Source organism: Cricetulus griseus, chromosome 7, assembly GCF_003668045.3.
Source record: "Cricetulus griseus strain 17A/GY chromosome 7, alternate assembly CriGri-PICRH-1.0, whole genome shotgun sequence".
NCBI lineage: Eukaryota > Metazoa > Chordata > Mammalia > Rodentia > Cricetidae > Cricetulus > Cricetulus griseus.
Window position 1 is genome coordinate 72819230 of NC_048600.1, and position 72089 is coordinate 72891318.

Here is a 72089-nt window from a genome sequence, read left to right on the forward strand (position 1 = left end):
TTTAATTTCTTTCTTTAAAGACTCAAAGTACTTACTGTACAGGTCTTTCGCTATTTTGGTTAGTGTTACCCCAAGATATTTTATGTTGCTGGTGGATATTGTGAAGGGTGATGTTTCTCTGATTTCTTTCTCAATGTCCCTTCTGCTTCTATTGTGTGGAACAATTTGAGGAGTACTGGTATTAGCTCCTGTTTGAATATCTGGTAGAATTCTGCAGTGAAGCCATCTGGCCCTGGGATTTTTTTGCTTGGGAGGCTTTTGATGAATGCTTCTATTTCAATAGGGGTTATGGGTCGATTTAAACTGCTTATCTGTTCTTGGTTTAACTTTGGTAAATGATATCTATTCAGAAAATTGTCCATTTCCTTTAGATTTTTGAATTTTGTGGAGTACAGGTTTTCAAAGTATGACCTGATGATTCTCTTGATTTCTTCTGTGTCTGTTGTTATATACCTTTTCATTTCTGATTTTGTTAATTAGCGTGATCTCTCTCTGCCTTTTGGTTAGTTTGGATAGAGGTTTGTCTATCTTGTTGATCTTCTCAAAGAACCAACTCTTTGTTTCATTGATTCTTTGTGATGTTTTCCTAATTTCTACTTTGTTGATTTCGGCTCTCAGGTTGATTATTTCCTGGCGTCTGCTCCTCTGTGGTGAGTTTGCTTCTTTTTGCTCTAAAGCTTTCAGTTGTTCTGTCAATTCTCTAGTGTGACTATTCTCCAGTTTCTTCATGTGGGCGCTTAGTGCTATGAACTTTCCTCTTAGCTCTGCTTTCAGAGTGTTCCATAAGTCTGGGTATGTTGTGTCTACATTCTCATTAAATTCTAGGAAGTCTTTAATTTCTTTATTTCTTCCTCAACCCAGGAATGGTGCAATTGGGTGTTATTCAATTTCCACGAGTTTGTAGGTTTTCTGCAATTTGTATTGCTGTTGAATTCTACTTTAAAGCATGGTGATCTGATAAGATACAGGGGGTTATTTCATTTTTTTGTATCTGTGGAGGTTTGTTTTGTTGCCAACTATGTGGTCAATTTTAGAGAAAGTTCCATGTGGCGCTGAGAAGAAGGTATATTCTTTTATGTTTGGATGGAATATTCTATAGATATCTGTTAAACCCAGTTGGGTCATAACTTCTGTTAGATCCTTTGTTTCTTTGTTAAGTTTCTGTCTGGTGGTCCTGTCTAGTGGTGTAAGGGGGGTGTTGAATTTCCTACTATGAGTGTGTGGAGTTTTAAGTGTGGTTTGAGCTTTAGCAATGTTTCTTTTACAAATGTGGGTGCCTTCTTATTTGGGGCATAGATGTTCAGGATTGAGACTTCATCTTGATGGACTTTTCCTATGATGAGTATGAAATGCCCTTCTTCATCTCTTTTGATTGATTTTAGTTTGAAGTCCAATTTTTTAGATATTAGGATTGCTATACCAGCTTGTTTCTTGGGCCCATTTGATTGGAAAATCTTTTCTTTTCCCATCCTTTTACTCTGAGGTAACACCTGTCTTTGAAGTTGTGTATTTCTTGTATACAGCAGAAGGATGGATTCTGTCTTCATATCCATTATGTTAGCCTGTATCTTTTTACAGGCAGGTTAAGACCATTGAGGGATATTAATGTCCATTGATTGTTGGTTCTTGTTTGTTTTGGATTTATTGTTGGTGGTGTCATTGTGTGTGGATTTTGCCCTCCTGTTTCTTTTCGTGTTTGGTAAAATTGGATTATCTATTGCCTATGTTTTTATGAATGTAGTTATCTTCATTGGGTTGGAGTTTTTCCAGAACTTTCTGTAGTGCTGGATTTGTGGATATGTATTGTTTAAGTGTGGTTTGTCATGGAATATTGTTTTCCCTATCTATAGTGATTGAAAGTTTTGCTGAGTACAGTAGTCTGGGTTGGCATCCATGCTCCCTTTGTGTTTGTAGGATATCTATTCAGGACCTTCTTGCTTTCGGAGTTTCCATTGAGAAGTCGGGTGTGATTCTGATAGGTCTGACTTTATATATTACTTGGCCTTTTTCCTTTGCTGCTCCTAATATTTTCTCTTTATTCTGCAGGTTTGGTGTTTTGATTATTATGTGTTGAGAGAACTTCTTTTTGTGGTCCAGTCTGTTTGGTGTTCTGTAAGCTTCTTGTACTTTCATAGGCATATCCTTCTGTAGGTTGGGGAAGTTTTCTTCTATGATTTTGTTGAATATGTTTTCAGTACCTTTGAGCTGTATTTCTTCACCTTCTTCTATACCTATTGTTCTTAGGTTCGGCCTTTTCATGGTGTCCCATATTTCCTGGATATTTTATGTTAGGGATTTGTTGTACTTGAGATTTTCTTTGGTCAATGACTGTATATCCTCTAGCAAGTCTTCAACAACTGAGTTTCTCTCTTCCTTCTCTTGTATTCTATTAGTTATACTCACATATTTAGTTCCTGATCATTTGTCCAGCCTTTCCATTTCCAGCATGGCCTCATTCTGTGTTTTCTTTATTGTGTCTATTTCAGCTTTCATGCTTTGAACTGTTTCGAGTGCTTCTTTCACTTGTTTGGTTGTTTTTCCTTAACTTTCTTTGGATTCTTTAAGAGATTTGTTTATTTCTTGAATTTTTTGGTTTGTCTTTTCCTCCATTTCATGTAATTTTTTGCTTGTTTTTTCTTCTATTTCTTTAAGGGATTTTCTTGTTTCCTCTTTAAAGGTCTCTATCATCTTGCTGAGATAATTTTTGAGGTCCATCTCATCTTCATGCTCTGTGTTGGGCTTTGCAGATTTTGCTGGTGTGGAGTCCCTAGATTCTGGTGGTGTCATATTGGTCTTTCTGTTGTTGAGTGTGTTCTTATTCTGTCTTCTTCCCATCTCTTCTTCCAGTGGGTGCAGGTGGGGTCTCTGTATCTCCTCTTGTCACCCGGTGGTGTGTGTGGGCCAAGACTTCAATGTCTGCAGCTCTGGATGGTCTTGCCTCTCCTGGTAGTCTCCTCACTCAGTAGAGGTTGGGCCAGCAGAGAGGGGAGGAAGAGTGAGATGTTTCCAGACTCAGGAAGATCCTCCTTGTCTGGGCAGGTTCACTCTCAGTAGAGGGTGGGCCGGCAGAGGGGGAAAGAAGAGTGAGGTGTTTCTAGCCTCAGGGAGCTCCTCCCAGTCTGGGTAGGTCCACTCTTTGCAGGAGCAAGCCCAGAAAGATAGAGGTAATGGGGACTTTGGGCAGGAGTAGGGCAGAAGCAGAGGGTTCACTCACCTTTGTATGGGTCTTGCTGGCGGAGGGGGAAGGAAGAGTGAGGTGTTTCCAGACTCAGGGAGATACTCCTGGCACTCTCTGCAGGCCCAGGCCCAGAGAGATCCGGGGTGATGGGGACTTTGGGCAGGAGTAGGGCAGGAGCAGAGGATACACTCACCTTCGCAAGGGTTGTGCTGGTGGAGGTGGAAGAAAGAGTGAGGTGTTTCCAGACTCAGGGAGACACTCCCTGTCTGGGCAGCTCCACTCTATGCTCGGCTAGTTCTAATTTTAAAATAGATTGTTCTTTAGTTTCTAAACTTTTTTTTATAACTCTTTTTTATAGGTTGTATTTCAAAACAGGCAAATGAATGGAACTAGAAAAAATCATCCTGGGTGAGGTAACCCAGTCTCAGAAAGACAAATATGGCATGTACTCACTCATGGGTGGATTTTAGCTGTAAAATAAGAGATAACTATGCTACAATCCACAGACCCAGAGAGACTAAGTAACAAGGATGGTTCATGGGAGTGGGGGGATGGATGCCCAAATCTCCCTGGAAGGGGAAATAGAAGAGATTTCATGAGTGGACTGAGGGCAGATGGGGATGGGATCAGGTTGGGAGGAAGTAAAGGAGGAGAACACTGAGAGACAACTAGAAGTATTTGGGGATCAGGTAGAGACCCAGTGCAAGGGAAACTCCCAGGAATCTACAAGGATGACCCCAGCTTAGAATCCTAGCAGTAGCAAATATGTAACCTGAACTGGCCATCTCCTGTGACCAGGTAAGACTTAAAATCTTATATTCCAATAAATACAAGAACTCTTTCATGCCTAAGTGTCAGAAGTTTTGTGACATATTGCTAAACTAAGACTGAATATTAAATATAATATTATCTATCAACCAGTAATACAGAAATATCTCAAGTGATAGCAAAAGAAAGGGTATATTTTCTGGAGTTATTTTAGAGATCCATAAACAGTATTTTAACTTCTATTGCCAATAGTAAGAAGTCTCCTGGGGCTTAAGAGATGCTCAGCAGTTAGTGCAGGTGACCTGAGTTCAATTGCCAGCACCCATCAGGTGACTCAGAAGTGCCTGTAACTTGAGCTCCAGAGGATCCAAAGCCCTCTTCTTGCCTCTGTGAACATTTTTCTCATGTACATATGCCTCCACAAACACCCACACACTTAAAAATCAAATGAATATTAAAAATTTTAAAAATGTTTTCTTGATTTGGGATTGAAAGCAAGATGCAGTTATTAGTCTATGAATGTCTTAATTAACTACATGTTAAGCTTTTTATACAATGAGCACAAAATAATTGTTCTTGTTATGGCATACAACATGATACATGTATATAGTGTATAATGATCATTTGAGGTTAATATCATATCTATTACCACAAATATTTATCATTTGTGGTAGAAAAATATTCAAAGTCTTCTGTTTCAGGTTTATTTGAACTAAATAGTCTCTTTATTAACACCAGTCACCCTACTGTGCAACAGAATACCAGCAACAACTGCTTAATTGTTCTCTATTCCTATAGGTACCAATGCATTTAAATATAAAATTCAAACAGCTCTATATGCTGGCTTCAAGAATCCCTGTATAATTTGTATAATTAGATAGAACACAACTCCAGCAGACTTCGCACTTCTCAGCCAGTTCATACCCAGAGGCATGATATCCAATCAGTTACAACTTAGTTAAGTAAGATATAACATAGATTTAATTTATATTTTTAACCAGTTAAGGCATTAGACAAATACCTCCCCTTAACTATATAGATAAATCAGAAGGCCAGGTTGGAGCAGATACTTTTTGGGTAAACCTGGTGCATGTCAGTCACTGTTCAGTAACCTCTATAAATAAAGCAGACGGTGACAAATATTTTAGCCCTTTCTATAGATGATTAGCCTGAGTCTCAAGGAATTCAGGTGACCATGCTAAATCATATGGCTCCAAACTTCTTCAGTTGAGCATCCCCTTTTTCAAAGAGTAGCTTTATGGGCAAAGTATTTCTCACATTCTGTGTCCATCTCTATCTAACTTTCAGATCATTCTCAATTCATGATTGTCACTAATGCACAGGCTAACATGACTGATGCATTGTCAAGAGTGAGATCAAGAGTTTGTCACGCGTAATGATATTAAAAAGTGGAACCTTTTCAAACTGACTTATCAATATGGGTCAGTTACTTCGGGGATTAAATACCATGGGATTTGAAAATTAACTTTAGGGCGCTAATAAAACAGGACTACTTTCATCTGGATTTCACTAATGGTGCTCTCACTGAGGATTCTGTAGCCTGACTGTGGGATGACCTGACTGAGGTCTGTCCCACACAGCAGATGCTCCCCACACAGGTGAGTACTCAGTCCCTGAGAATGTGTGCTTAGAATTGCAGGTGGTGGTCTCTCAGGGTTTTGTAATGATATATTCTATTTCTACAATTTTAGGGACTATGCCATAATTCATAGCATTATTGAGACTAGAGAAACCAGTGTATCCACACCTCACCCATAGCTTCATAAGCATTCTCTCTTAACTCTCCGTCAAAAACTTTTGTAAAATCTACATAGCTTGATGTTGGTACCTACCTATTAGTGTGATGAAAAAGGTCATTGGGTTATTATATGTTGTTTTATTGCAGCAGCACAGGACTCTGCAACAGCTTTTCTCATTACACATTTTAGAGAAATGTTAAAAACTTTTGTGAATGTTAAGTTATGTCCATTCTTTCTTTTAAGTTATTTCTTAGAACAAAATCCAGGACAAACCTCAATACTTCCCAGGTACAGAACCAGCTCTGTTTCCACTCCCAGTTGACTATATATTATAGTAGTTTTGTTTTGTTTTCACTTCTGCCCTGAGATTGACTTCAGTACAATACAACTTACAATGTGAAACAGAGAAAGTTTCAGCATTGTATTAATGCATAAGCATGGCAATTGTCTTAATTGTGCCCTAATGTCAACTGAGACTACATATTTTCAGAACTTAATTGAAAACTTATAAGATTTATACATTTTGATTATATATAGTTTTTCTTAGCAAGTTAAAGTATTTCAGACAGTACCAAAGGAGTTTTCAGGAGAATTGAGAGTGAAACATGGTCCAACCCTAAGATAGATGACTGCATTCTATTTCATCATTTAAATATTTCATGCACTTCCCTCTAGGACTAGTGACAGTTCTGCCATTAAATTGTATTATTATTATTATCATCATCATCATCATCATCATTAGTGTGTGTATGCATGCACACAAGTGAGAGGACAGTGTTGTGGAGTCTGTTCCCTCCTTTCACTTTTACATAGGTTCTGGGTATCAAATCCAAGTCCTCAGACTTTCATAGGATGTGTTTTATCCACTGAGGCATCTAGCTGACTCCAGCGATGTTTTTTGAGTAGCTTCCTGGAGAACAGTAATTGGTCGAATACTTCATTTAAACTACCATATTTTACTAAAACAAGTATGGAAGACAATTAAGTCCCTATTTTAAAATACTGTCTGGGGACCATTTTGCTTTAAGACAGTGGTTTCCAACCTTCCAAATACTATGACCCTTTAATACAGTTCCTCATGCTGTGGCAACCCCAACCATAAAATTATTTCATTACTACTTCATAACTGTAATTTTGCTACTGTTATGAGTCATAATGTAAATATCTGATGTGCAGGATATTGAATATAGGAACCCAAAGGGATTGAGAACTTTTGGTCTAAGAAATGTTTGACTTGTGTTTGACTTCAAAGCACTGTAATCACACGGACACACTCCAGAAGCAGAGTCTTCAGGAACATGAACAAGACCGTTGATCCACACTGACTCCTGACAGGATGGTGGAGTCCCTGGAATGTACTGACTGGTTTTGCATGTCATTTAAACAACAAAAGTATGCTGGTTTTCCTTGGTCAAAGCAGCACAACTGTAATAATCATATAGTTTTCATTTATTTGTGAGTTCACATCGTCCCATTACTCAGGAAGCTGAGGCAGGAGAATTGTATTTTCCAGGGCAGCCTGGACTACATAGCAAGACCTTCTCTCAAAAATAAATATCTAAAGTCAATTATTCCTTTCTTCCATTTTGCAAAAGCATATTTTTGGTAGCAAAACAGCTTGCTATTGCCCCCACTTGGGCTTATATATGACAGATTATATAACCTATCCAAATTCAATTTATCAATTACTTGAAAGTTGATCATTTCATCTAGCCTAGTATTTATTATATTCAAGAGCCTATTATTTATTACATTCCTCTTTTTGATTAAGAAAATAAATGAGAGTGGAAATTTATTCCATTTTCAGTGCACAGGGAACAGGGTACACAACAGCAATTCTTTTGATCTCCAAATTTAGCTTGCATTTTTTTCTTTGAACACACATTATTATATTCATCTGAATAAATATCTTTGTCGTGAAGTGGCACATTATAAGATTTTGTTTGTTACCTGATTGCTTCTAAACTTAAAATGACTTACAAATTTGAAGCATGAATAAGTTCTGTGACATATAAATGTTTTATAGACTTTTAGAAGATAACATTTTAGTGGTGGTGCATGGAAGACTCTCATAAATACTAGTTGTAGACTCTCAGACATCAGAATGATTATATTAACTAAAGCCATGTAGGATTGCTCTGTAGTCAGAAGAAATCCATAAAACGTGAATGAATGACAGTTCAAAGACACACTGAAAACATTTTTATTTTATTAAAACATAAGGGAAGTTCTATTATAAGTTAGTTCTGGGATACACGTTTTTTTTCTTAAAATATATGTGTATGACACATCTATTTTCAGATAACTATAATAGTATTTTGTGGTTATGGGAATCAAACCTGAGGTTTCAACACATGGGAGAGAAAAACTTTACCATAGAGCTGCATTACTGACCCTGGAAAAATACTTTTATTGAAACCTATTTTATAATATTTCTCTTTTCCTCCATCTTTTATGTGTGCCTATGTTTTTGTCTGTGCCTGTGTGTATGCGTGCGTGCGTGCGTGTGTGTGTGTGTGTGTGTGTGTGTGTGTGTGTGTGTGTCCATGTTTATGTGTGTATGTGTCTGTGTGTGTGTGTTGTGTCTAGAAGAGGGATCTTATGGGTGCCCAGTATGTTGCAATGCTAGCACACAGTAATGTTAAATTTACAATGGTCATAGATGCAATTCATATTTTTATTAACTACTAGCCTTCCCAGTATTGCATTAGTGAGACACAATCCAACGTCTGAGAAACAGTAATGTGCTAGCATTCTAAACACATGTTATAGGTTTAAAATGATGCAATAAAATAACTTGAAATGTGTGAAATAGATTGCAGATATATGCAACATGTATAACTATGATAGGCCACTATACATACGTCATAAAATACATAAGAAACATTTTTAGTAGAAAATGGGCAAATTTTTTCTTCTTTTTTTAATAGAGTCTCACAATATACCCTTGGCTGTCCTGGAACTCACTATGTAAACCAGTCTGACCTAAAACTCACAGTGATCCACTTGCCTCTGCCTCTTAGGTGCTGGGATTTAAGATGGATGCCAGTACACCCAGTGAGAACAAAATTTAACATGCAATTTTTCAAGTTAGCCCAAGGGCCAGAGTTTTTCTGCCTCAGCATCGAGACACACATGACTTAAAATTAGTAACACTCTTGCTGTTCTATAAATGGTGGCTATTGTTACACCTGACAACACCTAACTGTCAAAATAGGGAGATGAAAGCACACATGTGGGTGGGTCTGCTGGGTCTGCTGGTGCACCTTTAATCCCAGTACTCAAGAGGCAGAGGCAGGCAGCTCTCTGTGAGTTCATGGTCACCCTGGTCTACAAAGTGAGTTCTAGGACAGCCAGGACTATTACACAGAGAAACCATGTCTCAAAAAACCAAGAAAACGAGAGAGAGAGAGAGAGAGAGAGAGAGAGAGAGAGAGAGAGAGAGAGATAGAGAGCTACATGGACCAATGGCCCTTCTCATCAGAAAGGAAAATTGATAGTGTGAGACATGACTCTGGGGTGTGAAACATCTGTAGTCATCATTACATATGGTATAGGACAGCAGGACCTCACACATGGAATAGAGAAATTCAGTCCTGTGGTTTTCCTTTATGGCAAAGTATGATGACAAGAGTTTTGTCTTATTTTCATATGGAACTACATTAATAGATATTAAGAAGTGTGCAAAGCTCTTGAGTCAGGTCATAGAAGCATTCACAAATTTACAAGAATTTAGGGTTCTTTCAACTGAGAAATACTAGACTGCAGAAAATTGAAATCACACAGCAATGTTTCTTTATGCTTCTTTAAAATAAGCATAGAGGTAAACACATTCTGAGACAGTAGACTGCTTATTCTGTATGTTTTATTTAATTCATTTAATTTAATTGAAAGTTAAAATATGGTGCAACAAATGTGGACAATGCAGAAGTGTGTTTGTGTTGTGTGTGTGTGTGTGTGTGTGTGTGTGTGTGTGTGTGTGTGTGTGTGTGTGTGCATGAGAGAGAGGGGGGAGAAAGAGATACACACTCATGTGCATGGGTTCACTGGCAGGCTAGAGGGGGGTGCTGGTGCTGCTCTGAACCATGCTCTTGCGTTTTGGGGCTAGGCTGGCAGCCAGGGAGCCCTAGAAATCTTTCAGTCTCTGCCCTTCACAGGGCTAAGCTACAAACACATAAGGACCACACTTTGCTTTTTATGTGGGTTCTCAGATCCAAACTGGTATCTTCAAGCTTGTTCAGCAAGTGCTCATACCCACTGATCCATAACCTCAGTGTCCGACGGTTGTAGAAAAATTATCCCAGCAAATTGAAATATTCTGTTATTCGGACAATTATTTTTTAAGGCTGTTTCAAGTCATTTTTTTAAACAATCATTCTCAGATTCTCAGACCAGGCATGGTGGCATGAGCCTTTAATCCCAGCACTAAAGAGGCAGAGGCAGGCAGATCTCTGAGTTTGAGGCCAGCCTGGTCTACAGAGGTAGTTCCAGGACTGCCTATCTCAAAAGAAAAGAAAAGAAAAGAAAAGAAAAGAAAAGAAAAGAAAAGAAAAGAAAGTATCCTCCTGCTCTCTTTCCTGCTGTTCCCCTGGGGCAGACAGGGCTTTTCCTGTCTCTCTTCTCTTCTGTCCTCTCGGTATGTCTCTTTACCTCTTTTCTCTTTCCTTCGCCCTCCCTCCCCTTTCTAATAAAACTTCTCACTTAAGCTCAAAAAAAAAAAAAGAAAGAAAGAAAGAAAGAAAGAAAGAAAGAAAGAAAGAAAGAAAGAAAGCATCCTCCTGTCTTCCAGGTTTGATCACAGTCATGGAGATTCCCACTAACACCACAGGGGTGGACTTCATTCTTCTTGGACTCTTCAGCCACACACAAGCCCACTTGTTCATGTTTTCTGTTGTGTTAGTAATCTTCACTGCCTCCCTGATGGGCAACACCCTCATGATCCTTCTCATCTGTAGGGACCCCAGGCTCCACACGCCCATGTACTTCCTCCTCAGCCAACTTTCCCTCATGGACATAATGCTAGTCTCCACCATCATCCCCAAGATGGCCGCCAACTACTTGATGAGCATGAGGTCCATCTCGGCTGTAGGCTGTGGCTCCCAGATCTTCCTTTTCCTCACCCTGGCAGGAGGCGAGTGCTTCCTCCTGGCAGCCATGTCCTATGACCGCTACGTGGCTATATGTCAGCCCCTGCGCTACCACGTCCTCATGAACTCCAAGTTGTGTGCACACCTGACCTTAGGGTCTTGGCTCCTGGGAGCCGCTGATGGGTTGATGCAGGCGGGCACCATCCTGAGTTTCCCCTTCTGCCGCTCTCGAGCCATCAACCACTTCTTCTGTGAGGCGCCTTCTCTGGTGCGCCTCGCCTGTGCTGACACCAAAGTCTTTGAGTTCTTCATGTACATCTGCTGTGTCCTGATGCTCCTGATCCCGCTCTCCCTCGTCCTGGCTTCCTACTCCCTCATCCTTGTCACGGTGCTCCGCATGCGATCCTCAGCAGCCCGGAAAAAGGCCTTTGCCACCTGCTCTTCACACCTGGCTGTGGTGGGCCTATTCTACGGGGCCATCATGTTCATCTACCTGAGGCCCAAGTCCCACCAGCCAGGAGAGCGCGACAAGGTGGTGTCTGCCTTCTACACCATCTTCACGCCGGTGCTGAACCCCCTCATATACAGTGTGAGGAACAAGGAGGTTAAGGAAGCCTTGAGGAAGTGGCTGCAGAGACTGTGATGAACAAGCAGAGGGAAGATCACCAAAACAGCTCTACTCAAGTTAGGCACACGTCACTCACAAACTCAGCTTATCTATTCCATTGAACTCACTCTTCTGTGTTGTATTAACTTATCTGATGCTCATTTGTTGTTTTATATTCTAATTTTACCAAGTGTTTGGAAAATCAACTTGCCCCGCTGGTGTCCCCTGTGCTAGCTACTCTGTTTTAAAATAAAGTCTTAGAGATAAAAGCCAATGGCACAGGTCTGTTAGCTAGACTTTAATCATGTAACTTGGTTTTTGTTATATGATGTTAAACATCAAGAGACAGAAGAATAAATGGATAATAACTTAAAATGTGGTACCTAATTTATTGTTATTACAAAGTAAATTGTAAATGAAATATGTACATAGCCAGTAAAAATTATTAAGATAAAAAATAGCTGCATAAAACATATGTCAAAATGTTGTGGGAGAATTTTCCAAGACCATTTACAATTTAAAGAATTTTTGCAAAGGAGATAAGCAGAAGGAGTTATGCCTTTAAAATTATAGCTATATTTAATAGCTTTAACAACAAACAAATATCACTAACCAAAAAATAACTCACCCATAATGAAATTTCCAAATTTCTATTTTAATAGTGTTTAACTATGAGATCTTTAAGAAGTGATTAAGCCTCAGGGCTCCACTCTCATGGTGGAAGAGCATTCATACCATTATAAAAATGTTAGTTTGCTCAACACGGTGACAAACACCTGCCATCTCAGCACTTGGGAAGCTGATGCAGGAGAATTGTAAGTTCTAGGGCAGCTGGATTGCATAAGACCCTGTCTCGAATAATAAAATGAAATAATAGTGAGTTTGACCCTTTCCATACAAAAGAACACAATTCATCTCAAAATGAGTAAGAGTAGCCCATCCCACATGGAGGGATACTCCCTGAGCCTAGATACAAGGGGGTTGGCCTAGGCCCTATCCCAAAGAATATGACAGACTTTGAAGACACCCCTATGGAAGGCCTCACCCTCCTTGGGGAGCAGAAAGGGTATGGGATAGGTAGGGCGTTAGTTGGTGGGCAGGGGAGGGGAGGGAGAGGGACCTGGGATTGACATGTAAAATAATTTTCTTTCTTAAAAAAATGAGTAAGAGTTTATTCTGGAGCCAAATATGAGTGACCATGGCCCTTCCAGACATAGGTTACCCAAAATTCCATGTCCAAACATGGTGCCAGTTTCATAATGTTTTTATAGTAATATAATAAAGAAAAATTAAAAATCAAGATACCTTTCAAAGACATTTAGGGGAAATAGCAAGTAGGCAGGTTACAGTAAAGCAGGGACATCTGGGTACAGGCTTGCATGTTATCTGACAGTGTTCTTGGTCTTAAGAGGGTTGGAAGCTAGTGCTTCTCATAATCCCAAGGATTTTCTTAGCAGTCATTACTATGTTAGGTCTCATACAGGTGAAGACTAAAGATGGCCAAACATAATTTGGTTCTGGACTTGCAATATTCCAATTCCTCCACAATCATTGAAGCACCAGTCAGTCAGTCTTCAAAGTTCAGTCCATCCCACATACTTTCACTGTCAGCCTGCTCTGGCCTTGTCTTGTCCTTCCTACCATCTGATAATATAGAAACAGGCCCCTGACAGATGCAGGACCCTTGAATTTAGACTTTCCCCATTGCAGAACACTAAAGAACAACAGTGTTCCTTATTTGGTATTCAGGATATGGCCTTTTGTTATGGCCTCAGAGAACGGAGGGAGATACCAAGTACAGGTGGATTAAAGGACCCAATAGAGGCAAAAGGATAGGAAGGGAGATAGAAAATCTAGGACCCTACACAGAGGCAAACATCACAGTCCATCACCCTGCTGACTTCTTTGAGCCAACTTTCAGCCTCAGAGCTTGACATAGGAAAGACAAACATTTTCTTAGGGAGAGCCTGCAGTTTGAATATATGTTTGCTGTGTGCCAGTTTTCTATCAAGGGACTTAGACCATTCAACAAAACAAAGGCACACTGGGCAAACCAATCCTCAGATCTCATGAGAGGCACTGGCAGTTGAGTCTGAGCTGACCATGGAGCCACTCTGTATAAAGACATACCTAACCCTTTTCACAGCCCCTACATGTCCCCCAAACTGGAAATCCTTCCTCGCCTACAGGATTAACATTTGAATACTGAAGTTGGGGTTTTTCACGTGGGCATGCTCTTGATGTGTGAATACCAAACTGTTCCCAGCCTTTCTTTGGTGCTGGTGCTTTGAAGCCCTCTATTTCAGTGGACTATTGACCTTATTGTCTGTCTTCTGTGTGTGCCAACAAAGCACCTACCTCCATGTCCTAAGGAAGTGGCTGTGAGCAATATCTGGACAGGAATGGGCTTCTGCCATGCTGCACATCTTTGCCTCTTCAGTACTTAAAGCCCCACTCCAGAGCTGCCTAGGATGTTAGAACCTGGCAATGTGTAGTCAAGTCCCTCTCAAGATATTTTTCTTGTAGGGAAAAAATGCCAAGACCAAGGTCATGGTCCATTTCTGGGAGCAAACCACAGCCAGTGTCCTCACAGTAACCCTAACACCCAAGTGCATGACCACTGCAAGGCTCTCAGAGCCTGTCCTATAACTTTCTCAGGAGTTTGGAGGCTTTAACCTGGGGCATCACTGTTCATTTTTACCCTTTGCTCAATTCTACTTAATTGTTCTTTAAGTGTCAATGCTAAGAAGTCTTCCCAGCTTTCTGGATGCCCATCCCTGCCTGTATACTCTCCAGGAATCCCAAGAGCACCTTCTCTGAGTGAGAAGGGAAACAGCAGAGTATGTACCCCTCCCTGGTTCAAGATGGCTGACCTGGGACACTGGGCTGTTGCTTTTGGGAAGATACAGTCCACCTTTGTGATGGGTGATTTCAACACTCACCCTAGTCATACAGTCCTTAGGGAACCCACACCAGACACCTACATGGGGTGCACTCACAGGTCCCCCAGAGCTTCTGAGCCCCATTCTTTCTCTTGCAGGACTCTGAATGCCTCTAGTCATTCTTGAACCCCATAGACTCTTTCAGGGCTCGATGTAGTCATGCAACAGTGTCAATTCTGTGACAGAGCAGCATCACTTGATAGTCTCTAAAGACCCCAGCATAGCAGTGGCCAGAAAAGACAATGACATAAGCTTTGTTAGCATCTTAGTTAGGGTTTACTATTGTTGTGAAGAGACACCTCGACCATGGCAACTCTTATAAAGAAAACATTTAATTGTGGGTGGCTCACTTACAGTTTCAGAGGTACAGTCCATTATGACCCTGAAGGGGTGCATAGTAGTGTGCAAGCAGACGTGGTGCTGGAGCTGAGAATGCTACATCTTGACTCAGAAACAACAGGAAGTCGACTGAGAAAAAGACCTCAAAGCCCACCCCTACAGTGACACACTTCCTCCCACAAGACCACTCCTCCTAATAGTGCCACTGACTTTGGGGGCCATTTTCTTTCAAACCACAGTTAGGTAGGATGACCACACTCCTGTAGAAAGCTTCTGTGCTGAATGTCCATGATGCCCCTCTTTACTCACCTGGAGCCTAGACGGTTTTGCTGTTTGATTGCTTTTTCAGAAAGTACAGTAGTGTGGGTTTAAATTTAGACTGTCCACATTTGATCAACTGTAAATCCAAGTAGGATTTGCCAGTGTGATAAAGTTCCACATCTGATGGAAGAAATGTATGTAAAGATCTGGGAGAGTAGCTCAGTTGTTTAAGTGCTTCCATCTCCAACCACATAAACCCAATGTGGTGGCAATCCCAGCACCTGGGAGGTGGAGGAAGGAGGATCAGGAGTTCAAAGTCAGCCTCTGCTACTAAGCTAGTTTAATAGTTTGCTATTAAGCCAGCCTGAGCTACATGACACTCAGTTTCATATAAATAAGTAAATAAATGTTAATATAAAAATCTGCACTTTCCTTTAAATAAAATTAAATGGGTATTACAGTTCAACAAATTGTCTTATATTTTTAAAACCAGGTCCATTTCCCTAACACATAATCCATGATAAAGAATTTTTGTTTTGTTTTGTTTTGTTTTGTTTCCAATTATCTATTTCCAGTTGTAGAATCTTGGGTTTCTATATAGTAGTAGATAACTCAGAAATTTCAAGGCATGAATCCAAGTTCCCAGGGTGTCCAGCATCCAAAAACATCAAAATCAAAGTGTTAGCCTGGTAAGGGTGGCACACGCCTTTAATGCCAGCACTCTGGAGGCAGAGGCAGGCAGATCTCTATGAGTTGAAGCCCAGCCTGGTCTACGGAGGGAGTTCCAGGACAGCCAAGGCTGTTACACAGGGAAACCCTGTCAAAAAAAAAAAAAAAAAAGCAAACCATCAAACATCATGAACACAGATCCATATACATTCAACCTTCGAAGTGTCATCAATATGAATACAGCCTGGAGATGCTGACACTGTTATTAATGTTATTATTGTTGTTATTATTATTTTACTACACTGATATAAAATGCAAATATAAAATCAAAATATAACAGCGTCTTGCAAATGCATACATCAGGTACATATGACACAACCTTAATTGTCTCAAATTGAGTCCAAGAAGAAGAAAAAAAAACTACAGGTAACTCCCTCTACAGGCTTCATTTTTATGTTAATTGCTGTTTTGACAATTGAGCTGTCTGAATGGAAGACATTTTAATCTTCCTATCTGCTAAAGGAATACCAGAATCACATGACACCAGAATCATGTGACTTCTTTATTCAAACACTTGAAATCACAGTCCCTTTTCAAGAACATTTATTTACATTTGTTTTTCCTCTTGAGTGATTCTCTATCATTCCCATGATTCGCATCTTCATGAGATGTGGGAAAATTCACAATCTCTTGGGATTTTTTTAAATTTCTCAGCACAATAAACACTTTTGGCAACTGAACTGTCACCCTGACAGCTCTGGGGTATTGATAGGACAGTGTTTACAGCCCAGGCTGGCAATGGGCCATCCTCATGACAGGTCAGCCCAGGCATTGATATAAGGAAGGTGGAGGGCCAGGCTGGACACAACTACTATCTGGGTGAGGACATCCAGACACATCATGGAGGATGCAGATCCAGCCTGCTGGGCATCAGTTTTGACTCTTGTAGGTAGGTCATGGCAACCTCTTCATATCTGATTATTATTGTTTGTGAAGTTTAACTCCAGAAAATACAATTCCAAATCCTAGAACTCAGGAGGTAGAGGTCAGAGGAATCCTCAGCTACATAGAAAACCGGGCCCCACCACTCTGTACATTTTACAAAGAATGTCTTCCTGGTTACATATCTCGGTACTCAGCAAATTAAAATGCAAGCAAGTGGGTGCTGACACTGGGTTAATTCCTTTAAAGTAAACCCATGATTTTATCAATATAAGCAAGTCCTCTGTTACTACCTTATTTTTCACATGCAGATTAATTTCATTTCAGTATCCTGAAATGTAAACTTTTAAAATTACATATTAAAATGAATTTGGGGAAATGTGGAAAGGAAATTATATATTCTGACTTTTCTGTAGTCTCTCACAAGGCTTTTGTAAGAAGAAAGGGAAGGCATTTTGTCTCTGCCTGTGATTTCAAATGCAAAAGATGTGAGTGTAGTTTTGAGTAAAGATGCCACTGTGTTCAGACTGAGAAAAATGTGGCAAAAGGATGTCCAACTCGATGGACAGAGAGGAAAGAGAGTAAAAGGAAGCGCTTGTTTTTCTAAGGTAAAACATTTCCCTATTCCCTGCACTAGTCAAGCTGAAGGTCTCATTACCCTGTAATGCATTTAGCATGCTTCCTAAATGAGTTAATTCTTTAGAACCAATTTCAACCATGATTCATTCCCATGATCAGTTTTTTAGGAATTCATCACTATAGTTTACCCTGTGGAGGTTTATAAACTTTTTAATTAACAGTAACTTGTCTCAACTGTATAAAGAGATATAGACAATAACTTTAATAAAAGCTGACCACACAATTAGATTTATAATGACTGATCACTTTTAATCATTTAATTCACCTTTAAAATGTACACATCGATCACCCATCTCCACTAAAAAGTTGATCAGACCATTAGACCATTTCTAATTTTAAAATTGCTTAAATATAAGTGAAAATTTTATAATATGTTTTTTTCTAGGACTGGGAATATAACTCAGTGATAACTTGCCAAGCCTGCATGGGGCCCTAAGTTCAGTCTCCAGCATTGTATAAATAGAACAATAAGAAAAATATCTTTATAAAAACAGAGTAGTGGTAGCTGTTGAACTGAAAACACATATACCTCTTGTGTGTGCTTTAAACAAAGATACATCATTGCTGTTTTGGTTAGTATATTATTTCTTCATCAAAATACAAACTCCAACATCTGTTGTCAAGCATCTTATTAAATTGGTACACACATATCCACAAAGGGAAGAAGGGCCTGCTGCACTGGGCACAGACTGGTGAGCATCTATCACAATAGGTCCCACACAGTGGACCATTAACTTCCTGAAAAATGAAGGGAAGTCAGACATGGCATCCATGAGCCCTCAGGACTCAGAAATGGTTAGTGGTACAGTCACAAATAGATGCTGTGAGATTCCCACATCCAATCTTCTCAGTGACACATATTACTGAGGAAGATAGAATAGTGGCTGCCAGCAGCTGTGGGGCAAAAAGAATGGGGAGTTTTGCTTAGTGGGTGCTGAGTTACCATTTGGAGGCTTTAAAAGAATTTAGAAGATGGATTCTAGTAGGGAAGATGCCTAAAATAGTTACTGTGGTTGCAGAAATTAGTTTAAGAAAGCTGCTCCCTGCTCCCCAGTGGCTAAATGAAACAAACTTAATGTTTCACCTGTCTTTGACAGTGAGAGGCTGGAACAGTGAAAAAAAAAATGTGTTAGGAGGGTTTTGAGTCTTCAACAATGTAGTGTCCTGAGAGTCATGGCCGTGGTTCAGTATAGTTTCTGGAGCAAAGGTGTGTGTTAGAGCTGGGAACATGGCAACTCGTGGGCTGAGCAAAGAGAACTTACTTTCAAAAAATAAAATAATTTCCAAAATATTTTACTTTCACACAACCAACACACATGCTCAGGGACTTGGTCAGGGGCTGAGTGAGTCATGGTGCCATTGCTCCAGCCACAGCTATGACTTGACCTGGGAAGAAATGCGGGAGGTACTCCAGAAGGCACAGACTCCCTCAAAACACTTGAATTAGACAACAATCTTGAGATTGTAATCAGTGTCCACATGTTTGTAGGGTGGACATTTTGATTCAATAAGCTCAAACAATCTTGGCACCAGAAAGTCAAAGATTACAGTGAAAGTAAAGATTTAAGACTCTTGATAATGATAATGAGTCATAATTTTCTCTAAGTTGGCCAAAAGCTAGGGTCTCTGAGCTATCCATGAAAGAGTGAGTGTGTGTTTTTGTGAAGGGGAGGGGTGGTCTGATATGGCAAAATACTTTGGAATGGTTTGTTAAAGTAAGCATTTAGCATTGCAGATTTACACTGTAGAGACCCCTCCCCAAGAAGGCTGTTGTCATTTGAAGTGTCAACCTTTGTAAACAGAACCAAGCAAACTCCCACCACCAAGGTGAGTCTAGCCTCTGTCCACAGTGTCTGTCTTTCCTGTTTCTAGATCTAAGATCAAACACCCTTTTTGTTTGGCAAGACCCTTATTATTCAGGGTTACAGAGAATCATGTGAACTTGGTATTTTCAATAAAGTTGGATGGGGCTGGGATGTGGTTTAGTAGGTAGAATTTTTACCTGCCATGCACAAAGCCCTGTGTCTATTCCCCAGCAGTACATAAACCAGATCTGGTAGCACATGCCTGTAATCTCAGCACTCAGGAGGAAGAGACAGTAAGATCAGAGCTCCTGGGTCACTTTCTACTATGTAGCAAATTCAAGACCTGCCTGGGATACATGACACCTTGTCTCAATAAACAAAAGTTTTGATATTTTAAATGTGCCACTTACATTAACAAGTCCCTAAGTTGTATATAACAAATATTTACTTAATTAAGCCCCTAAGATTTGATTTTGCAAAATGTAATGCACATGCAAGTATAAATGACAAATACACAAATAGTTCTCAACCATTTTTGTGGCTATCGGGTAATGGGAAGCCAGGAGTTACTTACAGCTTACAGAGAATATTGATTCATTACAACATTGAACTCACCGTTCTGGTGACATGTGTCAGTTAAACCTTGGAAATGAGAAAAAGTTTGTTGATTTGTGATGGTGTTGGAACATTTTGCAAGCATAGATGTATCTGAAGTGGGTCTCATCATTTCTCATAGGCAACCTTCTAGGCATGCATGCATAGTTCACACAGTATCACAGACAATGAAATTCTCTTCTGTCCCTTCATTTGCAGTGTCGCTTCTGCTGTAAATCATGGACATGGGGAATGCCAAAGCAGGGTTCATTCTCCTAGGACTCTTTAATCACACCAGAGCCCATCTGGCTCTCTTCGTGCTGGTTCTGACTGTGGCCCTCAACTCCATGGTAGGCAATGCCCTCCTGCTTCTCCTGATACACCAGGACCTCCGGCTCCACACACCCATGTATTTTCTCCTGAGGCAACTCTCCCTTATGGACATGATGCTGGTCTCCACCATAGTGCCCCAAATGGCAGCTAATTATTTAATGGGCAAGCAGTCCATCTCCACTGCTGGCTGTGGCTTCCAGATCTTTTTCACCGTCACACTGGGAGGTGGAGAGTGCTTCCTCTTAGCTGCCATGTTTGAGACTGACCTGGGGGTCTTGGTTCCTGGGAGCAGCTGATGGAGCCATACAGGCTGCTACCACCCTGAGCTTCCAGTTCTGCCACGGGAATGAAATAGATCACTTCTTTGGCGAGGCCCCTGTGTTGTTGCTCCTGGCTTGTGGTAACATATCTGCCTTTGAGGTTTTCATGTACATCTGCTGTGTGTTGATGCTTCTGGTCCCCTTTTCCATCATCCTGACATCGTATGGCCTCATCTTGACCACTGTCTTCAAAATTTGGTCCATAGAAGCCTGCAAGAAGGCCGTTGACACCTGCTCCTCCCACTTGGCAGTAGTGGGCCTCTTTTATGGAGCTGCTCATTTTCATCTACATGAGACCCACATCTTCCAGATCAGCTAACCATGATGAGGTTGTATCAGCTTTCTACACTATTGTCACCCCCATGCTGAATCCCCTCATCTACAGTCTTCAGAACAGCGAGGTCAAGGGCAGCCTAAGGAAGTGTGTGGCCTGTTGTGCTCCCCTATCTAGTAGGGATGCCTTAGTTTGCTTGGATATTGGTGGTTGTACAAAGAGGAAAGATATACATTAGGCATCTTCACTGGGGTTATGTTTCAGGATGCCCAGTGGATACCTGAAGCCACTGAGAATTCTTAGCTCTGTTGTTAAGTTTCTTTTCTACCTTAACTCAACACTTCTATGCTGTGGTTGGAACTGGGGGAGCCTGAGGAACCTCAGCAAAACTGGCACTAAGTTCCTTTGTCCTTCTTCTCAGCTTCCTGGACACCTTTGTTCTTACTGTGGACATTAGCAAACTCAGCAAGCTATGGCTTCTGTAGTTTGACTTAGTAAGTACCTTATAGCTTGTCTTTTTGTTTGTTTGTTTTTGTTTTTCAAGACAGGGCTCTTTTTTTTCTGTGTATACCTGGCTGTCCTGGACCTCACTATGTAGACTAGGCTGACCTTGAATCCAGAGATCCTCCTGCCTCTGCCTCTGCCTCTGGCTCTGCCTCTGCCTCTGCCTCCCAAGCACTGGGATTAAACATTGTATGATACCACCACCATGCCAACTAGTCTTTAAGTTATCTAAATTTCAGTATCACAGTAGAACTAAGGTGGCTTTTATGTGGCAGATGGATGGGAAGCATACACAGAGTGGATACGCTGGCCAGAACTGTAAGCCATCTCAACATGCTACTCAGAAGGCAGCACTGTAAGTGGAAGAGTTGCTTGCTTCTAGAAGTTTTCATTGTTTTTCAGCTGACAGTTGTCTGCAGGAAACTATGAGTGTGAAAAGCAAAGCCACAAGTAAGTGGTGTATGTGTGCATCGGTGCCTGTGTCTGGTTTATTTTCTACTTTACTCTGAGGTTTTGGTAAAACTACATGCTGGGAGCTGACTGTGGAGCTGTTTCTCATTCCAAAATTAATTCTCAAAAAACTGAAAAATCACAAATTCTCAGTGACAAGTTCTCATGCTCACCACACATGAATTTTCATGCTAGAAGGGAATGAAGCATCCTTGAGTATTAACTGCTGATTGGTTTCAAGTTGGGGGAACTAAAGCAAAGTTCTCAAGCCTGACGGTACTCACAGCAAGCTTTAGCTTCCATACCATTCTACAGATCTCTGCCTTTGTACCTGTTACCGAGAGATGCAAAGTCCAAAACTGCACAGAGGTTCCTCAAGCCCTTTTCTAAAGAAACATCTACCCATGGATCCAAGACCAGTCTGAATTCCATTCCCATCCTATACTGTTCCATTGCAGGACACAAATGGCTCTCTCTCTCTCTCTCTCTCTCTCTCTCTCTCTCTCTCTCTCTCTCTCTCTCTCTCGTGTGTGTGTGTGTGTGTGTGTGTGTGTGTGTGTGTGTGTGTAATATGTCTGTGAAGATTCTCTGCATTTTTACACACTCTAGTAGCTATTCTTTTAAATTGATAATAGTACTCCAGTGTTTCAAACATCACAATTGTTCCCTACTTTGTGATGGACATGTGGATGACCTTCAACCTTTTTTGAATTGCATGTTTTCACTTCACTTGGTAGACAGACAATGAACCTTTTATCAAATTGTTTAATTTCACAATCCCACAAGCAGTTCACACAGTGTGAAGTTGCCCCAGCTTTATCAATCCTTCCACTTAGGAAGCCTGGTACCTCATTCTGCTTCCTGTGTGTGTTTTCCTGGTGTTACTGATGCCAAGTGTTTCTGTATGGTTTTACTGCCAGGTTGGGTATCTTCCTTTCATTAACTTTGTACTTCAGTCTTGGAAAATAAAAATTAAAAATGCTGCTGTTTCCACAGCAAACAACTTGTAATTCACTCAGATATTCAAAGGAGTATTTGGAATTTTCAAATAAAGCTGTACATTAGAATGTTCATATTCAATGTTGGGGCTTTTTGACTTTGTGTGTACTTGGGAATTCCTTTTCAACCTCTTCCACTTTACTTGAAGCAACAAAACTTGACAGTTGGTTGAGCTGTATTATAGCACCTGTTTCTATTCCACTAAGGGATTCATTCCCTGAAGAGCTTGAAACCTTTCTTAGGAAGAATGGTGTCCTGAGATACAACATTTTAGGTGAAGGATGAAAACAGAGTTTAAAAAATAAAGCTCTAGGTGACGGAGCACACACCCCTTCATTTTCTAATAAGTTATAAGCCTACAGGAATTTCAGGTAGTAAATTTGGACCATTTTTAAAGTATCAGTTTTACAAATAAAACAATTATTAATGTACATTTGTATATTTGTATGTTGTGTTTTCCAAAGACAAAACAACTCTTAGATAATGCTTTAGAATGACATACAGACTAATCTTTTTTATCCCTTTGCTTCTGTTAATTCTGTTTTCATCTGAAGCTCTTCTCCACAGAATTAATTAATCAATTAATTAATTAATTAATTAACAGCATTAATGTTGCCCTGCACATCTCACATAATATCCCAGGCAGAGTCCACAGAAGATGAACCAGAAGGCATGATGTGATTCACCTCTGCAGGTCCTGCAGTGCTTCTGGAAATGCCCCAAATAGGAACATGAATCCAGGACTCTGAGGCAGTTTAATCCATTTGTGATGTTAATTCAGTGGTTCGAGTGACACAGTTGGCCACTAGTGATTGGGGCTGAAGCTCAGCTAACTTGTTGAGAGAGAAGTCTCAAACAAAACAAAAGGAACGAACAAACACATTGCTGGGCATGGTGGTGCATGCCTTTAATCCCAGAATTGGGATGCAGAGGAAAGTGGATCTCTGAGTTACAGGCCAGCCTGATCTAAAGAATGAGTGCCACGACAGGATTACACAGAGAAACCTTGTCTCAAAAAAGAAGAAGGGTGGCGGGGTGGGGGTGTGGGGGTGTGTGTGGGGGGGTGTTAAGGAGTTGTCAGGAAAGTTGTGATTGAAGGCCAGCTGTTCAAACCATTACAAATAAAATGGGCACAGGTTATAACCAATCAGGTTGCTTCTTTATCTCACTTCCGTTCTCTGTAGGGTCTCCTCTTCCCTCTGCCTGTGTGATGCTGCAAGGCCTCCTGAAGCGTTTTCTGGTCACACACTGCCTGACTCTCAATCATAACGTGATGACCAATGAAAAATGCCCTGTGTAACTTTTAACAGAAACAGCATTTATTTGTCTGGGCAACGCACGCCTTGGGAATTCAGTGTGCAGACTCACTCCATGGAGAGAATGCTACTTCTGATGATCATCTTCCCCCAAGCTCCACAGTTTAGCCTTGTAAAGAGTGATGTCATGATAGACCTTGAAGTGGTTCAGCCTCTTGTCCTGGCGTAGTGGATTGATCTAAAGGGGAGGGGCAGGATCGGAAGGCAGTCTGTCAGGGCCGGGAGGAGAGCAGGGCTTACCTGTTGTAGAGCTGGGTCTGAAGCTGCTTTTCCTTGCAAAGCCCTGTGCTATGACGCGGATATGTGAACATTTACATCCCCAAACTGAAGGACAGTGACGTGTCAAAGCTGAGGCAGTCCCCTCCCTGCTGCCTGAAGGAGGCCTTGCCTAAGGACTCACCACCCCTGGAGACTAGCTCATGGGGGGAGAGGCTGCACATGTATTACTGTAGCCAAGCTACTAGTGGATAGCACCTAGCAAGGGCTACCTGGAAAAAGTGTGTGTTTGTTGAAGGAGTATGGAGCTTAAGTGAGCACTGTGACACATAAATCCCATTTTATGCAAACAGGCTGGCTTTCTTTCTCGTAAGTAGCCATCTATGAATCTATAATAAACTTCTCTAAAAGGGGAGGAATGCTGAGTTAAATAATTTGTGCTTTGTAATAATTTTCTATATTAATCTGTTATCTAATTAACCCAGTTTCTACCTTTGCCACTATTTTCTGTCTTTCAAACCTTACTTCTCCTGTGTGGATAAGATTCTCTCATTGACCGAACTGCTCAGGCTGGTCTGTGCTCTATTTAATTAGATCTGTCTCTCTGAGCCTCCATCTCCATCCCTGCCTTGTCCACTTTTAGCAAAAGTCCTGCTAAGTCTGCTAACAAGAATCACTGTCCTTAGTAGTATGTTCTCACTCTCCAAATTCCAGCAGGCTCCTCTGTCTCCACTACCCCATGTGTGAAGTCTAGTCACATTTTCTGCCTTCAGCAATGATTCCCTTAGATTAGGTTAGCCCGAGTACCCCTCATCCCTGAAGCTTCCTGTTTAACATTCTTTGTCTGTTGACCCCCATATCTTGGTCCTTAGTGCCATGTTCTCATTTGTCCACATGGCCTTCAGAGTTCAGCCCAATCTCTGTACCCTGCAGATCCCAGTCTTGGGCTACTACCCACAGCACCATTTTCTCATCTGAATATCTTCCTTGCATTTTTAAGCAATAATGAAATGACTGGTTTATTATCCATTTTCATCAATGTCATGGGATAACACCTTCTCTCACACATGTTCACTAAATTTCTCTCTCACCTCTCTCTTTTTACTTTGAATGGTTTTTGCTTCTCCAACTGTATAATGGGTAAGACGCCAGCCCTTAGAATGGTGGACGGGGGCCATGGGATGTGGAGAGATCTTGGGAGTGGAGGATGCTTGAAAATCTCTTAGTTGGTGAAGAGAATGGGTTATCAAGCCAAGGAACCAAGGTCTGCACTTGACTTGGGGCTCAGCGGGGCTCTAAACCCCCTCTTCCTATTGTTCCCATCCATATTACAACAGCCCACCCCATGTTTATTGAGAAGTGTAGTGTCTCTGTGACAGGCTCAGTTCTAGGCACCTTACAAATGTTCTTTATATTCTTGTTATTTCTCCTTATCTTTCTTTTACTATTCTCTTTATAGTCTTACACCTTTCTTGCACTTAAAAACCCTGGGAGATAGGTACTATAGTATTTCCATATGATGAATATGAAACCAAGTCACAAAACAACTCAGTGACTTGCCCGATGTCACACAACTAAAGAATGTAACCCAGAATTCAAACCGAGGAGAGACTGCCTCCTCAACCTGTCCTCTTGGCTGCCACTGGCTCCCAGGTACCACTAAGTGAGGGAGCCATACTCACCAAGGGACTTGAGTCCCATCCAATTTCTTGGGATTCAGTCTGTGTCTCTGAATATTTCTTCCTTGGACCCTGTGCAGCATGATGAATGACGTTCAGGAACTTGACTAGGACATGAGACACAGTTAAAAAGGAATCAGAAACCACAACAATGAGCATGGCATGATGAAGGGTGCAATGGTGGCATGCATACCTTGGTGGTTACCAACAGCTCTCTAAAGGGTCTTAATACCTGCTCAACAAGAGAGAAATGATGCCTGGTACTGGAAAACTAGTGAGCCTCCTTGGACTACAGAAGTCATGGATCTTGGAGGATATCCTACAGCCACTACTTTACTAAAACAGCATAATCCCTAAGTGTAGTTCTCACTCCTCATCAAAGAAACTTCTCTTTGCAAGAGATGGACACTGTTACAGAAAAACACAACTGGCCAAGGTGCAAAGAAAGAGAGATCATGTGGCATCCAGTTCCAATTGATACATCTGCAACACAATTCCTGCATCTAAGGCTCAGAGACTATTGAGGAAGAGGGGGTGGAAAGATTATAATGAAGGGACCAGCTCCCCATTTCGGCAGCCATAACAGCTGAACGGCAAACTCTCCAAGCCTGGAGGCACACCAATCCTGAGCCTGCGTACCCCTAGACACTCCCCTTATGCTGCCCTATAAGATCTCTATGCAGACACTTTGCAGCATCTTTCCTAGCCATCTGCCATGGCAGGTGGATAAAAGACCCGAGCTAACATGTTGTTAGCTCATTAAACAACTACAATAAAGCCTCATGCAGTTTGCATCAAGCTTTCAACTCTGCCTGGTGATTGGGGTGACCGTGGTCCTGGGCTGAGATCCTGGGGGCCTGAGCCTCTGGGGGTCTTTCAATAAGAGTTAGAGAAACAAGATGTTTGCTGTGAATTATGTATCCTAGAAATTCCAAAGAAGCTACACCCACAAAATCTCACCAACATGGCTGTCTAAACAAGACCTGAACAGTGACAATACCAATAGACATGCTAAGATGAAAGGATGGAAGCTCATGAGACCTAAATCCTAGACAAAAACCTACAGGCAACTAGAGAATGCTGAGAGCAGGGGAAATAGTCTTTCACAGGGAAGGGCCCTCCAATTGGTTAGCCAATACCAAGTGGGCAGCCCTAAAATCATATAATACAAGTAACTTTATGCAGACTTGTTGGGACCCTTTTGGGGTCTGCTGATCATCTCGTGACTACATGTGACCCATTGTGCCCTTGAGGTCCGAATACTGCCTCATGACTAGGTGTTTACTTCCTTGTTCCCTCCTTCTGCCTAGGCATGTATACAAGAATGCAAACTATCCACCCATTGAGGTGGGGGGGTGGTTGAGGGCATGAACCTTGACCTGAGCATTTTTCCACTGTGGCTGTTATGGTATATAAGTCTACTCCCCTTTGAAATAAATGGCATTCTGCTTGCAAGAATGACCCACTGTCTTGTCTTTACTGAATCCTCAGATTCCCTTACCCAAACCTGAGAGAAGCATTGTAATGCAGGTGGATGAAAGACCCGAGCTAACATGGGGGTAGCTCGTTAAACAACTACAATAAAGCCTCGTGCAGTTTGGATCAAGCTTTCACTTCCGCATGGTGATTGGGGTAGCCGAGTTCCTGGACTGAGATCCTGGGAACCTGAGCTTCCAGGGGTCTTTCACAGGCCTTACAACACAGACTGATGAGGGGGTGTATGTATAAAAACAATTAAAGGAAAAGATTAAAAACAATTAAAGGAAAACAATTAAAGGAAAAGATTAAAGGAAAAAAACATTGGAGAAAGGAAAGGGAAAGGAAGACACGTTGCAATCATATTATAATTTTTTAAAAAGTCAGTGTCTTGGGCCCAATTTCTGCCTGCCCACCCTGTCAAATCCTGCCCAGTGATCTACAGGCAGACTGAATCAGTCCCTGAGGACCCTGGGATCCTGACTCTGCTGAGATCTCTGGACTATTCTGGCCCCCACAGAGTGCAGAGAGTGCAGAGGTGAGCTGCTTCAGCCCCTGCCTTAGGCCCAACTTCTGCCTGCCCACTCTGGGAACTCCTGCGAAAGGGTCTTCAACAGGACAACTTGACCCCTGAGGACCAAGCAACCCAGAGTCTGCTGACATCTCTGCGCCAGTGCTGCTCCCACCCACCTGGAGAGTGAGTGCCTCAGACCTGCCTGCACCCAACTTGAAACCCATCAGAGTATCAAAGTCAATTGCACACACCTGAAGAGAACACCGGACCCATACACACCAGGAAAGGAAGTGACACCAACTGTACCCACTGGAAGAAGAGATGGGAAGATGACAATATAAGAACACATCCAACAACAGGAAAACCAATATGACACCACCAGAGTCTAGGGACTCTACACCAGCAAGACATGAACATCCCAACACAGAAGAAGCAGAAGAGAGCAACCTTTGAAAACTGAATTAGAGACAATAAAGAAAACACAAATTGAGGGAATTCTGGAAGTGGAAAAGCTGAGTAAACAATCAGGAACCACAGATGCAAGCATAACCAATAAAATACAAGAGATGGAAGACAGAATCTCAGACGCTGAAGACAAACTAGAGCAAATAAACTCATCAAGCAAAGAAAATCTGAAGTCTAACAAATGCATAACACAAAATATCCAGGAAATATGGGACACCATGAAAAGACCAAACCTAAGGATAGTAGGTATAGAAGAAGGTGAAGAAAGCCAACTCAAAGGTGCAGAAAACATATTCAACAAAATCATAGAAGAAAACTTTCCCAACCTAAAGAAAGACATGCCAATGAAAGTACAAGAAGCCTACAGGATGCCAAATAGAGTGGACTACAAAAGGAAGTACCCTCGTCACACAATAATTAAAACACCAAATGTACAGAATAAAGAAAAAATATTAAGAGCAGCAATGGAAAAAGGCCAAGTAACAAATAAAGGCAAACCTACCAGAATTACACCAGACTTCTCCATGGAAACTCTGAAAGCTAGAAGGACCTGGATAGATATTCTACCAACTCTGAGAGAACATGGGTGCCACCCCAGACTACTATACCCAACAAAGCTTTCAATCGCTATAAATGGAGAAAACAAGATATTCCACAACAAAACCAGATTTAAACAATATGTAACCACTAATCCAGCCCTACAGAAAGTACTGGAAGGAAAACTCCAACCTAAGGAAATTAACTACACTCTCATAAACATAGGTATTAGATAATCCCACTCTACAAAAACACAAAATAAAAGGCAGGGTAAATCCACATACAACACCAGTACCAACAACAAATGAAAAACAAACAAGAATAAACATTGAATGGACCTTAATTTCCCTCAATATTAATGGTCTTAACTGGCCTATAAAAAGACACAGGCTAACAGATTGGATACGAAGACAGAATCCATCCTTCTGCTGCATACAAGAAACACACCTCAAATTCAAAGACAGACATTACCTCAGAGTAAATGGTTGAGATAAGACACTCCAATCAAATGGACCCAAGAAACGAGCTGGGGTAGCTATCCTAGTGTCTACCAAGTTAGACTTCAAACTAAAATCAATCAAAAGAGATGAAGAAGGTCATTTCATATTCATCACGGGAAAAATCCATCAGGAAGAAGTCTCAATTCTAAACATCTATGCCCCAAATACAAAGGCACCAACATTCATAAAAGAAACATTAAGGCCTCAAATCACAAATAAGGCTTCACACAGTTATAGTGGGAGACTTCAACACCCCACTCTCACCACTGGACAGGACCACCAGGCAGAAACTTAACAAAGAAACAAAGGAACTAACAGAAATTATGACCCAATTGGGATTAATAGACATTTATAGAACTTTCTATCCAAACACAAAAGAATATACTTTCTTTTCAGCATCACATGGAACCTTCTGAAAAATCGACTGCATTCTTGGCAACATAGCAAACCTCAACAGGTACAAAAAATTGGAATAATTCCCTGTGTCTTATCAGACCACCATGCTTTAAAGTTAGAAATCAAAAACAAATCAAAGTGCAGAAAACCTACCAACTCATGGAAATTGAACAACATGCAATTGCAACATTCCTGGGTCAAGGAAGAAATAAAGAAAGAAATTAAAGACTTCCTAGAATTCAATGAAAATGTTGACACAACATACCCAAACTTATGGGACACTTTGAAAAGAGTACTAAGAGGAAAGTTCATAGCTCTAAGTGGTCACATGAAGAAACTAGAGAATAGCCACACCAGAGATTTGACATCACAGCAGAAAGCTCTAGAAAAAATGGAAGCAAATTCACCCCAGAGGAGCAAATGCCAGGAAATAATCCAACTGAGGGCAGAAATCAATAAAGTCGAAACAAAGAAAACAATTCAAAGAATCAATATAACAAAGAGTTGGTTCTTCGAGAAAATCAACAAGATAGACAAACCGTTATCCAAACTAACCAAAAGGCAGAGAGAGATCATGCAAATTAACAAAATCAGAAATGAAAAGGGGCACATAACAACGGACACTGAGGAAATCCAGATAATCTTCAGGTCATACTTTGAAAATGTGTACTCCACAAAATTTGAAAATTTAAAGGAAATGGACAATTTTCTGGACAGTTATCACTTACCAAAATTGAATCAAGAACAGATAAGCAACTTAAACAGACTTATAACTTCTAAGGAAATAGAAGCAGCCATCAAAAATCTCCCAAAAAAAAAAAAAAAAAAGCCCGAGGCCAGATAGATTCACTGCAGAATTCTACCAGAAATTCAAAGAAGTGCTAATACTAATACTCCTCAAATTGTTCCACACAATAGAAGCAGAAGGGACATTGCCAAACTCTTTTTCCGAGGCTGCAATAATCTTGATACCCAAGCCACACAAAGACACAACTAAGAAAGAGAATTACAGACCAATATCCCTCATGAACATTGATACAAAAATTCACAATAAAATCCTGGCAAATCGAATACAAGAACATATCAGAGAAATCATCCACCATGATCAAGTAGGCTTCATCCCAGGGATGCAAGGATGGTTCAATATATGAAAATCCATCAATGTAATCCATCATATAAACAGACTGAGAAAATAAAACCACATGATCATCTCAACAGATGCCGAAAAAGCCTTTGACAAAATCCAACACCGCTTTATGATAAAAGTCTTGGAGAAATCAGGAATAACAGGAACATACCTCAACATAATAAAAGCAATATACAGCAAGCCAACAGCCAACATCAAATTAAATGGAGAGAAACTCGATCCAATTCCTCTAAAATCGGGGACAAGACAAGGCTGTCCACCCTCTCCATACCTCTTCAATATTATCCTTGAAGTTCTAGCTAGAGCAATAATTCAACAAAGGAGATCAAGGGAATACAAATTGGAAAGGAAGAAGTCAAACTCTCACTATTTGCAGATGATATGATAGCCTACATTAGTGACCCGAAAAACTCTACCAAGGAACTCCTACATCTGGTAAACACCTTCAGCAAAGTGGCAGGATACAAGATTAACTCAAAAAATCCTTAGCCCTACTATATACCAATGACACATTGCTGGAGAAAGAAATCAGAGAAACATCACCCTTTACAATTGCCACAAACAACATAAAATACCTTGGGGTAACACTAACCAAAAATGTGAAAGACCTGTACCATACGAATTTTGAGTCTCTAAAGAAAGAAATTAAAGAAGATACCAGAAAATGGAAAGATCTCCCATGCTCTTGGATAGGTAGAATCAACATAGTAAAAATGGCAATCTTGCCAAAAGCAATCTACAGATGCAATGCAATCCCTATCAAAATCCCAACACAATTCTTCCCAGACCTTGGAAGAACAATTCTCAACTTTATATGGAGAAACAAAAGAACCAGGATAGCCAAAACATCCCTGTGCAATAAAGAAACTTCTGGAGGCATCACCATCCCTGACTTCAAGCTCTATTACAGAGCTATAGTCCTGAAAACAGCTTGGTATTGGCACAAAAATAGACTGGTAGACCAATGGAATAGAATTGATAAACCCTGATATTATCCCACACACCTATGAACACCTGATTTTTGACAAATAATCCAAATTTATACGATGGAACAAAGAGAACATCTTCAACAAATGGTGCTGGCATAACTGGTTGCAGACATGTAGAAGACTGCAGTTAGACCCAAGCCTATCGCCTTGCACAAAACTTAAGTCAAAATGGATCAAAGATCTCAACATAAATCCAGCTACACTGAACCTATTAGAAGACAAAGTGGGAAATACCCTTGAATTAATCGGTACAGGAGACCGCTTCCTGAACATTACACCAGTAGCACAGACACTGAGGTCAACAATTGATAAATGGGACCTCCTAAAACTGAGAAGCTTCTGTAAGGCAAAGGAGACAGTTAGCAAGACAAAATGGCAACCGACAGACTGGCAACCCACATCTGACAGAGGGCTGATCTCCAAAATATATAAAGAACTCAAGAAGCTAGTCTCCAAAACACCAAACAACCCAATTAAAAAGTGGGGTACAGAACTAAATAGACAATTCTCAATAGAGGAATCTAAAATGGCTGAAAGACACATAAGAAAGTGTTCAACATCCTTAGCCATCAGGGAAATGCAAATCAAAACAACTCTGAGATACCATCTTACTCCTGTCAGAATGGCCAAAATCAAAAACACCAATGACAGTTCATGTTGGAGAGGATGTGGAGAAAGGGGAACACTTCTCCACTGCTGGTGGGAGTGCCAACTGGTACAGCCACTTTGGAAATCAGTATGGCGACTCATCAAAAAAAAATGGGAATCAGTCTACCACAAGATCCAGCAATTCCACTCTTAGGCATATACCCAAAAGAAGCACATTCATACAACAAGGACATCTGTTCAACGATGTTCATAGCAGCACTATTTGTAATAGCCAGAAACTGGAAGCAGCCTAGATGCCCCTCAACCGAAGAATGGCTAGAGAAAATGTGGTACATTTACACAATAGAGTACTACTCAACGGAAAAAAAAAACAATGGAATCTTGAAATTTGCAGGAAAATGGATGGATCTAGAAGAAATCATTCTGAGTGAGGTAACCCAATCACAAAAAGACAAATATGGTATGTACTCACTCATATGCGGATTTTAGACATAGAGTAAGGATTACCAGCCTACAATCCACACTGCCAAAGAAGCTAATAAACAAGGAGGACCCTAAGAGAAACATACATGGTCCCCTGGAGAAGGGGAGAGGTTCAAGATCTGCTGAGCAAATTGGGAGCATGGGAAGAGGGGGGAGGGAGCTAGGAGAATGAGAAGGGGAGAAGAGGAGGGATGCAGAGGACATGAAGGAGCAGAAAGGTTGAGTCAGGGGAAGAATAGAAGATAACAAGAATGGAGATACCATGATAGAGGGAGACATTTTAGGTTTACAGAGAAATCAGGCACTAGGGAAATGTCTGGAGATCTACAAAATATGACACCAGCTAACAATCTCAGTGACGGAGAAGAGGCTACCTTAAATACCCTCCCCTGATTATGAGGTTGATGACTGATTTATATGCCATCCTATATCCTTCATCCAGCAGCTGGTGGAAGTAGAAGCAAACACCCACAACTAATCACCGAACTGAACTGGAACCCAGATCCAGAGAAGGACCAATGAAGAGCACAGAGGTCCAGACCAGGCTGGTGAAACCCACAAAAACAGCTGACCTGAACATTTGGGAACTGTTGCTCCCCAGTCTGATAGCTGGAATACCAGCATGGGACTGATCGAGACCCCAGGGACATGGATTTCTGTGAGGAAACCTCAGAAATCTACGGGACCTCCTGTAGAAGTCCAGTACTTATCCCTAGCATATCTGTGGACTTTGGGAGCCCATTCCATATAGAGGAATACTCCATGAGCCAAGGCACAGGGGGTGGGCCTAGGCCCTATCCCAAAGGATACAATAGAGACTGATGACACCCTATGGAAGGCCTCACCATCCAGGGGGAGCAGAAAGGATATGTGACAGATAGGGTTTGGGAGGGGGTAGGGGAGGACAGGTGGGAGAAGGCAACTGGGATTGTCAAGTAAAACAATCCTGTTTCTAATTCAAATAAAAAAAAGTTGGAAAAAAAGTCAGTGTCTTGAACACAAATATGTTTCCCTGACTTTGACCTAGCCATGGAGAAAAAGCAATGGCTTTTCCCAGATGTGGGAATCTGGTTCTCTGTCCACCTTTCAACTATTTGTCAAGCTGGATTCTGGGTTCTGGGGGCAGAGCTTTAGGCAAGACAGACATGAGCCCTGCTGTCCTGTGGCTTGTGATCTAGATGGAGAACAAAGGACAGAATACTCAGGCATATGCATAAACTTCCCAAAGAGTGACCCAAACTCTAGAGAAAGGAGCAGGTACTGCAACCCCTCCATTTCATGACAAAGAAACTAGATCACAGAGCAGCTTAATAACCTACCCACTGTCACACAACTAGTAAGAGAAGGGAGACTCTAGAATGTTGAGCAGGAAACAGTCCTGGGAAGAGATAGCCCTGGGAAGACAACCCACTGTGGACAGCAAGGACAAGGGCCAGGCTGTATACAGTCCTCAGACCATGCTGCTGCCTCTCCTTTCTGTGCCTGTTTACACACCATGAAAGTCCCTGCACAGGCTTCCCCTGAGAAGTTTTGCCTCTGCCTGGAGTCTCTGAGAGCTTTTCCCAGAATGCCACTGCCTGACAGAGGGACCAGCCTGTGATGTTGGCTCAGTCATCCTATTCTCTAACTCCTCTCCAGGTATGTACAAGGCTATTTCCTTCTCCTTCATAATGAGGCCCTCCTCCTGGCCCTGGGCCCATGGACTCTTACAGGGTAATTATGAAAACAATAGCCAACATTTACTGAGTACCACATACCACACCCCATCCTAAGCACTTGCATTATTTTGCCTAGTTCTAATGACAATCCTAAAATTTGTTTCAGAAAAGTTTAAAAAAACAAAATTATATGTTCTGGTTAGCTTTAAGTGCCAATTTGACAAGGCCTAGTGTCATCTGAGAACACCACCTAGACTGAGGAATTGCCTAGATCAGATTGACCTGTGGTTATGTCCATGGAGGATTATCTTGATTAATAATGATGTTGAGGTTGCCACCATCCCTACACAGGTGGTCCTGGGCTATGTAAGAAGGCTAGATGAGCATAAGCATGTAAGCAAGTGAGCCAGGGACTGAGCAGGCAAGCAACCTTTTTCCATGACTTCTACTTCAAGCTCCTACTTGAGTTCCTGCCCTGTGGGAATCTTTCCTCAGGGGAAAGTGACCTGGAAATGTAAAACGAAATAAACCCTTTCCTCCCTAAATTACTTTTGATCAGTGTTTTACCACAGCAACAGAATGAAATTAGAGCACTCCCCAAAGTCACTTGCTAAGTGGGTAGAGGGATTGAACATTAAAACCAGTCAATATGACTTCAGGGAGATGGATGGATGGATGGATAGATGGATGGATGGATGGATGGATGGATGGATGGATGGATGGATGGATGGATGGAAACAAAGTTAGGGCTTTAGGAATATTATTGTTGGATACCTGGCATTGTAGCTGAATAAGCCAGTCTCCTGTGGCCGTGGTTAAATCTAGTTTCAGAGGACCCCATACCTTCCTCCAAGGTGGCAGAACCTTGAGAGCTGCCTGCCCCTCTGTGCCCTGAACCTTGGTGTTCTCAAGCCCACAACTCACCATCTGCAGGCTCCTCCAGGTTATCATGCCAAGACATGGGCTTCCTGGCAATTGTGTGAACTAGAGAAAAACAAACAGCACAATTCACATTAGCAGGTCTAAGATTGTCCTGAGACTCAGCTTAGACAAGATCCCCGTTTAGCACTCACTAAGGAGTCTGGCATCTGCCAGGGAACTGTGCAGGATACTAAGAAGCAAGACCTCACAGCAAGCATGTCACTCCAGTACCATAGCCAGGAGTGCATACTTGACCTGGGAATACCAGAATAAAGCACACCTAATAGTTCCTGGCCACAGGGACACTCTCAGGTATCCCACGTGACTTCAGGTTTTCAGCATGGAAAAACCTTCTCTGCCTAATGCTGGTTGGCAGAGAAGCAAACATGCCTGAATGCTAATTCCTGAGAATAAGACAGGGATGGACATGCAAGAGGCTGAATCGACATCATCCAGTTCCTGGTGTTGACAGGAGCACTACAGACAGTGCTGTGAGCAAGACAGCGAAGTCCTCCTTAATTCCTGAGCCTTCCCTCTGTGTGGTGACTGACAGCACACTAACATGGCATAACCTGTGAGAGAGAACCTGAGAGCAGGCTATGTGCATAGAGGTGATGGCATAGGTGTGTGGTGAGTGTCCCGGGGAGGCGCATGTGAGTACTGAATGAAGGGGGCAGAGTACACTGTGTGAGAACATGTAGAAAGATGAGTGACAGCCTGGTGAAGTCAGATACCCCCCAAAGGAGATGCTTAAGAGGAGGTAGCTGGTGAATAACAATAAAAATGAGTGAGGTGATGGGAACCAGTGCCCTCCAAGAAATTCTTTGTCTCAGACCCTATTAGCTACTTTCATCCCAGCCACACCCAAACATCTAAGATAGACATTTATGTCACCCTCTGCGTTACCAGTATATTAGCAAAGTCTTTATGGATGAAAGCAAGTACCAACACCCTATAGTATAGTCTCCCTTCATTCCAGTGAACCCTATTATGTACACAGCAGGGCTGGGCCAGGAGACAGCACTGTCTGAAAAAGCCTGCATGTGGCCTTCAGAGATCATTTTAATTCTTAAAGTGGACAATGTTTAAACAGAACTGGAAAGTAAATTTTCTTACTTTAGTGATCAGGGCTCCTGATAAAACTAGGCTATATACGGGTAAATGAAGTCTCCGCCCTTTCTGCAGACAGCTGGGCTGCCGTGTACTATAGCTAGGGAGGCACAGATGTTGGAGACAAGGAACATGTAGGTTGGGGGATGGCCTGACATATTTAGGAAATCTGTTTCTATGAGAATGAAGGGAGGAAGACGTGTGTGTGTGTGTGTGTGTGTGTGTGTGTGTGTGTGTGTGTCAGTGGCTGAGGCAGAGCAGAGTAGGCACTGCGACTTTTACTGGAGGATCTTGGGTGGGATAGGGTGGGGTGGGATGACATTTGGGGGGGTTGTTCAGAATGGAGGGAAGCTGGATAGGAACCAGAGCCAGATCCAATGGGGCCTTAGAGGCTGATGGGTTGAAACCAGTTCAGAAACTGCAGGAGGCCACCAAAATGTTTACAAAGGAATTGGCCTGCTCCTTTGGGTCTTTTTACATACATAGTAGGAAGGAATATGGGAGAAGGAAGCTGGTGCTTGGAGGAAGAGTAGCTTGGAACCCCTCAGACTATCACAAATCTAGGAGGATTGGAGACCACAGCAGCCTACTTAGACACTATGAGAGAGTGAATGGCCTGAATGGACAGAGTCTACCAAGTGCATTGTGACCTTTCACCGGGCAGCACAGATGTTAATTGGGAGAACTGTGGGGAATGAGCAACTGGTGCAGTGAGACGGGGCGGTGAGAGGACAACACCTTAGCTGGTGCAGCAGGATGGCTAAACCAGGCCAGCAGAGCAGCGGAGGATGGGAAAACATTCAGCCAGCAAGGTCCCCATGAGCTGCTCCGGGGAAGGCTGCTGGGAAGCTGGGAAGCGGGACCCATGAGTCTGGAGTTCCATTTCAGGCCCAGAGGAGGTTTTTTTTTTTTTTTCACAGAACCCTGATGAAGCCACACAGGAAAGAGACAATGGGAGGTCAGAGGTGGGGGATGGCTTTGCCTGCGTGGGGGTAAGTTCTGTGTGTGATAGCCCACCACTTCTGAGCTTAAGGAGGTCTGTGGCCAGAAGTCAAAATGGTAATAACAACAAACCATACAAGAACAAAACCCCTTGTTGTGTTAAAAAAGACACCAAACTACTAACAAAAAGCATATGTAAAAACACTGCATAATTATTTGAGGAGCAAAACTATCACCCAAATCATTTATCCTTGTTCTACATCTAAAATACTCAGTTCTGGATGCATTTGAATGCATCTGTTATGTCTGGGGTGGTGTGGGGAGAGAGGCCCTCAATCTCATCATGTCTGAACTCTAAGGAGACTACCAGACAGCTGGAGAGATGGCTCCGCAGTTAAGAGCAGGGGCTGCTTGCTCTCCCACGCCTCTGAACCCCCTTGTGCCAGCTCACCCTTCCGCAGGGGATTCACGTGATACTGCGTGTACAGCTTCTGTGTTCGCAGCTCTTTCAGGATTAGCTCTCTCAAGATCTGATTCTGATGAACTTCATCCTGAATCCACTTCTGTCCCGTTCCTGCCATGCCCTTGCCCTTGCTCTGAGAGGTCAGGCTATCTGACCTTCTCCTTGCCTGGAAAAAGGTCGCCTTCTACTGTCTCCTAGCAACAGTCTTCCCCCTTGTGTTCAGGCAACAGCGTCCTTTCTGTCTCTAGGCAATAGTGCCCAGATTCCTCAGCGTTATCCTCCCTGGCAGTCTTTCTGTCCACTCCACCCCTCCCAACTCTCAGGCTCCCGGAGATTCATTAATCCTCCATTAGTGTCCTCAGACCCTTACCCAGCGGCCGGGGTCTGCTAAGAGCGGGCCCCTGTGCACTGCTAGGAAAGGACTGCTGCCCCTTTCCCGACTCGGCAAGAAAAGACTTAAGAACTTCAGCATGGCTGATCATTTCCTAAAGATGATTTGAGGAGGAGACAGAAACCTATAGGCTTGAAAATAGGGAGGGAGGAAGTAGGAGGGTGTAGGAGGGAGGGAAGGAGGGGGAGGGAGGGGTGTAAGAAAGAAAAGGGAAAAAAAAAAAAAACCTCTTGAAGGGACCAGCTCCCCATTTTGGCAGCCATAACAGCCTAACGCATGCTTGCCTGACCTTGCCTTGGTCACTAGGAGGTCAGATGCCTGCCTCAAGGCAAGGAACCAATCAGAAGTTAGCTAATGGGGCTAAGTTTTACAGCTCTGGGTGTGCTTTACGGACAAGGCACAGCAGTAGCATATAGAGCATAGCATCCACCCTGGGAGGGCTTATAGGCCATAACAACCAGTTGACCAATGGCACAGGGCAAGTCCTCCAAGCCTGGAGGCACACCAATCCTGAGCCTGTGTGTACCCCTAGACACTCCCCTTACAGTGTCCTATAAGATCTCTGTCCCACGGTTTCTTGGAGTTTTTCCCCAACCATCCGCCATGGTGGGTGGATGAAAGGCCCCATCTAATGAGGTTAGCACATTAAACAACGGCAATAAAAGGCTCATTGCTTTTGCATCGAAATGGGCCTCTTGGTGATTTGGGGGTTTAGAATTTGGGCACAATACTCTGACACACAAAAATACATGAGGGTAGCTCAGAGACAGAGTCAAATGTTGCTGCCATGAGGACCAGCCTCCAGCAGCTCAAGGCTTGAGGGGAAGCCTGTGGAGCTGGCAGACCTTTGACTTTTCTATCTGAGGGAGTAACACTTAATTCTCTGGGGCCAGTGAGGGAGAGCTAAACTTAACTCTCTGGGGCTGGCAAACAAAAAAGGGGGGGTAGAACACACACATACTCACTCATGGTCTTTCTATCATCTCAGTTTTGTTTTTATTTTTTCTTTACAGCTTATATATCCCAACAAAATCTTTCAAACAATATAAAAACTATGTGGTTATATTCTATTTTTCAAGTGAATGATTATAATGAATACAAGTAAAAAAAATTCTCATTTTCCCTACATGATTAAAGATTTTATGTATTACAGATGAAAAGCAGCTTGTCCCAAGAACCCACATGCATTCATACCCAAACAACTTGTAATAGGTTAACAAAGTATAAGAAAGCAAGTTATTTTTCTCAGCCAGTTCTTTTGTTGGCAGGCTGGGTTTGCGTTACAAAGAAAGGACCAATCATTTTACTATTTATCTCAAGAGACCCTTATTCGAAATCTTAAAAGAATCACAAACCTAAACTTTTATATATGAAAAAGAATCAGTCAGGTCTATTTTAAATCCTTGGGGTGCATACCCATTCACCAACAGTTTTTTATATCAGGAAGCTGAGGGCAGAAATGAATACAAGGAATTAATCATCACCTTTGGTCATCAACCAATCCTAGCAAGAAAGGCTTGTCAGCTAATAATAGTTGGGCTGCTTTGTTCTTGTTCCTTGATCTTAAGGAGTCATTCACTAAGCCATGTGCCTTTCTAAAACTTTACATTGCTTCTGAGGGTTTTTCACCTCAAAGCTATTGACAAAAACATCTTAGTCTAACCTAAAGTCATTTTCAAAGCTTTGTTTCAGCTATGAAGCACTCCAAAACCTATGAGAACATCCCCCAACATTAAGATTAAAAGAATTTTGGGACTCAGTTGTTTTTCTTAATCATTAATCTAAGCCACAGTCTATATGGTTCCCCAAGAGAAACTAGTTGTGTGACATCTCCTTGTTTTGTTTTTATCTTTTGCAGTCTCTGCTTTATCGGAGACAGAGACAACATTTTAACCTACTATTACCTGTGTTAATTTTTCCAATAAGCTAACCTCTATCATAATGCCTACCATATTTATTCAAAAACCCCAACCATCAAAATTCTATTTGAGCTGATACTATCAATGTGTAAACTCAATGCTTCAGTTAAACAGTACAGCTTAAGAAAAAGCATCTTCACAATAATCTACAGGTAAAAATGCTCAATAGAAGGGGATATTTCTAAGACTACATTAAAGGCTAGGGATCTCCCCTTGCCTATTCTACCAGATACCAGAGGGGGAAAGGCAGCAGCAAACTTGCAAAGACACAGCAGTAACAAGAAAAATTCTGGGGCCCAAGGCTCTTGAGACCTTGCCTATTCGAGACTCACCCATCAGAGTTTTGCCTCACGGTTGCCGGCTTCCTGAACCTTAACTGCCACCTGCTGCTCCTCTGACAAGGCCACCAGCCACCAGCAGTCAATTTAACTGCCCAATTCTGACCAGCAGGACCACCACCCTTTCTAATCTAAGTAAGCTGACATCTTTATGATTTATTTTATTCATTATTTTTGCAATACTCGGGGTTGAACTCAGAGCCTCTGCATGTTGGGGAGCTGCTCCACCACTGCGCTATACTCTGGCCTTTGCCGAGGCAAAGGTTAAACTTGTTATCTGCCTGCCTCAGTCTCCTGAGTTACTGGGATTATAGACCTGCCCGACCAGACCCAACTACTTTCAGTTTTTCATTGTGGTAAAATACACATCTTCTAAGATCTCCCAGCTGCATGAAGTACGGGCACAGTGTGAAACCCAGCTCCAGAACTCACCCCTTAGGCAACTATCCTCTGACTCATCCCCTGGCAGCCACCATCTTTCTTTCTATTCCTGTGTTCAACCCCTAAAACCTTCTATAACTTGGTTTATTTTTAAATAACCACAAGTAGCCTACAGTAAGGAGACTTGTCTCCTTAAAAGCCATCCCTGGCTCTAGTGATCGGCTAAACACAGACACTAAAGCTTGTGCCCTTTCATTCATTCATTCACCACCCAGGATGTTTGGTGTGTGACAGATAGTATTGTGAGAGTTAGGCATGTAGCCATTGCTTCCAATCCCCAAATCCCCATATCTACCAATGACTTCATAATTAACTGCTTTTCTTCTTGACCTGCATGCTTCTTTGTGTCATGTCTGCAGAACCTTTCTACCTAATGTTTATATGAGCTCACCTGCAATCGCCTTTCCAGAATCCCTGTCCATTCATGCTCTTTTGCCAACTTAGTTACTTCCCTAAATGTACTTATATTAGATATTTCTACATATCTAAGCTACTTAAGATGAGATATAGTCCCCCTCCCTCCCTCTCTCTCTCTCTCTCTCTCTCTCTCTCTCTCTCTCTCTCTCTCTCTCTCTCTCTCTCTCTGTCTCTGCATTCCCGGTCCCTGTACAGCAGAGGTAGATACATGTCTTCTGTATTTGCTGGCTGACTGGGTGTCTATCATTTTTGTTTGCTTATATAATTATATAGTCCCTGAAAACATTCAGATAGGCTGATCAGTGGTAGCGCACACTTTTAATCCTGGCACTTAGGAGCAGAGGCAGGAGGACCTCTGTGAGTTCGAGGGCAGTCTGGTCTGCATAGTGAGTTCCAGGACAAGCTTCAAAGCTACAAAGAAACCCTGTCTCAAAAAAACCAAAAGTAAAACAAACAAACAAAAAACCCACAAACAAAAACCATTCAGATAGATTATATCATACTGGTTTAACTAGATCGATACAGTACCTTTATGACTTATCAATGTGAACCATGCCTGGCCTCTGTGTCCCAAGCAAGGCTCAAGCAGCCTCTTGTCTTCACTGCCTTCTGTAGGGTAGGAAGGAATAAACTTGGGCCTTCAAAGCCACATGGTTTGTTTGAGAATAATTTACAAGATCACACCTGTGCTCTGTCAATAAAGTGTCCCTCAGTTTGAATTATTAACCTTGTATCTGGGAATCTCCATGCAGGGCCAATGTCGGGGCTTCCTAGAAGGTCAGAAAGAAACCCTAGACTAAGAAGAGAAGGCAATTGAGGACACAATGAGATGTTTAGGGTGTGGGGGCTGAAGGTTGCTACTTAGCTAAAAGTCAAAGAGGAAATGAGGGATGTTTAAAATTCTTCAGCATGGGACAAAATCAGAAGAAGGCCCAAATGACTGAAAGAGTAGAACAGTTTGACATTGAAAGAGAAGGAACAGTTAGAGTGATAAAATGTGTTGCTTATGGGATAGCCAGGAAAAATGAAGAAAAAAAAACATTGAAAACCCAAATTAGTGGCCATTATACCAGGCTGATGACGAAGACCTGAGATTCCCATATCCTGTAATGAGCACACCTCAGAAAACATGAGTTCCACAACTAGATCAGGTGGAGGATTGGGTTGCTTTGTTTTTTTATTTCTTATATGTATGAATGTTTTGCCTGTGTATATGTAGTACACAACACATAAGCTGTTTCTACAGAGGTCAGAAGAGAGGGTTGGAATCCTTGGAACTGGAACTGCCACCATGAGGGTACTGGGAACTCAACACAGGTCCTCTGTAACAAGTGCTCTTAATGGCTGGGTCATCTCACCAGCCCCTGCTTTGGTTTTTTTGAGCTAGGGTTCCATGAGGACACTGGCTTTGAACTCACAATACAGCTGAGGTTGGATTTGAAGTCCTAATTCTCCTGCCTCTGTCTTGCCAGTTGATACAAGCCTAAACCACCATATCTGGCTTAGAAAAACAAAATTTTAAAGCAAGACTGTGGACATTTCTAGAGAAATGTCACTTGTATGTATATGTCTGTTGCAGCAGCTATAAGCTGCTAAAGTTAAAGGTCACTGGGACACAGTGAAACATATCTGCAGGGATTGGGGAGACTTCTACCGGTCCTAGAGGTGGCTTGATCAGCAAAGCCAAGTATCACAGGAGGAGAAAGGGGATTGGGAGTATGAACTGCCTGGTTTCAGCAACAACAGCTGTCAGAGCCACACTTGGTAGTCTTGTAGGACTCAGTACTTTCTTCTGCAATAAAGTTTCTGCAGAGCAAACTTCATATCTTTGTTTCTCAGACAATAGACAACCGGATTCAAAGAAGGAGTGAGGACAGAGTAGAAAATAGATGCCAGGCGACCCTGGGTCGGGGAGTACCGAGAGGCAGGCCTCAGGTACATGAAGCTTCCAGTTCCATAAAACAAGATGACTGTGGTCAGGTGAGAGGAGCAGGTGGAAAAGGCCTTCCTCCTGCCATCCACTGAGGGGATTCGAACAACTGTGGACACGATGCCTACATAGGAGAGGACCGTGAGGGCAAAGGAGCTCATGACAATGCAGCTGCTGACAGCAAAGCCCACCTCCTCATTGAGGTGGTAATCAGTGCAGGACAGTCTCATGACTGGAGGGATGTCACAGAAGAAATGCTCAACAATATTGGGTCCACAGTAGGGGAGGGAGAAGGTGTTGAAAGTGTGGAAGGCTGAGTAGATGGCCCCACTCGCCCAGGCAGAAGCCACCATCTCAGCACGACATTTCTGGCTCATGATGGTTCCATAGAGCAGTGGTCTGAGGATGGCCAGGAACCGGTCATAAGCCATGGCCGTGAGCAGGAAGCATTCAGTAGATGCAAGTGTGATAAATATGTAAAGCTGTGCTACACACTCGAGATAGGAGATGACCCCTGAGCCTGTGAAGGATATAACCATTGCCTTGGGGATGGTGGCTGAAGTGTAGCACATGTCCAGGAAAGATAAATTCTTCAGGAAGAAGTACATGGGGGAGTGGAGCCTACTGTCTCTCATCACAGCTGTGATGATGGAGATGTTCCCCAGGAGGCCAAATGTGTAGACCAGCAAGAAAAATGGGATGACCACCAATCTCAGCAGTGGGGCATCTGAGAAGCCCCTGAGGATGAAGTGAGTCACTCTTGTGTGATTGGACATGTCTGCTCAAATTGCGTGCAGATGCAGGGACCACACAGCTAAGAGAGGAGACAAACATAGAAGGCAGGCTCAGAACATGTATGTGCAGCTCCATGTTGTCTACAGAGTCAGGGCTTTCATCGGAAAACCAACACCGTGAAGCAGCTTATCTAAATGGCATCTCAAAGAACTGAGAAAGGGGAGGGGAGGAGAAAGGGGGAAGGGATGGCATAGAGGAAGGGAGAGAGGGCACACCTGCCAAGTTCTCTTGCTCTTAAATTCTGTATGGAGTCAAGTGGGAAACAGTTCCATGTATTTGTTTTCTATGTATTGAAGCAAATCAACTCATAAACATTTCAATGTTTTAAAGGATAGAAGGGATTTTTATTTTTACTCTCATTATTAACACATTTCTTAATATGGAATAGATTTTCTAAATCTCATTTTCTATTGCTGAGTCATGCCTCCTCTCTCTCTCTCTCTCTCTCTCTCTCTCTCTCTCTCTCTGTGTGTGTGTGTGTGTGTCTCTGTCTCTCTCTGTCTCTGTGTCTGTCTGTCTGTCTGTCTCTCTCTCTCTATACACACACACAGACACACACACTTCCTCTAGTAGTAATTCCATTATTAATTTTTCTTAAAAGCCTTTTTTAAACTAAAAAAATCATTCTGCCAACATTGTTGGACAAATGTCCTCTATTGAGCATATGTAATGTGAAACACGAGTTCTATATTTCTGTAAATCCTTGTTCCTAGAGATCTTGCTTTTGTTTGTTTGTCCTCCTGCTTTTTCCCCCACTCTGTGGGTGATAACGAATAATACATTTTATCTGTATAGATGGTCAGTATCTGATGATGAGCCCTCAGTGGACATTAGTGAATGGGCAAACCAAAGCAAGCATCCATGGTCTCCTTCAGACATCAGCCTCCAAGCCTGGCTCCGGAGCCAGAGCTCTCTGTGGACTCAGCTATGAGTTCACTCACGTGTGTGAGCAAACATAAGCCCCTGACACTGATGCCAAATGTGTAGCCTGCTGATTAGGCCATGGAAGTATCTGCTGTTCTGAGCCCTTCTCCTGGTTAGCAGCAGCTCTGGAGAAGACATCTGCCACAGGGGCTGAACAGGAGCGCTGGGGTTCCCGCTTGTGTCATGAATTCCAACCCTGCTGACCACACTACTATTTGGCTGAGGACTACCCACCCCCCACCACCCTGCAAAAATCTCCGTGTCAGCTGGGAAGGACCAATGCAGGCATGGGAGCCGATGAAGGCACTGGCTGCAGCCTGGTTGCTGTACTAGATTCTGAGCAGCTGGAGGGAGCAGTGCGGGGATTTCCCCTAGAAAAGTCGAAGTGTGCACAGTGCTTGAGAAAAGGTAAATTTTGTAGAAAGTACAACCTCTGGTGTATTCTGGCTAGGGCAGAAGTGGCTTTGGTCTTACCTGGAATTCCTGATATAGCTTATGTATCAGATATGTCCCATCAAATGGAAGGAGAAATACTTGAAGGAGCTGGTTGGGAAGGAGTGGGCATTGGGTATGGATGTCCTGGTGAAAACTCAGTTTCCTGCAGTTTTGAAAATATCACAGAAATAAAGCCCAATTACATTCTCGTAGGACAGCGCTGAGAAAGTTTCTGTGTCTCTGGCAGGCTTGGACACTCTTGGTGCCTGACCTCAACTACTCTCATGATCCCTCAGTCGTTGCTCAACTACTCTCATGATCCCTCAGTCTTTACTTTCAGAGCCAGTACATATGGATGCCATTTACAGCTCTGCAAAGTTCTGCAGCAGCTCAAACATATCCCAGTTCCTTAAAACACATTATAACAGCATCTGTGAGCTGACTCCAGGGAACACTTTCACCTTCGCAGCTGCTTTTGAGGAGCAGGAACCCCTGCCTTAGGCTTTTTCTCCAATGAATCAGATTTTTCCCTCAGGGCACTTTTCCCATTCTCCCCATGCTGGAGGCTTCTCTACAATGGTGCTGCTCTGTCTATTACAGTATGAACACCAGTCTTTCTTGAGAAGTCCCCTGCCAAACAAGTGAGTCCATTATCTCTCATTTCAACCTCACTTGGGTTCTTGGGTTAAGAAGCCAGATAAAGCCAGATTCTTGGCCAAAATATCAAAGGAATGGTCCTATCCCAGTTTCTGATACAGTCATTGTTCTGAAATTTCATGACCTGGGCTCCTACTGTCTTTTCTCAGCATTCTTGTTGCAAGCTCTGCTTATAGCACTCACTGGCTTTTTCAGCCCAAACTTCCAAATTCTTCTACATTCTTCAAAACCTCGAAAAGGCTTAGAACCTAGGTAGTCAGGGTCATCACATCAATTTTGTCCTAATTTTGTTTCCTGTTACTGTGATTAAAATTACACAGGAGAAAGGTTTAAGATTGAAGTCCTGGATTATAGTTCGTCATTGTGGAAGAATCACAGCAGTTAGACTGTGATGAGTTGACATTAAAACAAACCATCACAGACACCAAGAAAAATATAAGAGTGTTTAACTCAGAACGGATGGTGCAGATGGCTGTAAGACTGTTGTAAGGGACTGCAGGATAGCTTGGCTATATAAAATTTGAAACCTTATAATAATTACATAAATTATTCAACATTAGTTGTAACAAGAAAATGACATTTTATGTGCAATAAAAAAATGCATGGTATTCCTTTCCTGGAGCCCCTTCTACTCTATGTCCACTCTGCCAACTCACTGTCTAGGTTTCCTTATTCTTCTTCTTCATGATGCAACAAAATCAGAACCTACTGGCCCAGGAAGCCACTGGATTGGGGTCATTTTCATGGCCATTGATTATCCAGGACTCTAGCACCCTGGGTTAAGCTCAAGCAAGAGCCATGAAAGGTTCTGTCACAGTGTAAGACATCACATCACTAGACTGAAAAGGGAGGATCAGGATGGTCTAAGAAACAAAAACGGAGGACTTAATGTTTTGTGGTAGAAATAACCCTCGTGTGCTGGATAAGCACGCCTCCACTGAGCTCCATCTGCTGCCCCAACTTAGTGCTTTGAATAGGATTTCTGAATTTTTGTTTACTGGTGGCAAAACGGTTCTTTTTAATTATATACTTCATATTTTTCAAATATAAGTAAGTTAATGTTGATTTATTAATGTTGAATTAATGAATTTTGTAGAATCAAAATGTATGAAGTACAAACAATATAGGTAGTTCTTTTTCTATTCTATTACAAAATATCTTATTACTAAAAAGATAAAGAAAAATTATATTTAGCAAGTATAGATTCAGCATATTTCTAATACTTAGCACAAATATTACCCTGAACACACCTGATCTCATCTAATACTTAGCACAATTATATTGAGTACAATCATTGTTTTTTTATTTAAATTAGAAACAAGCTTGCTTCACATGTCAACCCCACCTCTCTCTTCCTCCCCTCCTCCCCAGACCCCCACATATCACACAAAGATAAAGACATTGACTCTGCAAAGCTGACTCAAGCCCCTTGATCCAGAGAGATGGAGACCAGGCTCTTCTGTCAGCCCAGGGCACACAGCCATGACACCTATATTCTGAATGTTGGGTGATACTTTTAGCTCAGGAAACAGAACCTCCTGCAATATTTCCTGTTGCAGCCTGGATGCCTAGTTCACCTGGCATACATTTCTAGAGTCGAATTCATTACTAAGATATCTGATGTGTTTGAACCCAAAATTGACTCATAATCTGAATTCCTAAGGGATAGTTTTAAAAGGCAGATTCTGATGCAAATTTTATTTCCATTATTTTAGTTCCTGGAAAAAAGAGACAATGAAATACGGAGTTGAACCAGAGGTCAGTCCTCCTTAACCCATGTTATTGATTCTATACTGGAGTTCCAGACTCAATGGGCATTCTCTCTAGAATTGGAAGCCACCTTCACCTACTCCAGTGATTTAACTGGCTTCGCTGAATTCCACAGGTTGCAGGCTTCATTAATTTCAATTCTATTATCAACCATGGTGCCTAGAAAAAGAATTCTGGCCATGGTGGCATTGACAAGCTGCAAAAAAAAAAAGGTAGGCTTCATAGTGGGGTGGGCTGAAGGCATGCAAGGAGCTAAAGTTATCTGGGGAATGTGTGTGCTCAGGAACAATGAAAGACAGCCCAAGACACTTACGAAATGGGAGATCTTGATCCACATAACCTTGTGCTTTTCCTATAGTCAGATCTTTCCACAATAGTGTAAAGTTTTTAGGTTATTAATGATTAATGCTGCATTAGCTGTTTTAGCTACTGCAACATGTCTGTTACCAAAATGCTTGACTCTCGAGAAGAAGTTTTAGAGGATGGACATGGCAAGGCAGAACAGCTCACGCCAATACAGACATCTACCTGGACTAAGACACAGAGAACACATTAAATCACTCATATGGTTTCAGAAAATGGACTCGTGGATTTCAATATCAGATTCTTTCTCTGAAGAAATCCCAGAGCTTGTAGTAAAATATTTTTTAGCATATTGCTCTAAAGTTACATTTGGAAGAAAAACTAAATAGAAGTGAAAATGAAATTACTTCAGTTAGAAATCAAATTATAAAAGTCCCTCTTAGGGGAGGAGGGGGGAGAAGGGAACTGGGATTGTCAGGTAATTCAATCGTGTTTGTAACTCAAATAAAAAAAAAAGAAAAAACAAGTCCCTTTCAAACACCTTTTGTTATGAGTAATATGTGTGTCTTAAAACCTACTGCATCCAAGGATAAATGTTTTTGTTTCTATCTTTAGAAACTATAAACTACTGATGTTCCTTAACTTACAATAGGGCTGTATTAATATAAATACATCATAAGCTGGACATTTTTTAAAATATTTTTATGTGTACAAGAATGGTTCGCAATCCTTTTTGATTTTCATACCTGAGCTGCAGATATTTTTTCTAAAGAGTCTTCTCTGATTGTCTGTCTGTCCATCTGTATGTTGGTCCATCCATCTGTCTACCTGTCCATCCATTCATCCATCCATCTCAGGTTCAGGCAAGAGGCTTACAGCAGATGGGTAGGGGCTTGCTAAAAAAGGTCTGATCTCAGGGCCAAAGAATCAGTTCATACACATATCATTCTTCTCATGGTTCTTTATTCTTTAAGAAGTGTTCTTCCCAAAAGTTCTTTCTCAAAAAGCTTTCTTAAGATTTCTCCTTAAAAGTTTTCTCTAATAATTTTCCCTCTATAAGCTCTCTCTAAAATTTTCTTTCACAAGTTCTTCTTAAAAATTCTCCTAGAGTTCATTCTAAAAATTCTCTTAACACTTCCTTCTAAAAATTCTCTCAAGGTTCATTCCAAAAGTTCTCCAAAAGTTCTAAAAATTCTTTTTTTATTATTAGTTCAAATTAGGAACAAGCTTATTTCACATGCGATTCCTTTTCCCTCTCCCTCCCTTCACCCCCATCCCTCCTCCCCGACCCCTACCTACCCCCCACCCCATCCACCCTCTACGACTGCCCAGGCAGGGTAGGGCCCTCAACCAGGGCTCCTTAAGGCCACCACATCATCCTGGGCTGGGCCTGGGCCCTTCCCCATGTGTCCAGGGCAAGAGAGCATCCCTTCACGTGGGATGGGCTCTCAAAGTCCCTTCTTACACCAGGGAAAAATACTGATCCACTACCAGGGACCCCCTGGAGTGCAGAGGCCTCCTCATTGACATCCATGTTCAGGGGTCTGGATCAGTCCTGTACTGGCCTCCCAGACAGCATCTGGGGTCGATGTGCTCCCCCTTGTTCAGGCCAGCTGTTTCTGTGGGTTTCTCCAACCTGGTACTGACCACTTCGATCTTCATTCCTCCTTCTCTTCAACCAAGTTCCAGAGTTCAGTTCAGAGTATATATGTGGGTGTCTGTCCCTGCTTCCATCAGCCACTGGATGAGGGCTCTAGGATGGCATAAAAAGTAGTTGTCAATCTCATTTTAGGGGAAAGGTGTTTAGGTTATCCTCTCCACCATTGCCTGGATTGTCAGTTCATGTCATCCTTGTAGATCTCTGGAAATCTCCCTACTGCCAGATCTCTCCTCGGACCTATAATGGCTCCCTCTACTATGGTATCTCTCATCCTGCTCTCTCTCCTCTATTCATCCCCCAACTCAATATTTCTGCCCCTCCATTTCCTCTCCTCCACTCCTCTTCTCCTGCTCTCAATCTGGCAGATCCCTTTCCCGTACCATCATGCTTCCAATTAGCACGGGAGTTCCTGCCTCTTCCCATTCCTGGGGACCATTTATCCTTTAGAGTCCTTCATGTTTCCTAGTTTCTTTGGTGAAGACGATTATAGGCTGGTAATCCTTTGTTCTATGTCTAAAATTCATATATGAGTGAGCACATACTATGTTTGTCTTTTTGTGACTGGGTTACCTCACTCAGGATGGTTTCTTCTAGTTCCATCCATTTGCCTGCGAATTTCAAGATTCCATTGCTTTTTTCTGCTGAGTAGTACTCCATTGTATAAATGTACCACATTTTCTCTATCCATTCTTCAGTTGAGGGACATCTAGGTTGCTTCCAGGTTCTGGCTATTACAAACAATGTTGCTATGAACATGGTTGAACATATGTCCTTGTTGTATGAACATGCATTATTTGGGTATATACCCAAGAGAGGAATTACTGGATCTTGAGGTAGACTGATTCCCATTTTTCTGAGCAACTGCCATACTGATTTCCAGAGTGGTCTTATAAGTTCACACTCCCACCAGCAATGGAGGAGTGTTCCTTTTTCTCCACATCCTCTCCAGCATAGATTGTCATTGGTATTTTTGATTTTAGCCATTCTGACAGGTGTGAGGTGGTATCTCAGAGTTGTTTTGAGTTGCATTTCTCTGATGGCCAATGATTTTGAGCACTTTCTTAAGTGTCTTTCAGCCATTTCAGATTCCTCTGTTGAGAATTCTCTATTTAGTTCTGCACCCCACTTTTTAATTTCATTGTTTGGTGTTTTGGTGGCTAGCTTCTTGAGATCCTTATGTATTTTGGAAATCAGCCCTCTGTCAGATGTGGGGTCGGTGAAGATCTTTTCCCATTCTGTGGACAGTCATTTTGTCTTACTGACTGTGTCCTTTGCCTTGCAGAAGCTTCTCAGTTTCAGGAGGTCTCATTTATTAATTGCAGACCTCAGTGTCTGTGCTGCTGGCGTAATGTTCAGGAAGTGGTCTCCTGTGCCAATTTATTCAAGGGTATCTCCCACTTTCTCTTCTAGAAGATTCAGTGTGGCTGGATTTATGTTGAGATCTTTGATACATTTGCACTTAAGTTTTGGGCATGGTGACAAGTATGGATTTATCTGGAATCTTCTGCATGCCCGAATCCAGTTGTGCCAGCACCATTTGTTGAAGATGCTTTTTTCCATTGTATATATTTAGCATCTTTGTCAAAAATAAGGTGTTTGTAGGTGTGTGGGTTAATATCAAGGTTTTCAATTTAATTCCATTTGTCTATCTGTCTATTTTTGTGCCAATACCAAGCTGTTTTCACAACTATGGTTCTATCATAGAGCTTGAAGTCAGGGATGGTGATGCCTCCAGAAGATCCTTTATTGTACAGAGTTGTTTTGGCTCTCCTGGGTTTTTTATTTTTCCATATAAAGTTGTGTATTGTTCTTTCAAGGTCTGTGAAGAACTGTGTTGGGATTTTGATGGGGATTGCGTTGACTCTGTAGATTACTTTTGGCAAGATTGCTATTTTTACTATGTTGATTCTACCTATCCAAGAGCATGGGAGATCCTTCCATTTTCTGGTATCTTCTCTAATTTCTTTCTTTAAAGTCTCAAAGTTCTTACTGTACAGGTCTTTCACTTTTTTGGTTAGTGTTACCCCAAGATATTTTATGTTGCTTGTGGATAAAAGTTCTCCAAAAAGTTCCTTTTCATCCCACAAGACTTCTAGTTTTTAATATCCACAGGCACATTTAACAACTCTCTGACAATAGGGCATGCACAACTATCAGACCCAGGAAGGCCAACAAGATCTTGAGAGAAGCAGGCATCTCACATCTCAGGGGGGAAATGTGACCAGCAAAACATTCTGGCAAACTTCAATCTGGGGGGAGGGTATGGTGACTTGCCAAATGTGCTGTTGACTGATCAAAGGGAAGCCCTCAGCACTTTATCAAAGGGAAAACCCAAGGCTACATGGTATGAGATCCAGGCTGCAGCTCCCACTGCTGGTGCCCCAGTAAGAAGGAACCTCCCTTCTCCAGGGCCTCTTTGAGAATACAAAGCACCTAGTATATTATATTCTATACACAGCCAAATTCATAGCAACAAATATTCTTGAGTTGATACCTAGAACATTGATTGCTATTTCTGTAATAAATTATAAAGGCTCCCAGCATCCAACTGTCCATTCATCATCCATCCATCCATACATCTTTTATATATGAGTGCTTGTCCATGGGAAGGGGGCCATGAAGCAATAAAGAAAACAGGATCCACTGCCCTCTTCTGGCCTCTACAGGCACCTACACAGGGGTAGCATGCACACACACTCATACAAACACACACTTGTACACATAGAGTTTAAAAAATTAGAGCTTCCAACTTATGGCATGTTCATTTCAGCACAGTGAAGAACATGGGCAATTCATAGATTTTAAAGATAGAAACAAAAATGCCTGTTCTTGGATGCAGTAGTTTTTTAAGACACACAGGTTATTCATAACAAACAATGTTTGAAAGGGACTTTTACAATTTGATTTCTATCTGAAGTAATTTCATTTTCACTTCTGTTTAGTTTCTCTTTCAAATGTAATTTACAGCAATGTGCTAATAATATTTTTAATTTAAGTCTAGGACTTCTGCAGAGGAAGAATCTGACATTTAAACCCAGCCTCCATCCACGGGTCTAGGTAGGCTTGGGTCTGTTTCCAGCCTGTCTTCCTCCGCTCTGCTCGGGGATACCTGAGGTTGGGGGGGTCTGCTCACAGTGGATCCCAATTCAGCGGGATCCAGCCCACCCAGAGACTTCCAAGTCCCCGGTTCCAATGCCGCCTCCATACACAGGAAGAGGAGAGACATCAGAATATTGGATCTATTTGCACCTACTGGAAAGGAACCTTGGTCTGGTACCCACCAGGAGAGGAAGAGACTCCTTCTACACCCAACAGAAGAAGTGATGGCAAGAAGACAATATAAAAACACATTCAACAACAGAAAAACCGATATGACACCACCAGAGTCTAGGGACCCTACACCAGCAAGACCTGAACATCACAACATACATGAGGCAGAAGAGAATGACCTAAAAAACATCTTCATGAAAATGATAGAGGGCCTCAAAGAAGATATGAGAAAATCCCCTAAAGAAATGGAAGAAAAGAATACTAGAAATCAAGAAATCTCTTAAGGAAATCCAAGAAAATACAATCAAACAGCTGAAGTAAACAATTCAGACAGTTCATGAATTCTGAAACAAAGACAATAAAGAAAACACAAACTGAGAGAAGGCTGGAAATAGAAAAGCTGAGTAAATGATCAGGAACTACAGATGCAAGCATAACCAACAGAATACAAGAGATGGAAGAGAGAATCTCAGGCGTTGAAGATACACTGGGAGAAATAGACTCATCAACCAAAATCTTAAGTCCAACAGATCCCTAACACAAAATATCCAGGAAATATGGAACACTGTGAAAAGACCAAATCTAAGAATAATAGGCATAGAAGAAAGTAAAGAAACCCAACTCAAAGGTGCAGAAAACATGTGCAACAAAATCATAGAAGAAAACTTTCCCAACCTAAAGAAAGACATGCCAATGAAAGTACAAGAAGCCTACAGAACACCAAATAGAGTAGACCACAAAAAAATGTATCCTCACCACACAATAATAAAAACCCCAAACATACAAAATAAAGAAAGAATATTAAGAGCAGCAAAGGAAAAAGGTCAAATAACATATAAAGGCAAACCTATCAAAATTACACCTGATTTTTCCATGGAAACTCTGAAAGCCGGAAGGTCTTGGATCAATGTTCTACCTACACTAAGAGACCATGATGCCAGCCCAGACTACTATATCCAGCAAAGCTTTCAATCACTATAGATGGAGAAAATAAGATATTCCATGACAAAACCAGATTTAAACAATACATACCCACAAATCCAGCCCTACAGGAAGTTCTGGAAGAAAAATCCCAACCCAAGGAAGTTAACTACAACCAGACAATAGATAATCCCACTTTACCAACAGCCAAAAGAAAAATGGGGTGGAAATTCACACACAATTACACCACTACCACCAAATCCAAAACAAACAAGAATGAACAATGGTCATTAATATCCCTCAATATTAATGGTCTTGACTAGCCAATAAAATGGCACAGGCAAGCAGAATGGATAAGAAGACAGAATCCATCCTTCTGCTGCATACAAGATACACACTTCACCTTCAAAGACAGACATTACCTCAGAGTAAAGGGTTGGGAAAAGATTTTCCAATCAAATGGACCCAAGAAAAAAGCAGGGGTAGCAATCCTAATATCCAACAAACTGGACATTAAACTAAAATCAATAAAAAGAAATGGAGGTCATTTCAGATTCATCACAGGAGAAATCCACCAAGATGAAGTCTCAATTCTGAACATCTATGCCCCAAATACAAAGGCATCCACATTCACAAAAGAAACATTACTAAACTCAAATCACACATAAAACCTCACACACTTATGACTTCAATACCCCACTCTCACCACTAGACAAGAATACCAGACAGAAACTTAACAAAGAAACAAAAAAAAAACTAATAGAAGCAGTCATCAAAAGTCTCCCAACCAAAAAAAAAAAAAAAAAAGGACCAGATGGCTTCAGTGTAGAATTCTACCTGAAATTCAAGGAACAGCTAATGCCAATTCTCCTCAAAGTATTCCACACAATAGAAGCAGAAGGGTCATTGCCAAACTCTTGTTATGAGGCTTCAATAACCTTGGTACCCAAGACACACAAAGACACAAATAAAAAAGAGAACTACAGGCCAATATCCCTCATGAACATTGATGCAAAAATATTCAATAAGTGACCCGAAAAACTCTACCGGGGAACTCCTACAGCTGATAAACACCTTCAGCAAAGTGGTAGAATGCAAGATTAACTAAAAAAATCAGTAACCCTACTATATAGAGATGACAAATATGCAGAGAAAGAAATCAGAGAAACATAACCCTTTACAGTTGCCACAAACAACATAAAATACCTTGCGGTAATGCTAACCAAAAAGTGAAAGACCTGTACAGTAAGAACTTTGAGACTTTAAAGAAAGAAATTAAAGAAGATACCAGAAAATGGAAGGGTCTCCCATGTTCTTGGATAGGTAGGATAAACATAGTAAAAAAATGGCAATCTTGCCAAAAGCAATCTACCATTGAATCTTGCTTTTGGATTCAATGCAATCCCCATCAAAACCCCAGCACAATTCTTCACAGACCTTGAAAGAATAATAATCAACTTTATATGTAAAAACAAAAGACCCAGGATAGCCAAAACAACCCTGTACAATAAAGGAACATCTGGAGGCATCACCATCCCTGACTTCAAGCTCTATTATAGAGCAACAGTCCTGAGAACAGCTTGGTATTGGCACAAAGATAGACAGGTAGACCAATGGAATCAAGTTGAAAACCCTGATACTAACCCACACACCTATGAACACCTGATTTTTGGCAAAGAAGCTAAAGTTATACAGTGGAATAAAGAAACCATCTTCAACAAATGGTATTGGCATAACTGGACACTGACATGTAGAAGACTGCAGATAGATCCATGACTCTCGACATGCACAAAACTTAAGTCCAAATGGATCAAAGACCTCAACATAAATCCAGCCACACTGAACCTATTAGAAGAGAAAGTGGGAAATACCCTTGAACAAATTGGTACAGGAGACTGCTTCCTGAACATAACACCAATAGCACAGACACTGAGATTGACAATTAATAAGTGGGACCTCCTGAAACTGAGAAGCTTCTGTAAGGCAAAGGACACAGTCAGCAAGACAAAATGGCAGCCCACAAAATGGGAAAAGATATTCACCAATCCCCACATCTGACAGAGGGCTGATCTCCAAAATTTATAAAGAACTCAAGAATCTAGTCTCCAAAACACCAAATAATCCAATTAAAAAGTGGGATACAGAACTAAATGGACAATTCTCAATAAAGGAATCTAAAATGGCTGAAAGACACATAAGTGTTAAACATCCTTAGCCATCAGGGAAATGCAAATCAAAACAACTCTGAGATACCATATTACTCCTGTCAGAATGGCTAAAATCAAAACACCAAGGACAGTTTATGCTGGAGAGGATGTGGAGAAAGTGAAACACTCCTCCACTACTGGTGGGAGTGCCAACTTGTACAGCCACTTTGGAAATCAGTATGGCGATTCCTCAGTCTACCACAAGATCCATCAATTCCACTCTTAAGCATATACCCAAAAGATGCACATTCATACAACAAGGATATCTGTTCAACGATGTTCATAGGAGCACTATTTGTAATAGCCAGAGCCTGGAAGCAACCTAGATACCCCTCAACTGAAGAATGGATACAGAAAATGTGGTACATTTACACAATGGAGTACTACTCAGTGGAAAAAAAAAAACAATGGAATCTTGAAATTCGCAGGCAAATGGATGAAACTAGAAGAAACCATTCTGAGCAAGGTAACGCAGTCACAAAATGACAAACATGATATGTACTCACTTATATATGGATTTTAGACATAGAGCAAAGGATTAGCAACCTACTATCCACACCACCAGAAAAGCTAGGAAACAAGGAGGACTCTAAGAGAGACATACATGGTCCCCTGGAGAAGGGTAAAGGGACAAGATCTCCGGAGCAAATTTGGAGCATGGGGGGAGGGTTGACGGAGCTAGGAGAATGAGAAGGGGAGAAGAGGAGGGTTAAGGAGGATATGAGGGAACAGGAAATTTGAGTTTGTGGAAGAATGGAGGAGAGCAAGATAAGAGTTACCATAATAGAGGAAGCCATTATAGGTTTAGAGATCAGGTACTAGGGAAATATCCGGAGATCTACAAAGATGACACCAACTAACAATCTAAGCAATGGAGGAGAGGCTCTCTTAAATGCCCTCTCCTGATAATGAGATTGATGACTAACTTATATGTCATCCTATAGCCTTCATCCAGCAGCTGGTGGAAGTAGAAGCAGACACCCACAGCTAAACACTGAACTGAACTGGAACCCAGTTGCAGAGAAGGAGGAGTGATGAGCAGAGGGGTCAAGACCAGGCTGGTGAAATCCACAGTAACAACTGATTTGAAGAAAGGGGAGCTCTTGGTCCCTAGACTGTTACCTGAGAAACCATAATGGGACTGATCAGACCCCATGAACGTGGGTGTCAGTGAAGAGACCTCAGAAATCTATGGGGCCCCTTGTAGTTGATCAGTACTTATCCCTAGCATAGGTGTGGACTTTGGGAGCATATTCCACATGGAGGGATACTCCCTGAGCCTAGACACACGGGGGTGGGCCTAGGCCCTATCCCAAGGGTTATAACAGACTCTGAAGACCCCCTGTGGAGGCCCTTGACCTCCCTGGAGAGCCGAGGGGGTGTGGGATAGGTAGGGTGTTGGTTGGGAGGGGGCAGGAGAGGAGGGGAGGGAGAGGGAAGAAGGATTGACATATAGAAGAATCTTGTTTCTAATTCAGATGGGAAAATGGAGAGAAAAAAAGAAATTAAGGTCATCAAGCCACAGAATTTAGAATAAAAGCAGATTTCCTTGAAAAAAATCCATGAGTCCATTGTTCTGGAAATACAGGAATGATTTAATGTGTTCTCTGTGTCTCAGATTTGGTAGACACACTACTTGGACAGGAAAGGTGTTGGGAGTCAAGTTGGGTGGTTAGAATTCCTTAGTATGGGGAGCAAGGAAAGGCTCAGACTGTCTTCAGACCTGTTGTCTCTGGTCTTCTGGAGCCCAATATAGCATCACCATTGTCTCAGCTTCAGTGTCAAGTGATTGTTGCATGCAGCTGCCATAGGGTCTTCAGGGTCTTTCTGCCACATACATGTATACTGATAGTCTCCTCTGAAATAGTGTTTTAAAAAGAAAGGAGAAATAAAAGAACAGAAAAGAGAGACAGAAGAGGAAGGGGAAGAAGAAACTCGTCATTTTTTACAGATCTGCAATGCTTTATATTCCAACTACATTCAGAGTGATAGTTTTGTGTGATCATATCATACATGTTCACATGTAAAATTCCCCCAATGCTGTCAAACTTTGCAGCTGAAGGTGAAATCCTTCCCACGGCTGCAGACTCAAGTTGAGCCCAGCTTTGACTGACCTCCAGCCTCTCTTCTTCCTTGGCTTATGTCCTCCAGGCCTCCCAGGTTGCTTTCTGTATCTTTGATCAAATTGTCCCTGTCATTATGCCCGGTGTTCTTGAGTTCTTTGGACATCTTAAATTTTGTTTCTTTTAATTTTGTCATTATTGTGTGTGCATTATATGTATTGCAGAGTCAGTTCTCTGCTTCCACATTTATATGAGATCTGGGGCTCAAAACTCAGCAATCAATTTTGTGCAACAGGTGCCTTTGTCTGTGGAACCAACTTGCTGGTCTCATTCAGCATCGTGTGACAACCTTGCTGACAAGCAGAGCAAACACATCATCTCTTGCATGTTGTATTGTGCTTATTAGTCTGAATCTTCCAAAATATTCCCAATGTCTCATTTTCTTGTGACCTTCTTTGGGATCCAAACATCTGAAAATTCACTAATCAACCTTTCTTCACACACTTCCTGACCTCTCCAGCTATGTGCTGAGCCCACTCTGAACTCTCAGAGTCCACTAATAGGAAAAATTAGCCAGTTTCTCCAAGAAGTTCTTTGCCATGTGCTGCCTAATTCCTGTTAACTATACCTGGTGTCCTATGACTCGGTGTCACAACAGACAACTCTTTTGGTTCTAATGTTCTCCAGACCCATGATGTGTGTATTTCTGTCCAGGAAGTCCCCCCAAAAAGTTGAAACATTGCAACAAACTCCACTCCTGTCTTCCTCTTTGTAAGGAGAGACTGAGTTTATGTACTTCCTCCACACTGTGTGGCACTGCGTGGCACTGCATGGGGTGGGCACTGTGCCAGTCAGTATGTTTTTGTGAGGTTTCTATGGGACTTGAAATGGCAGCCTCTGTTTTCTGGAACCTCACAGAAGGTCTCAGTCTGATGACTGATGAATGGACCATTTCATGGGATCCAAGACCCTTCAGATCTTCCTATTCTGCTATGATACCAAATCTCCATCCAATGCCTCTTTTCAAATTTCAGTGCTTTTATTTTGGTGTTGAGAGATATCTTTATATATTCACACTCCAAACCATTGGCAGATGTATGTTCCGTGAATATTTTCTCCAGCTACTTGGGCTGCTTGATAAATCATTTAATCTCGTGACCATCCTCCTTGAATACTTTGTCAATGTAATAGACGGTAATCTGTCTTTTTTATGCTTGCAACTCAGCTTGTTTTGTGTCATATTTAGGAATACATTAGAGAACCCAAAGACAGGAGCATTAACCCCTGTTTTCTCTAAGAGCTTTTTATTTGCCACATTTAATATGTGATCATTTTTTTGTAGGAGATACAATATGTTAGTTTCACTGCTTTGCAGGTCAAACTAAGGGCCCCGGAAGTTTCCAGAACGCACTTGAGTGAAACAAGCCAGACACAGCAAGACAAATGCCACACATATGGAAAAAACTAAGACAATTTTACAGAAATACACAATGGAGTATTGATTGCTAGAAGGAGAGGTATGGAGTAGAAGAGAACAGAAATAAATTCAGAGGGTCTTCTATGGTCTAGGAAGGATGGTGAGAGTGTCAGAGACATCAAGGGTAATAGAGGGAGGGGTGTGTATAGTTGGTCAATTCATGGCAGATACACATATGACAATATCAGTAAATCCCATTCGTTTATATGATGTTAAAATAAAGCTTAATTAAAAAAACTATTACATGAGCTTCTTCCCTATATAGACAAACTCATTTTAAAATAATTGAAAACCATCCTGAGAACAAGTGAAGCCTAGCTAGGATCATTTGACCCAAAACAGCTTCCCTAGAATGAGCAAGTTTATGGAGAGTGACTAGCTCTAGGATTGGGCTTAGGTTAGGGTTAGGGTTCAGGGATAAGGTTAGGGTTAGCATTAGGGTTAGGGCTAGGGGTTAGGGTTAGGGTTCAAGAACAGGATTAGCATTGGGTCAGGGCTAGGGGTTAGGGTTAGGGCTAGGGGTTAGGGTTAGTGTTAGGTTTAGGGTTAAAGTTAGGGTTAGAGTTGTTGGAGTTAGGTTATGGTTAGGAGTGTGGGGTGAGAGTTAAGGTTAGGGCTATGGTTAGTGTTAGAGTTAGTGTTGTTAGGGTTAGAATTATGGGTTAGGGTTAGTGTTTAGGGTTAGTGTTATGTTAAGGTTGTTAGGGTTAGGGGTATGGTTTTTATTTAGGGTTAGGTTTAGGTTAGGGTTAGAGTTAGGGTAACAGTTAGGATTAGAGTTAAGGTTAATTAGAATTAGGGGTTAGGGCTAGGTTTAGGGTGAGGTTTAGGGTTAGGCTTAGTGTTGTTAGGGTTGGGGTTAGAATTAGTATAAGGGATAGGGTTTTTAGGTTTAGGGTTAGGTTAAGTATCAGGGTTAGGATTGGGTGTTTTAAAATATTATTTTAAGGTATGTTACTTTTATTTATGCTCTGGAACATTTGTTTAATGATGCAAAATGTGTTTGATTAAATAAAATTCACCTACAATCAGGAGGCTGGGTCAGCAACTAGCTGACAAGAAGTTGTAGGGAGGAGCCAGGTAGAGAAGAGTTTATAAGGAGGGGCAAGAAAGCACACCAAGACTTCTTAGGAGGCTTGAGGAGGTGAGCTACTTGCTATTCAGCCTCTCTGGGAAGCAGGATTCTACCTCAACCTTTGAATCTTGAGTTCTTTAGTGGAACAGAGAATTAAATAAGTTTTCCTAGTAGCTTGAAAGAGTCAGTGACTGAGGGAATAGAATTCCTTCAGGCTTTGGCTCTTAGCAGTTGCTGGTAGACGCTGAGTGGCAGTTGCTGAATAGGATAGCTGTAGCTTAAAAGGCAGAACAATTAAAAAAGAAAAACAACAATTAGGGTTAAGGTTAGGGTTAAGTTTTGGGTAAGGGTTGTTATGGTTATGGTTATGGGTTAGTGTTAATTTTACAGTTAGGGTTATAATTGTGGTTATGGTTAGATTTAGGGTTGTTAGGATTATGATTAAGGTTAGGATTTGGGTTATGAGTTAGCTTTGGTGTCAGAGTTAGTGTTATGGTTATGGTTAGGGTTAGGGTTCAGGATTATGGCTGGGTTAGGTTAGGTTAGGTTAGGTTAGGTTAGGTTAGGTTAGGTTAAGTTAGGTTAGGTTAGGAATAGTGTTATGGTTAGAGTTAGGGGTGATAGTTAGGGTTAGCATTCCGGTTAGGAGTTAGTGGTAGGTTAGGGGTAGGGTTATTTTTAGAATTTGGATTAGGGATTGGGGTTAGGATTACAGGTTAGGGTTAGTGTTAGGGGTTAGGATCAGGGTTCATTGTTAGGATTAGGTTTAGGGGCTGTGTATATGTTAGGTTTAGGTTTTGGGTTAGGGTTAGGATTAGGGGTTAGGTTTAGGGTTAGGTTGGGATTAGTGTTGGAGTTAGGTTTAGGTTTAGAGTTAGGTCTTAGGGATCGGGTTAAGGTTGTTAGGGTTAGTGTTAAGTTATGGTTTGGGTTTGGGCTAGGATTAGGGTTAGGATTAAGTTTAGGGTTGTTAGGCATTAGGGTTAGGGTTGTTAGGTGTAGGAGTAGGGTTAGGTTTAGTATTAGTCTTAGGGTTAAGGGGTTAGGATTAAGGGGGTTAAGGTTAGGATTCGGATTAGGATTATTGTTAGTGTTAGAGGTTAGGGTTATGGTTATTGTTATGGTTAGGATTAGCATTATTAGGGTTAGTGGGCAAAGTTGGTTAAGGACAAACATTTAAAAGTCTTATGATAAACAAAACACAGTAGTGTTCCTTAGGATCATCCAGAAATATGTTCACTAAGGACCACTGACAATTCAATGCTCAGAGTTTTATATTTCCACACAAACACAAGCTTCCTGAAAGATGTAATGTGTAGACACACCAACCCAACACCTGAGAAACCTACATCTTATCTCTTGATTTTAGTATAATTTATTTTATCTTCTCTGGTTTTTGTTTTGCTTTGTTTAATCTTAAAGTATGTTTTACCTCTTCCTTAAATGCTTAACTCTCTTCTATATAAATCACTTATTCCTTTTGCTTCTTCAGGCTCTTACAAGCATTGTTTTACCCTCTAATTTCTTATTTCCAAGTGCCTTAGTTTTTTTATTTTTTCACTCTTTGTTGTATTTATAGACATGCTTAGCATAAAAGCCTTAAAACACAAGTGAGGCTTATTTATTTTACTTCATATATTTTTGTGGTAGGTAGACATGAAATTGTTTTTAAATTTTGATTTATATATAATTGTCAAAGTTAAATGTGTAATGAAGGTTTCCTGCCCCCTGCCCATTTTCAACCCAGAACAGTCATGGTAGCCAATTAAGGATGAGGGCAGAGGATGTTCTGAAAGGCAGTGTGAGTAAAGGAGGTTATGCCCCAGAAGTCCATGATCAATGACCAATGTCAACTACAAAGTCTATGCAGAGGAACAATGTGGAGGAAATATTTCCTGTTCAGGTCTTTTTAAGGAGAGATTTTCCAATCAAATCTGTTCTTCTAAAGCTAAACTCCTACTCTTTTACCTCCATGCCATGTGACAATGCTGACTGACACAAGACAAGCAGAGTCACCTAGCTCAGGTAGCAGAGTTCCGCTGGCTTGTTCAAGCTCTAGCGTTACAAGGACAGGAGACCCACTGGGGCCACTTCTTTCTTGGTTCATTTCTCCCAGGGAAGCTCTGGGACACTGGTTTGGGGTTTTTTGTTGTTGTTGTTGTTGTTTTCTTTTTCAGACCCAGGGTGCCACTCACTCTTTAGTCTCTTAATTTCCCCAAAGATCCAACTTTCATTAGAAGTCTAGCTACAGTGTAACTCACAAGAGTCACCAAGGAACTCTGAAAAACAGTTCCCTGGAGGTTGTCATCTTGTTAGCTTAATGAGTCCCATGACTATTGTCCAAATACCTCATTTACAAAGTTTTCCTACATTCCAAAACCTCACCTCATTATTTCAGCCATTAATGCCATTGTGTTTCCCCTCATTGCATCACTTTCTTATGTTACGCTTTGACTATGCATGGAGCATGGGGCGTGCATGCTGATGGCTATAGGAAAGCCATCTACATGATTCCAGGGCTGGGATAGCACAGTAAAGTCAAAATATTGTTAAATCTTCCAAAAGGGAGGGCAGGCATCAGTTAGTGACTTGGTTGAGTTTATTCAGAATTTTCACATTGACTTTTGCCTGCTAAAAATCAGTGTCCATTGAAACACTTAGAGAAGAAAGGCTATAATGAAGTCAATTCAAAAGTCAAAACTCTTCGTGCACTAGCTGCTATTATCAGTCACCTTCAGGCACATCAATGCAGGGGTCACATCTAGACAGACAATAAAGACAAATGATTTATTCTGCAATAGTAAATTCACAACCACAGAGATACAAGGCAGTGCTAAGAAAATGGTTTAAAAATGGAAATCTCAGCCGTCAAGTTGTGGAGTCAAATTCATTCATGAAGTCATGTTCATGGACCTTGTTCTCAGGTGTTCAGGCCCAAATGTTAAAAAAAATCCTACACTAAATTCATATATCAAATCCACATAATTTTATTGCATCCCTTAAAACTTTAAGTTTTAAGTCATTTGAGGAAAACGGGGGCTTAAATGTTAGGTTCTGATTATTTCTTATGTTCAGTGAGTCCAGGTTGCATCTAGTGAGACCTCTTAGGTCTACAGCATTGGAGCTGTGCTCCAGCAAGAGACTGAATAAAACTAGAGCAGAAAGGCATGAATTAATTGGAAGGAAGTGACTGGGCCTGGCGAGCTCAGCTGGCCCAGAGTCACTCTTGGCCATAAGGAAGTCAACTTGGGGAGAAAATGGACACAACCATGATGTGAAACAAGGGAGTTAAGTCGATGTGTACACACCTATGCTGTAGGGCTTCACATAGTCTTAGGAACTTCATCATAAGCCAGCAGGGTCTTTTGACATATGCATCTTAACTATTGATGGCTTGAATATGAAAATCCCCCACAAACTCGGGTGTTTGAAGGCCTGGCTTCTGGCTGGTGGCACTGTTTGGGGAGTATGTGGAACCCTTAGGATATGAGGTTCAGCTGCTGGAAGCCATAAAGATTATGGCTGGATTGTGCTTTGGTCCCTGGCTTCTGGTTCTGTCACTATTCTAAAAGCACTGGCATACACTCTTGTCACTGTGAACTCTGTCATCCCCTCCCCCCATGATAGGCTAAAACTTCTGAAGCTGTGAGGCTACATAAACCTTCCTCCCTCAAGTCGTTTCTATCAGATGAGAGGAGACTATAGTAAGTCAAGAAAAAAGTGACATACACCACTTTGGAATACTATCCTGTGACACCTTCTTGTCATAGAAGAGACAATGGAGCAGTCACACATTTATCACTTTTATTGGCATATGTTGATTATACAACATAATGGGTTTCAGCTGCACATGGTAGTACACATCTTTAATCCCAAAATTAGAGAGGCAGAGACAATCATACCTTCTGTGGATTCGAGGCCAGCCTGGACTACATAGAGAGTTCTAAACTGACATACACATAAATAGATGGATGGATAGATAGGTAGATAGATAGATAGATAGATAGATAGATAGATAGATAGATAGATAGATAGATAGATGGTTTTCTCATGACACTACCATGCACTTACAGGATGTGCTTTGAGCACTTTCACTCAGTAATCCATTCTGTACCCCTTTCCTCCCACTGGTCCCCTGTCTCTTCCCAAGTAGTCTCCCTTCTACTCTTAAGTCATTTTTTTTCAAATTTAGATTAAATATATGAATGAAAGCGTGGTGTTTATTTTTCTGGTTTGATTTCTCCCACTTAACATGATGACCCCCAATTTCATCCATTTTTCCTGCCATTATTTTTCCACTTTAAGGATGGACAAAACTTCATTTTTAAATCTATTTATCTGTGGATGAGTACCTGAGCTGGTTCTCTTCCATGGCTATAGTGAATAGAGCCACAATAAATGTGGCTGTGCAGACATCTCTGTGGCACACCGACTTTGGGCCCTTCAGTTCCACGCCCTGGAGTAACATAGGTGGATTACACAGAGGTTCTAATTTTAGTCTTTTTGCAACTGAGGCACTGATTTCTGCAGTGGCTGCATCAGTGTGTACCCCCATTGTTGATGTACGCAGGTTTCTTTCTCCATTATCTTCACCAGAACTTGTTCATTGTTTCCTTAATGACAGCCACTCTGACTGGTATGAAATAGAAACTGAATCCTGTTTTAATTTGCATTTGCCTGATTTACTAAGAATGAGATATATATATATATATATATATATATATATATATATATATATATATCCTTTATTTTTCCTTGGTGTAGAGCTTACACTGGATGTTTTGGTAGGAGATGAACGCACAGTTTCTTTTTTGACTGGAAAAACACATACAAGCATATTCAGTTGACAACACTAAGAGGGTATATCTGTAATCACCAGTTAACATACTCCTGTGCTCTGGATCACACTATATAAGGTGCTTAATTCTTCTTCATTGCTGGGTATGTGGTTGTCCTCTTGTTTACAGATTTTTTCTAGTTTTTTTTTCCTTTTTTCTTTATTATTTTTAATTTGAATTAGAAACAAGATTGTTGTACATGTCAATCCCAGTTCCCACTCCCTCCCCTCCTCCCCTACCACCCCCAACGCAACTAATTCCCTACCTATCACATATCCTGTCTGCTCCCCAAGGGAGGGTGAAGCCTTCCATGGGGGTCACCAGAGTCTATCATTTCTTTTGGGATAGGGCCTAGGCCCACCCCCATGTGTCTTGGCTCAGGGAGTATCCCTGTATGTGGATTGGGCTCCCAAAGTCCACACCTTTGCTAGGGATAAGTACTGAACTACTACAGGAGGTCCCATAGATTTCCGAGGTCTCCTTACTGAAACCCACATTCCTGGGGTCTGGATCAGACTATATATATATATATATATATTATATATATATATATATATATCAGATGAATAGCTGGCAAATATTGCTTTTTTAATTGATAAAAATATTATATGGGGCTGGAGAGATGGCTCAGGGATTAAGAGCACTTGCTGCTCTTGCCTCCACATGGGGTGGCTCACAACTTCTGCACAACTTCCAGGTTCAGAAGATCTGATGTCTTCATCTGCTCTTAGAGTACTACATGAACATGGTGCTCAGACATACATGACAAGCAAAAAAACCAACATACATAAAATCAAAATAAATACAGCTTTTAGAAATTATATATTACAGGGGTGTGTGTGTGTGTGTGTGTGTGTGTGTGTGTGTGTGTTATATAACTTGTGGCTTAAAAACATATACATTGTAGGATGGCTGGACCAACCTTCAGGCATGTATTACTTCATATGATTTTCATTTCTCTGGAAAAAAAAAACTAATGAAAACCTGATCATCCACTTTGCAAAACAGATTTTATTACAGCTATAACCATTATGGTGTGTGTGTGTGTGTGTGTGTGTGTGTGTGTGTGTGTGTGTGTGTGTGTGTGTGTGTAGAGGGTATGTGCACATGTGTACAGCACCCTCAGAAGTCAGAAGAAGGTGTCTGATCCCCTGGAACTAGAGTTACAGACAGTTGTGAGTCCCTGCATCAATGTTGGGACCCAAACTCTGATCTCCTGAAACAACCGTACACCCTCTTAGCCACTGAGCCATCTCTCCAGCCCCTAGCTAAAAGTTTATACTTTGATAAAAATTTGCCCAGACCCCTTTCTCCTCTAGGTTGTGGTAAACATTTCTTGTCATATTTTATGCTTTCAACCTTTTAAAAAATTGCTAGGGCAAGCGATATAATTAGCTGAGTCATTTACCATGGCAACATAAGGCTCCAAGGTTACAGGAGCAAGACCGTGAACAGACTGGGTGTGGGGTGGGCACAATGCCCAGTGACAAACCTTGAGACATAGGTCTATTGTCAGCAGACTGGCAAATGAAGAATTGGCATGCTTTTCTTAGGGTGCTTTGTGTAGCAACATTGGTTGAATACCTGCAACTCTGACATTGTGCACAGCTGTAAAGTTTTAAACTTACAATTTATTTACAAAAGGCCTTTAGTCTAGTTTGAACTTACTCTGTCGAAAGTGAGTTAGTCTGAGCAAAAGGAAAAAGCAGGCTTTTAAGTGTCTATAATCATCTTGGGACAAATAGATCTAGTTATGAAGTATATTTTCTATATATCAAAATTATATGGCTAAATGAAAGGTCATCTTCGTGACCACCCACAAATATATGTGCCTATAGGATTCAGAATCAGTCATGAGATTGGATAGACATATTACATGAAAATGCATGTAATGGGGAGATATCACAGCTGTTATCGCACAAGTGAAATCATAGATGAAAGCAACAATTTTCAGAGTCAATGGCCCTGCAGGCCCTGCCTGTCAAGGTTCCTCCATCTGAGAATAATTTCTTTGGTGGGTTGACAACTGAATTATCAGTTGCTGCAATTGTGTTATGGTCCACAATAAGAGTGACAAACACTCCTGACACTACAGGTACCTAACCTGTTAGGATTTTCAGTCCAGTGGTCCAGCAGACCTCATGATAACTTTACTTTTAGCCTTGCAAGCAACTTTCATGATATTTTCCATAATGCCTTCCTAATTTACATTCTCATCAATTATCATGTATTCTTTTTCTCTGGATATCTTTCTTCTCAGATGTTAAATTTAATGAGTATGTGAATCTAAGGAATATTTGTCATTGAGGAAATAATATCCTCATGTCAAATAACAACAAGAATGCATCAGGTTATTCAATGAAAGCCAGGCAGTGGTGGTGCACTCCTTTAATCCCAGCACTCAGGAGTCAGAGGCAGGCAGATCTCTGTGAGTTTGAGTTCAGCATGGTCTACAGAGCGAGTACCAGGATAGCCTCCAAAGCTACACAGAGAAACCCTGTCTCAAAAAAAATGATCTTGTTTTAAGTGTCTTGAGCATTCCTCAAATTCCCCACACATATTCTTCAATTATCAATTACCAAATATTTGTTCACTGTTCAGTGTAATCTAAATCCAAATAATGAACTGAGTACAATAATGCAAAGTCTAGCAATTTCCATAATTGTGTTGAAATAAATGTTTTCTTATGTGTTAAGAAAAATAAAATTATATTTATTTACATAGTATTGTATTCTGGAGTTCCTTTTCTCTCTTTGGCTAAGGAGTAAGTTAATATGTTTAAAGTTAAAAGAAAAAATGTGCTTAAAGTTTTTGTGACTAATATGGAAATGAAGCAAACTAAAAGTTCAAGATAAAAAAAATACCCACTCAGTACTCATTTTAGCAATGAAGTAGCTTGATTAAAGTGTGAATGTTTTATATCACACATGATGACTTTTAAGTACAGCTTCCATATGAACTGGGAAGGCAGAAACTACTGTGGCTTGCTGTATTGTACTCTGCTTTGCTGGAAGGCTCTAGAGTTAAGCTTAGACCCTTTAATGATATGTATACATTCTTGTAACTCATAGATCTGTTTTATCAGTATGGCCCAGACTTCTTTCTCAGTCTTAAAATGTTACCAACCTCTGTCTCTTTCAGGTCCATTATTGGAGCTCTCTTGGTTTTGTTTTTCATTTATTCTATCATGTTACATTTTTTTTAGATGCCATGATCCTTTGGGTAGTCACATCCCTTGAGTCTTAGTGTTTTCTGTGCACTTGAAGACACAAAAACACTTTGGCTTTTATAGTTGCTCTTTGATGTTAGATGCTTAAGGTTCAAGTGGAGATGATACGGGACAGCCAAAGTGTGCATGAGCTCTCTAACTTGCTAAGGCATTGTCTTTGCTCTGTTGGGTGAGGGAACCTGCTGGACTCCATTACCCAATGAGACTGAAGGTGGAATTATGTATGCATAAGGTAGGACTACTGGCTGGGACTGAGGTCCACTGGACATGTGTTCACAGACATTCACTCTGGTAGGGCAAGTCCTGGTCCTGTCCTCTCTATGTGGAGGTGGTACTCCTGCCTGGGTGTGGCTGTTGGACACTGCATTTAACAAAGCCACCACCCTAGTTCCCGGTCAAAGTCTGACCACTGTGCTTTTCTGAAGTGTTCAGACAGGAGTCTCCCTGTGAGCATGTGGTCGCTTCATGAATCTTTGGTCAGAATGGAGAAGCTATTTTCCTCATGAGCTGGCCTGTTTACTTACTATACTACTTTGACACATGAAGAGTGAGAAGTCTCTCTACCAAGACATGGGAGACTGGCAGGATTTGTTTTCTTTTAATTGCCATGTGCCAAGCCCTGGGTACCATCCCCATTCCTAGCATCCTTGTTCTTGGCACTCTATTGGAAATCTGTTGGCTGTAAATGTCTACATCCATTCCTAGGCTCTTTCTTTAAAGTACTATGTGCTTTTAGTTACAAGTAAAAATACAAGTTAGTTTTTATATCATATATTTATGATGTAGAACTCCTGTAACTAAAACCATTTGATGGGGTAGTAATGGTCTCTTCAAACCTGATGTTGTGGTGGAAAGAGTGTCCACATGGAGAAGAATGAAATTAGGCACTTAGCTCACTCCACATCCAAAAATCAGCCTAAATAAATTGCAGGGTTAAATATAAGACCAAACTGTAAATAAATTGAAAACATATACAGGAAAACCTCCATGGTTTGGGGCCGGAACTAATTTGGGAGGTATGACAGCAAATCACAGGCAACTAAGCAAACATGGTCAAGTAAGATAATATCAAACCAAAAGTATCTTGCACAGTGAAGGAGGGAATAAATCCAATGAGGCAAAAGGGAAAAACAACATTTGCAAACTTTGTGTTTTAAAAGAAGCAATATTAAAACACATCCCTAGTGGTGATTTTGAGGATATTTTCTGTATCTATTGGGTATGCATATGTCTTTTGATAAATATTGTTTCGGTACTTTGCCCATATTTGAATTTATATTTTCTTACTATAGACTGAGCTCTTTATATGTCTGAGCAGCAGGCCCATATTTATCAACATGTCCTTCTTATAATAACAAAACTTGGAAGTATATAAAGATACACATTAGAAATATAGACAACAGCATGCACGAGTGATGTCACACACAGAATGTAAATCAAAGAATCCAGATGCAAATGTCCATCAGAGCATATTGGTAAATATTTGCGCCTGCTCATCAGATTACCTCCAGCTATCCTTGGAGGTATGTTGATTGAGAGGAGGTACGAAAGACACCCAAGCTGATGGTCAAGTTTTGCTTGACCAGAGCTTTGGTCACATGAACTTCACACAGCAAAATTGCATAGACCTTTAGACTTCAGGTTTGCATATCTTTCCTTTTATGTTTCCACAATGACCTTGGCAAAACTCAGGAAACAAACTGTACCAGAGTGGATACTATAGAGAAAACACCAATAGTGTAGATACACACATACACACACACACACACACACACACACACACACACACACACACACACACACACACAATTCTTTGTCTTTAGACAGGACCCTGCTACATATCCCAGGATGGCCTCAAATTCATAGTCCTCCTTCCTAGCCCCATCTGTGCTGAGCTTTGTTTTCTGTCCACCAATTTAGATGTATTTAAAAGTATTATAGATCCTGTTGTAAACAATAGATAAAGAATTAATTTTGGAGTTAATCATTTAAGACATGCAATAGTAAATCTCTCATTTAAATGACATCATCCATTCATATCCGTCAGGCAAGACAAGACTTTGAGAGATCAAGTATTTGGGGTCACAGATCATAGTAACAGATATAAGAGTATAATGGAGTTAGTTGATGCTTCTAAGTACCCTAAGATCTTGGGCAAGGAAAATTATGAGTTCATATTTCATAATTTTATATTTGTGGCCTGAATATAATACAGATATTTTTGTCTTAAAATAAATATCTATCTCATAAAGCCTCAAGACTGAGTTTTCTGAAAAATTAAACCATAGTTTTGTTATACCAACTGGCATTTTCATGCGGCCCTAGGAAACATTTTTTAAGTTGTCTATGATAACCCACAGGGACCCTGAGAAGTCTTAGTCAATGGAATCTGACAGGAACCAAACATATTCCCCTAGCAAGCTCCCCAGGTAGCTCATAGCATACTATCTCCTTTCCCAGATGAACTGGAAGGTGAATCACTCCACGATATTTAAGACATGCAAATGGAATCAGAGAGCTACATCCATCCACATCCATCCACACCTCCAGCAATTCCTTGCCAGGACAGCTGACACCTCCTGAGACAGTCCTACTGTCCATTTCATCACTTGATTACCATTAGACACAGAAAGTAGGCATCATTCCACCAGGTAAGAGCAGACTGGGATAATAAACAAACAAACAAAAAACTTCTCTGTGCATAATTGCAAGTGATGTGCTCATTGTGTATCCAGAAACTTGCACTTTTTTAAAGGAAAAGTGAAAGTCTATAAATTACAGAATTTTTTTTTATAAATAAGCTCAGGGTCACCCTGAGCTGCTTGCATTCAGGCAGCTCACCTGGCCCTCTCCAACACCTAGAGATACCCTAATCAAAAGATACAAAGGCACAAAGATACTTGGTCCCAGGGTGTGAGTTCTTCACCTCTGACTTAACTCTATTCTATTTTGAAACCTAACCTATATTCTGGTGCATGATTTTTTGATTGCAGAAACAACATACTCTCTTTTGAAATTATATTCACACCCAAGTACTAATACAAATGAATCATCCATTAATCTTTGGTACACGTACATTCATGGCCAATTCTCTAGGAGAACATTAAAGAAAGTGTGAGGAAACTGGGTTAAGGCCA

The 72089-nt window shown here is 41.3% G+C and overlaps 3 protein-coding genes and 1 pseudogene across 4 annotated transcripts; 2 read left to right on the plus strand and 2 right to left on the minus strand.

The window, feature by feature from the left end:
• The first annotated feature begins 10509 nt into the window (after positions 1 to 10509).
• Positions 10510 to 11436, plus strand: LOC100768525 (olfactory receptor 2T33). The gene has a single exon (XM_027427402.1). It carries the CDS (start codon positions 10510 to 10512, stop codon positions 11434 to 11436), a length of 927 nt encoding a protein of 308 aa, XP_027283203.1.
• Positions 11437 to 19830: 8394 nt separating this feature from the next.
• LOC103160132 lies at positions 19831 to 20756 on the plus strand (annotated as a pseudogene).
• A 3098-nt stretch (positions 20757 to 23854) lies between these two features.
• Positions 23855 to 38010, minus strand: Fam183a (family with sequence similarity 183 member A). Of its 2 annotated transcripts, XM_027427410.2 has the most exons (4): positions 37881 to 38010; positions 35381 to 35440; positions 25686 to 25789; positions 23855 to 23965 (listed from the first exon to the last, which is right to left on the minus strand). In XM_027427410.2, the coding sequence occupies exons 1-4, from the start codon at positions 38008 to 38010 to the stop codon at positions 23855 to 23857; spliced, it is 405 nt and encodes a 134-aa protein (XP_027283211.1). The 2 variants fall into 2 exon arrangements, with proteins under 2 accessions (XP_027283211.1, XP_035303318.1); XM_035447427.1 differs by lacking the exon at positions 35381 to 35440.
• A 5167-nt stretch (positions 38011 to 43177) lies between these two features.
• On the minus strand, positions 43178 to 44104 carry LOC100769286 (olfactory receptor 1019). The gene has a single exon (XM_027427403.1). The coding sequence runs from the start codon at positions 44102 to 44104 to the stop codon at positions 43178 to 43180; it is 927 nt and encodes a 308-aa protein (XP_027283204.1).
• Between the last annotated feature and the right edge of the window lie 27985 nt (positions 44105 to 72089).

Bases quoted from the DNA above. Each gene is read 5' to 3' on its own strand.
- LOC100768525 (XM_027427402.1), top strand. From the start codon at position 10,510: ATGGAGATTCCCACTAACACCACAGGGGTGGACTTCATTCTTCTTGGA.
- Fam183a (XM_027427410.2), bottom strand. From the start codon at position 38,010: ATGGCAGGAACGGGACAGAAGTGGATTCAGGATGAAGTTCATCAGAAT. The intron at 35,441-37,880 runs GTGAGCTGGCAC...GTTTTTCTCTAG, and splicing joins CGTGAATCCCCTGCGGAAGG to TTCACACAATTGCCAGGAAG. The intron at 25,790-35,380 runs GTGAGTTGTGGG...CTCATGTCCTAG, and splicing joins CCTGGAGGAGCCTGCAGATG to TCAAGTTCCTGAACGTCATT.
- LOC100769286 (XM_027427403.1), bottom strand. From the start codon at position 44,104: ATGTCCAATCACACAAGAGTGACTCACTTCATCCTCAGGGGCTTCTCA.